The sequence below is a fragment of the Tiliqua scincoides genome, chromosome 1 (assembly GCF_035046505.1).
Source record: "Tiliqua scincoides isolate rTilSci1 chromosome 1, rTilSci1.hap2, whole genome shotgun sequence".
Classification (NCBI taxonomy): domain Eukaryota; kingdom Metazoa; phylum Chordata; class Lepidosauria; order Squamata; family Scincidae; genus Tiliqua; species Tiliqua scincoides.
In genome coordinates this window covers 145,304,592-145,362,964 of record NC_089821.1, presented here as the reverse complement: position 1 = coordinate 145,362,964, position 58,373 = coordinate 145,304,592, and the positions used below count along the sequence as shown (strand labels likewise).

General features: G+C 44.0%; 1 protein-coding gene across 1 annotated transcript; it reads left to right on the top strand.

The window, feature by feature from the left end:
* The first annotated feature begins 24,394 nt into the window (after positions 1-24,394).
* Positions 24,395-57,428, top strand: ISM1 (isthmin 1). Its single transcript, XM_066640476.1, has 6 exons — positions 24,395-24,523; positions 49,080-49,319; positions 50,950-51,220; positions 51,522-51,665; positions 54,400-54,489; positions 56,911-57,428. The coding sequence occupies exons 1-6, from the start codon at positions 24,395-24,397 to the stop codon at positions 57,426-57,428; spliced, it is 1,392 nt and encodes a 463-aa protein (XP_066496573.1).
* Positions 57,429-58,373: the final 945 nt, after the last annotated feature.

The window sequence follows — 58,373 nt, the reverse complement described above, 5'->3', positions numbered from 1 at the left end:
TCTCCTATTCTTCCAAGCAGTGGCACTCCAAGATGAGACACATGAACGGGAGGCTATATTGTGAGCATGTATAGAGTACATTTCCCTCCTTGTCCTCCAAGAACACCCTTATAGCTTGAGTAAACAGGGCAAAATCTCCCTTTAGATTTCCACCATCTTTTTTCATTCCTCACACTAAACTTTTTCCTACAACTAATCACATGCATATGTCCATTGTGGGGGGTAAAGGAATAAGGTGAAAGAATGCACATTTCCATACCATTTCATGAGCACACTTGCACAAGGTCCCCTTCAGACAGGCAGGTGCCCGCTGGAAAGTTTGTTTGGCCTCTTAATTAGTTTTGCAAGCAGCCCAATTGCTCTGCTGCTGGAACGGAACCCTCTCTGCATGGATTCCTTTACGGGCCTCTCGCCCCAGCAGCTTTCACCCTACTGCTGTTCTTGTGTTCCCCTGGCAGGAAGGACTCTGCATTCCCTTTCTTTTGCGTGATCCACATCAGTTAGCATCCAGTCAGGAGGTCTGCTCAGGATGAAAAGAATATTGGATTGTGCAAGTTTCATTTCTTTCAAGACAGAGAAATGTCTTTCTTCTCAAAGTGCCTCTACTTAGCTTTCATTTCCTGTGCACAGAGTAGCTTTGTCTTGACTACAATAATTAAGTTGTTGACCTTCCATAGGGGTCAGACAGAGCTTCCTCTTGGAGAAAGATAATAACTGTCAAGAATGGGCTTTTGGACTGCCCTGCAGATAGGTGATGTCGTCATAATGTGTGCTCAATGCGTCCTCTTATTCAGGCCTTGGGGAACAGTCCACAATCAGCTGGTTTGAAAATGGCAAGGCAGTGATTGTGATTGGGATGAAATCCCCGCCTGTTTTTTCCATGAACTCCTCTCATTGTAATTTGATAAGGGAGATGGAAAGAGATGCTTGATAAGTGAGATTTTAATCTTCCTGCTTTGGCAATTGCATTGTCTGTTCTTAAGGCATACAATTCTTTTCCTAAAGGTGTCGAAACCCAAACAACTTGCCAAAGCTGCAGTGTTTCAGGACTTTTGGCCACATTTTCAGTGTGAACTTCTACATGCATGAAAATATTTTGGTGTGGGAGAAGGGACAGCCTAATTATTGTAATAGGGGGACGACTGCCATTTGTTGCTGCAGTTGTTTTTCAGTAGCTGTGAGTCTCCTTGGGTGCTTCTCAGGAGGGGAAAGGTGAGATATAAATGCATTTGTGTAAAGAAACACATACAATCCTATGCATACTTTCCTGCGAGTAAACTCTACGGAGCACAGTGGGGCTTCCTTCTGAGTGGACATGCTTAGGATTGTGGGCTAATCTATTCGCGAGACAAAAAAACTTCTTGAAATCCATCCCACCACAGGTGTTTACCACTGCAGACTTGGTTCTGTGGTCAATCCTGTCTTCGTTGTGTCTGTTGTGACCATTTCCTTGAAAACTACCCCTCCAGCCAAGACATGACTGTCCTCAATAGCAATGGATCCCAAACTGTGGGTTGGGACTCACCAGTAGATTGTGACCAGATTTTTGGTGGGTTGCAAAACCGACATGCTGATAGCCAACAAGGAAAATGTATTGAGCCCTATGGAAAGCAACACTGACCGCCATGTGTGTTTACTTCTGAGCAGGCAAATGTACCTTGGCTCTTATCGAAGGGGACCACAAGGCCACCAGAATGGTACTGATCCGATGAATGTGGAACTTGACAAATAGTATAGAAGTCAGTGTGTCCGTCCATCTGTCCCCCAGTAAAAAAGATAAAAACAGAGGCTTGAATGGCCGTGTCGCCAGGACCCAGCTTCAGCAACTCCAGCTTCCTCAGAAGCAAGGGGCTACTGGGAGCAAGAGGCTCCTTGGGAGTAAGGGGCTCCTCAAGAGTAGGGGAGCAACATGAGTACAGCCTGAATCCATCCTCTGGGTGGGGAGGAGGTCTCCCTGGGAGTAGGGCCAGAGTTCTCACAAGAGTTCAGGCTGGTCACATGGCTGAAAAGGGTGGGGCTAGCTGCTGGGTTCATAAGGAACCCAGCAGCCAGAGAGGGAGGTCGCTCTTCCTTGGAGGATGACCAGGGGAAGCTGCAGCAACCCCACTACCTTTACTCTGTCTGTCAGTTACCTTGGGGGGCAGAAGCTGTCCCTCCGTGTGGATCCCTGCCTCAGGAGGGGCACTAAGGAGAGAAGGGGGTAGGCACCCAGGGAAGGCGAGAGCAATACCCTTGGGCATGGGGTAATCCCAGGGGACCACCTTGCCCTACAACTGAGGGGGTGCGAGGGAATACCTGTGGACTGGAACCAAGCCTGCCAGCAAGGCACCAACCCTACCCCTCAGGAGGCCTCTAGACAGCTGTGAGCTTCCTTACAGGACACCAGCAACCCCGGCTGGGCAGAGGGACTGACCGCTGTCAAAACGCCTATTGACGTTGTACCCTGTGGACTTTGAGCTGGGCTCCTTGTGGCGCAACAAGGGGTCCAATGAATGTAGAATCAATTGCCCGAATAAACCACCTCTCGCAAGCAAGCAAGCAAGTGGTCTCTGTGTTCCATTCAGCGAAGGGGTTAGTCATCCACACCGCTTCCACTCTCCCCGTTAGAGCCAGACCACCCGGAGGGAAGACGGGGTCCCACGATGGACATCACAGGCTGGCAAAGTGAAACTTTTAAGTCTTGTAAAGCAAGGTGGGTCCTGATTGGGTCCTGTTGCTAAAAAGTATGGAAACCACTGCTCTTTAGTGTTAATACTTGCAGGACAGCCTTTTTCCTCACCACTTTCATCATCAGAGGCCTTGTGCCACATCCCATTGCCATTTATCTTTCCGTTTGCTAGGATGCAGGGAATGTAATTTCAGCAGTAGCACTCAATTTGTGGAATTCCCTTCCCCAGGGGACCATATTTATTATAAATAAAATAAACAACACAATCCTATGCATGTCTGCTCAGAAGCACGTTCCATTGTGTTCCCAGGGGCTAACTCCCAGGAAAACATGCATAGGATTGTGGCCAAAGTTGACCAGTGAATGGAAACCAGACCTTCCACAGATTGTCACCATGTACTGTTATGATGCTAACCACAAATGTGCCTTCTGTTTGGCTGGAAATGGAAACTCCCAGAGCTTATCACACACCTTCAAAACATAAAAGAATCTGGCATATGCTCAACAGTCTATCAGTACAAGTATCTATTTCTTGGTTCCTATCACCACTAAATCACTATCCCTATTTTGTTCTTTTGAGGAATCCCTTGTTAAAACTGTGTGAGAGAGAGAGAGTTGTTCAAGTGGCGATTATTCAGGGCTCACCTCTTTCTCCAAGGTTCCTAAAAGTTAAATCTCCGTATAAATCTTGTAAATCTCCTGTAAGTCTAGGCTTAAATAACTTTTGAAGCTACCTTGAGCTTCTCTTCAGAATTGGAAAGGAGAGGTAGAATGTACCATCCTAATCAATAAAATAATAGATAAAATCTCAGTGAGGCACACATGCATGTAGGCCTCTTTCTCTCGCATGCATGCATCTAAATGCCGGTGCATAGCCTGTCATTCTACATGCTGTAGTACTTGTGAATTGTTGATATGCCATTGCACACTTATGGTTTCCAAGTAGAACTAACAAATGACCCATCACCTTCTTCACATTTAACCAGTGGAGGTAAGCCAACAGCAGAAACAAGTTAACAACACACATTCAAATGGCAAAGAACCTTCAGCAATGCGGGTTTAGACCTACAGAGTGAATCTTGATATGAGAAATCAGGTGTTCAACACATGTTTCCATTTTCATTTGTTGGAGAGTGTGATCTGGTGAGACACGTGGGGGGGGGGAAGACCCTACAGAAATATATACGCCTAAAAGAATAGCATGGGCAGCCATTAAATGTTTTACATTTACCCCAACAACTTAACCCTGGCTACAGTGATTTCTTTAGAGAAACCTGGTTTAAAATGGAGCCACAAACAATTGTACTATGTGCTTTTTGCAGACTCCTCTGGCATTTCTATCAGGCTGGGTCAAGCAGCTGGGGCAGACCTGTTTTCAATAAAGCTTAAAAAAAATTTCTGAATGACTCTCCATGTGCTTTTCTGTTACATGGCATTAAGTGCTAAGAATGCAGCCAAAGAGAACGGCATATAAAGTCCTTTAAAACATTCCACTATTTTATATCCTTCCATTCTGAAACCCACAGCAGAAGTCAAAGAGGAGGAAAAGGCCCTTTACATTTCACCAAACATCTCTTACCATTCATGGTGACAGTTGCAACGGTAGACACCGAAAGGGTCAAACTAGACATTGCATTTGGCATGTGATGATTGGGGCTGGTATGTTTGTTCTTTATTTAGTCAATAGCAGCCCAGTCTATCCCTTCCGGGATTGCTTTGGGGAAAAAGACTAGCATTGATGCCCTTTTTTTCCAAAGGCAAATAGGCAAGGGCAGGGGGGAGAGGGATTCAGGCTGGGACAGTATGAGGGGCAGATGTTTAACCGGCTTCTCCCTCATAGTCACAATCCTGATCAGGTCCTAGTCTTTTTCAGGCTTTGGCTAATGAAGTCCAAGTCTTGCCCAACTGCTTTACTTGCATGTCCTCACACACCAGTAAAGGACTGGAGCTAAACAGAATGGGAAGAAACAGCCGGGCTGACCTAATAAAAGGTATCATCTCGTTTGCTCTTTGTTTTTCATTCTGTGGGACCAAAACTACCGGACTCTTTGATCTTTTGACAGAAAGAATTCCTTGAATTGTTAGACTTCAGACAAGCAAAAGAAAATGTTTACAAAAAAACTCAAGAACTCTACACACTTCAAAACCCCTTTCCTCACAAGCTTTTCGCACTCCATCGTGTCCCCCACCCCACACTTTCATCATTTTTCTTACTTTTAACGGGAAGAATCTCCTCCTTGAGAACATCTGGCTGGCAAATGAGGCTGGAGCCTTTAAAATGACTGGAGCCTTCACTACAGCAACACTGTCTCTGCCTGAACCTACTACATGAGCCTAATAAAGCATTTCGGTCTCTTTCAAGAGATTCTCGCTAAAATTATTACAGACATAATGGTTGTATTTGCTGTTTTATCAGTTTTTGTTCCAATTGCTGTTAATTATTTTGATCGTATTGTTGTACGTTGCCCTGGAATTGTTTTATGTTGAAAGATGATGTGTACATTTTAAAAATAAAAGTAAATCAGTCCTACTGGAGACGAAAGCATTTTTGTCTAGTTCAAGGGGCAGACACTTTGGACCAAACTTCATCGCTTGTGTGTGCCATTTGTTGGCATGAAGCAGGTGTCAATTGAGCCTTTCCTTGTGCGAGAAAGCAAAACAGCACTCCCTGTAGTTAAAAGCTACTTGTAAATCCCAACTTGCTCAGTTGTAGCTTTTCCACAGAAGCAGGCCTGCTGGGGATCTATTTAAAATATTCCTTCACATTCACAGACAGCAGCAAATCAAAGAAGGGGTAATTCTCTCCACCAGATCTCGTATGCCATTCTGGGTTCTATTTTTCTACTCCCCCCACCTTTCCTTTTTTAGTTCAGGCAAAAAATAAATAAATGACCCTCCCCCAAATGCCCACAGCACACCTGCAGACCATTCATGGCACACCAGTGTGCCACGGCACAGTGGTTGAAAATGGCTGCTCCAAGCAATAAGCATTACTCAATCTGACCCTAAAAGGAGATAATTCCAAAAGTCAGAACACTGTCAAAAATCAGAAAGTCAGTACAACATTGACAGAGTGCACGTCTGTCTGTACACGATACTTCTTTTCCACAACACTGTGAAATGCAAAATCTACCTCAGCAAATAGTCCAGTACTGCTTTGTTCCAAATGAACTCACTTTGCCATTGTTGGTTGAAAAGAATGTTCTGGCAAAACAGGCCCAACCATTAACTTAATACTACTACTACTACTACTACTACTAATAATAATAATAATAATAATAATAATAATAATAATAATAAGTATTTATATACCGCCTTTCTTGGTCTTTATTCAAGACTTTATTCAAGGCGGTTTACATAGGCAGGCTTTATTTAAATCCCTTATTAAATAGGGATTTTTACAATTTGAAAGAAGGTTCTTTCTTTCAAGAACCACTACATTCAGGTGTTTCATTCCGATCTGGCTTCACATTCTGGCCTCCATCCTCCCACGTTCAGAGGAGATGGAATTGCTCGGCTTCAGCTTGTCAGCTGCTTCAAGGTCGCACGGTGCCGGTGGCCTCGAACTGGCGACCTTGTGGATGTTATCTTCAGGCAGACAGAGGCTCTACCCTCTAGACCAGACCTCCTGCCGAGGTCTGCAGAACTTCCCTGCACTCCTGCACTAGCTGCAGTTCTTTGCACTTGGGAGGGATGCCCACTGCATTCGGTCAGTGGGACTTATTTCTGAGGATAGAAGCATAAACCAGGTAGGCCAGACCTCATTTTCCCCTTCTGCCTATGTTCCATGTTTGCCACTAATTTTTCCTCTGTTATTCTTTTTACAGGACACTGCTGCAGCACAGAGGACCATCAGTGGCTTCCACTACTTCCAGTTCTTGAATTCCATAAATCATCTCAGGAGATGCTTGGAGTTACCAAGGGTCCATCTAAAAGTGATTGCACAGAAAGAAGTCGCTGACAGCCCAATCATATCCTCACAGTACACCAGTGTACCGCAAAGGTTGCCAGTGTGGCAGAGTCTTCACAACACTCCTGCCAGCATGGCAGCCAGACAGCTGTGCACCTCCTGCAGTGCAGGACAGCTTGGATGCCAGCAGCGTGGAAATCAGGGCGGGATGGGGTGGATCGCAGTGGCAGCAGTGTCTGTTGTATCCTGAACCATTGTCCCAGCCTAAATACACCCATTGAAGGTTTCTCAGAGCTATGTCAGCAAAGAGCTGGTGTAGGCAGAGGTTGAGCGAGACCAGGAAAATCCATGCATTTGACTGACTGAACATCTGTTTTTGAGTAGATACAAACTTCACATTTTACAGAGTTCAGAAAGAATGAGAAAGATAACGCAGTTTATAGAAAGATTATATTTCATACAGACAGTGGCTTAACAAGAAAACTTAGCACATTTAGTGGTTATTGACAATAGGTTATGAGAATATAAATATTCCCTTGCTGAGTCAGGTCAAAGTTCTCTGTCTAACAGTGGTTAGCCATATGTCTTTGGAAGCAGGGTATGTTGGGATTGTCTGCTCCCAACATTTAAAAATCAAAGGCATGGTACCCGAGATTTCATGTTTAGTTATCATGGCTAATAGCCATTAGGAGACTCTATGTATTTGTCCAACAAATTTTGCAGCAAGCTATAGTATTGGGCATAATAACAGAAATTTTGTGCTGGACCTGAGACTCTGGAAAGTTCTCCTAAAGGAGGTCAGCAGGTGTGTGTCCCAGATCGCAGCCTCATGGCTGCAAACTCATCTGTTTTGCATGGCCATGGATATGATGATCCATGGCAATGTATTTTTTAACAGCAGGTTGTAAATGAGTGCGGAGTTCTGTTGAAATTGAATACTTCATACACACACACACGCATATTAATTCTACTTTATAAAAATTATATTTGTGTGTGTGTACACTATATATATTAAAATATTTTTTCTTATACTGTATTCATATAAGCCTGTGTTGGACGTAGGAGAGATAGAGCCCAATCCTATCCAACTTTCCAGCACCAGTCCAGCTGCAATGCAGCCCCAAGGTAAGGGGTCAAATGATCCCATATATTGAGGAGGCCTCTGAGATTGCCTCCCCACCACAAAAGGCAGTGCACGCCCCATTGGCATGGCTGCACCAACACTGGAAAATTGGATAGGATCAGCCCCATAGTAAACAAATGTTCACTTGGGCTAAATGTTCATTCAGCTAATATAGCATGTTGTGTAGCTGATCACAGGGGTGATCCATCGATTAGGTTAGGTGATGCAGGTTGCATCAGCAGCAGATGGGAGGGAATGAGAGGCCAACAGATTCAGGGTGCCCTTCACTCTGAGTTTGCCACTGCCGCCACCACCCTCCAGATCTGCCAAGGGTTCAAGTCACACTGATCTGCTTTCTGCCCCCTAAAAGTGAGTGGAAAGAGAATCATTCACCTTCTTACCTTGCTCCTGGCCCAGTTCTTTCAAATGTGGAAGTGCAAGATTCCTGGTTTGATATATAGGAAACGTGGGAACACATGAGCTCCTTCATTTGTGCAGTCCCTTTAAATAAAACTGGAAATCCTGCACTTCCACACTGGAAGGAACTGTGCTAGGAGTGCAGTAGGAGGCTGCTTTGTTTTATATGTGCAAAGGCAGCGGAGTGGAGGTGGCATTCCAGGTTGAACCGCAATGTTAATGGTTTCTATTTTCAGTTATTTTCCCAGTTTCCCAGCTGAAACTTCAGTATCGAAGTGCAACTTGTACTAAGTATACCTGTGATTATTTTTTCAATAAAAGGAAATGCATGTGTCCTTTATGCTTTATTAAATAAAGTCTTCAGGTGTCTTAGCTTTAGGGGTAAGAGTGAACAGGTTTAGGTGACTGTAAGCAGGCACTGTCTTGCAGGCACATCTTGCTCTTCATCATGACCTCCTGTCACATCTTCCTCTTAAGACAGACACATACATGTACTTTCTTTCATACATGATACAGCCTTGCATGCTGACCCCCCAATTCTATAACTATACACTCCACCCGAAAAATCAAGTTTATGGACAAGCGTTTCCCCTGAGCGTTTACACAAAGAAGACTTGCACACCTTTTGTCAATTTGAAGAATTTCTACAAAAAGAAACTGCCCCCTGGCAGGCAATCTCCACAGAATTTGAGACAAAACTTTATAGAGGCACTCAGGAGATGGGAGAAGTTGAAAAGATACCCCAGTCTGATAAGAATGAAACCAAGCAGTATAAAATAAGCTTTGTAATGTTTGAGGTCAGATCATTTTCAAGTGCCTTTGTGTTTGTGTACATGTTTATATAACACCAGCTATATAACTTGAAAGGGCTTCCAGTTAAGCTGCCCTTCTTTTTCAACTGGAGGGAGAAAGGGAGACTATAAGAATTCAGTTCCAGGCATATGAGACAAGCAGGTAGTCTTTGTGATAAGAAACATCCAAAACAACAAGCCAGTCCCAAAACAGCAGTAATAGAGAAGGGCTAAGTGTAGGAAGTTAAAACACTTTGGTCCCCTGGCAACACACAGTCTACAAAACACAGAACACAGCAATGTTGAACACTTTAAAACCAGATTAACTTTCATCCCTTGAAAATGCAGTGATTCATTTTTGGATTCTCCGTACCTCACAAAAACCACAATTCCCCCAGGTTTCTTGAGAAAAGGCCTGACTGCAAAACCAATTTAAAATTGATAAGGGCCAATTCTGATATAATGTGTTTTTCCTCCTGAGAGGAATATGCATGAAAAAATATAATATCAGAATTGGAAAACCAGATTTTTGAAAGGAAAGATTTGCAAGCAGAAAACCAGATGCTTAATTGCACTCACTCATGAACTTCCTGGAAAATCCATTCCATCCTACATTCCAACATTTATGTTTTTCATATATATTCCTCTACAAGAGATGCCCATGATGGGGGAAAGAGAATGAGAACAAACAGTACCAAAAAAACAATAGTAACGATTTCTTCTCCCCTATCACCCAGAAGTTGAGGAATTCGTTAAACTCTTAAGTTCTATTTATTTTAGTAGGATTTATACATGCTTAATTTTCATTGGATTGCATCCTTCCTCTATAATGTATGAATGGCTCTAGGGCAGTGATTTTCAATCTTTTTCATCTCATGGCACACTGGTAAGGCACTAAAATGGTCAAGGCATACCAACAGTTTTTTGGCAATTGACAAGGCACACTGTGCGGTCAATGGGAGGCTCACATCCCCCAATGGTCCTATTGATAAATGACCCTCTCCCAAATTCCTGTGGCACACCTGGGAACCATTCGCAGCACTCCACTGTGCCACGGCACAGTGGTTGAAAATGGCTGCTCTAGGGCTATACACATTTTCCTGGGAATAAGTCCCACTGAGCACAGTGGGACTTCTGTGGGACTTCTTAGTAGATACACGTAGACAGGGCTGCAGAAAATTTGCAGATTAGAGCCAGTGTGTTGGAGAAGTATTGAACTACAACTGGGGTGACCCAGGTTCAAATCCACACTCAGTCATCAAGCTGACTGGATCACTTTACACCAGATACCATAACTCAGGCTAATCTCTCTCATAAGGTTGTTGTGAGGGTAACATGAAAAGGGGAGCCTATGCTTGCTACCATGAGTTTCTCAGGGAGTGGGATCGAAATATAATAAGCAAAAAATAAGTTATCCCTATAGTTATCGCTACAGTGCTATAGTTTTCCCTATAGCACTATAATCAACCTTGGTATTCATGTGTGGTTCAGACATTCACATTTTCTTTCCCATGCAATGCAACCATGGTGTCCTCACATGATCAATGTAAAGTGTGACTTGAGCCATCTCTGGATGCATCTGCAACTATCCCAAAGTGATATCACGGCTGGAAAATGTGCTGCATGAGCAGGGAGACCATCACTGGGAAGCTGTATTTGTGGGCAGCGCAGGTCCTAAGTTCCATTCTCCACAGAGAGAATTCTCCACATCCAGCAGGACAATTGCAGTGCATCTCATGTCAAAGATTTTGAATATATGAACCTCTGAGTGGTAGTGCTGTTTCTTTTTCATTGCTGTTGTGGCAGCCTTTTCTTGGGACCCACCCAATTCCACCTGCGGTCTCATCTAATGAGTCGCCATTTATTTTTTTTGGCTCTGACACAAAGTCCTAGATTGGCACCCCACATCCATATGGACTTTGTGCTGTCAGCAGCAACCCCCAGGGTTCATTGTTAACATGCCTTTTTAGAAGCCTTTATTCTCCAGGCCTCTGGAGCAAACTATACATGACACACAAATGTATGCCTTGAAGCCAGACTTTTTTCTTTTTTTAATGGAAAACAGCCTTGGGAGGCTCCTATTTTGAGCAGAGGAGAGGATGTGTGTTTAACCCTTTCCTGTTGACTGTTTTTCCACTGCTTTTCCCCTGGTGGGTTTCAGATATGTCTTCCATCTCCCCACAAAACTGCAGCCTCCTAAGGCAGCTTTTCATTTGGCATTTTCGGCCCTTGGATATACTACAGATGTGCTAAGCCCATGTAATGGTGCCCCTCTTGCATGTAGCTTAAGCGTACATAATCTGTTTATCCAAGTATCCAATTATCCATATGTTTTGGATGTGTCTGTTCCAGTCAACTAAATGAGTCATGCTCCTAAGAAATCACAAGAAAAAAAACATGCACATAAACAAGAGTTTTATAGTCAACAATAAGCCTGCTTTCATCATCCTTCTTGTCTCAGGGCAAGGTTCCAAATACATGTTGTTATATTTTCCGGGGTGGAGGGGAGAACATGGGCTTTTCTTGTAAGATGAATTTCTGAATCCAATACAGATGGACACTCAACTGAGCAGAACTCTCACCACCCTTTCCTCAGACTTACAGTCATCCTACATATTACCGGCAGGCTGAGGTGATAGAATTCTTGACAGTACCACTTCACAGGGTGGAAGGGGAGCGTGTGTCACCTTTTTCAATGCTTCTTGTGCCTCAAAAATGCCTCATATATAGTAAACTAACATATGAAGGGGGAAAGGAGGGCATTCAAATAGATACCCCTTTCCACCTCTTAACATCATTACACAATCTCCCACTTCATTCAGTCTACTGTTACTACTACTACTTCTACTACTACTTCTACTACTAGTAGTAGTACTAACTTCTACTAGTAGTACTAACAGTTGACTACATCTTTCTAACCAAGGCCTGGTCTACTCATGTGGCAGCATAAGCTGGAAATTAAGCAGCGAATGAACTATACAGGGGAACATTGAAAAACGTGGTGTCCCCACCTGCAATCTGAGGTGTTATAACTCCTCAGACTGCATGTAGGGACATCACGTTTTTCAGAGTTCTACTGTACTTAAACAAAAAACCCGCCCCACAAATTGAAAAGCAGCATAGCAATGAGGAAAAAAAAAAAAAAAGATCTTTGGCCACATTCTTTCTTGTTGCTATAGTTGAGTTTTTGTCCTATTTGCAAGAACTATTTTACATGGTGAAGCACGTGTTGTCCAGTCCACTCAACCACAATCTCATTCTGTGTATGTTGAAACCAGGCTATATGGTAGTACAGTTCTGAGTAGATTGGTAGGATCCAATGAGGGCTGTAAGGCAGTCCACTGGCAGATGGCCCAGATAGGATTCAGCTGCTAAACTGCCTACAAGAACTTTCTGAGAAGTCCTAGGGATGACTATTCATCTAAGCTCCTTGCCACCTCTTTTCTCAGTCATGGAGTGCATAACTGATTGACACTGCTGTGAATCCCTTTCATGTGTGAGGTCCAGGGCAACTACACTCACTGCCCCCCACATGCCCACAAAGAGTCTGGCCCCCAACTGTGGCTCCCAAAAAACAATTCCCATGTCTGCAATGACTGAAAAATGTTCTGATCATCGAAATAGTCACTGGAATGGAAGCTGCTGTATCTGTGAATTGCCCATGACCAAGGCAAGGCCTCCTGGTACCTATATAAAATGCTGACCCTCCCCTTACCTGGTGATGTACCTTCCTCCTCTACTGTTTCCAGGCTTCCTTATCCAATCCAGAGAATAGGAGGGGGGGTGTAGTAGTGAGTAGTTGGAGTTAGACGCCACCAGCCAATCAGCTGTTTGTGGCGACTGTTTCAGCTGACCTTATGGATGACCTGGCCTTGCTCATGACACAGATAAAGATAGCATCAAAAGAAGCTTGCTGGTGGAAGCTGGTGAAAGAAGCTGGTGGAAGTGAGCATTGAGGATCTCCTCATCTTTAAGAGACCTGGAACATTTGCCAACCCATCTTCATATCAGAAGTGAAACACACTCTGGGCACAATCCTAAGCAGGTCTATTCAGAAGTCCTATTGTGTTCAATGGGACTTACTTCCAGGAAAGTGAGGTTAGGATTGCAGTCTCACTCACCTAGGAACCTCTTTTTCTTAAGATTTATACCAGTAGTTCTCAAAATTTATACTGCCTCGACCCACCTTGTCCTCCAAGCTGGTTCATGACCCAATCCTTGCTGTCACACTGCAAAACATTGCTGGGAGCCACAAGAGGCCACTTCTGGGTCACACCAGGGCCGTGACCCACTCCATTCCAAATCACTGATGGGCAGGGAAACAGCCCTTCAGGTCTGAGTAGGGAAGGAAAGGAGATTTCCACTTGTAATCTACAGGTAGGTAGGTCATTCTGGATCCCAGAATGACTTGCAGAAGGCATTCTGAGAAACATTGGCAGCAGTTGGAGAAATATTGACTTGGAGCAGTTTTCTTAAACTGTGGGTCAGGACTGACTAGGTGGGTGATGAGTCAATTTTAGGTGGGTTCCCATTCATTTCAATGTGTATTTTATTTTTAAAGTATTAGATTTGATGCTACCATGGTAGATGACTGCATCTGGGGAAACATTACAGATCCGTACTTTGATCAGGCCACTACGTTAATGCTTTAACAATGATAGTCAATGGGGCATACTCCTGCGTAAGTGTGGATAGGATTGCAGCCTTTAGAATGTTTGGGGAATTTTTTTTTTAAGAGATCAGCAACTGCTTGGCAGGGTTAGGGGTTTTTTTAAATTTAAAAATTAAATTTTTACTTATTGTAAACTTTAAATTTACTTAATTTGATTTGTCATACAAGAGGGTCGCTGCTCCGTGTGACCACCAAGCAGTGAAACTTCAGTGCGCCGCCTGCGCTAGGACCCACAAACGTGCCTTACGGCACATTTGCAACAGTGTGTGCCGGCGGACTCAAGATTGGGCCCTAAGTCATTCTGGCCAAGTTGCACCAACACATTTTTTTCCCCACCGACATACTTAACAGAGTTGCACCTACCTGTAGTTTACAAGTGGAAATCTCCTTTGCTTCCCTACTCAAACCTGAAGGGCTGTTTCCCTGCCCATCAGTGATTTGTCAATTCCACAAGGTGTATCTGAAAAACAGTTCTTTAGATGTGACAGCCTCAAATAAAAGAAGAGTACATAGCATATCTCGTCTTTGTCAAGGGTCACTCCTTCACTCCAATGGAAATTTTCCATGGTAACTAAATGATGATCCCTCTTCGGAAACTTCAGTTCAACTCCTTGCCAGTAAGACTTCATTTCACTATCTGTGGAACAATAGCCATAAAAAGGGAATGCATGTCAGCTTCAAAGAGAGTGGTTTCTTCAAAGGAAACGCTTACATTTACTGTACTACTTATGCAACCCAACCCCATGCATGTTTACTCAGAAGCAAGTCCCACTAAGCTCAACAGGGCTTCTGCCAAAATGTGTGTAAACAGGACTGCAGCCTTAAAAATCACCATTGTTTGCTATTCAGGATCAATTCAGTATTCGAACAAATTGTGCTTCTGGTAATTATTTATTTTAATAGCATGTTATCACAAAAATCCTCAAATAGTTTGAGTTATGCAGCGTTTGTGGCCCTCCTGCCATTCATCATGTACACTAAACATGTAATAGAGCACATCATGACACCGCTGCACATTCAGAGGATGAATGTAATGGTGCCTACATATGTCCAGTGGTACACCTGTAGGGCTTCTTTCAAACTAATGCCAAACACACAGGGTGCATGGTTAGCAGGTGCACTGGCATTGGGGACATGGCCAGTAGGCACAATCCAGCTTCCGAAACAACAGACTCAAGTGGACGTGTGGAGCATGAATCTTTGCATGGCCCTGCCCAAGTTCAATATACCACATGTTGCAGCTTAATGGCTTGAGAGTGTACAGTTGGACACACTGGCATAGCTAATGGGGTGCAGGGGGTAGCAGTTGCACCGGGCATCAAGCTTTAGGGGGGCAACAAGCTGCGCTTGACACTAGTGACCAACATTGTGAAAATCTTGGTATGTATGAATAATACCATCATGTTATATATAATTGAAAAGGTAATTTTATATTGAATGCAATGAAACAAACTGCATTGAAATATCTGCATTATATCAAAAGTTATGGCCAGTTAACAAAAAATTAAAACAATTGCCTTATGGAACAAAAAGTGGATTTTCTTAACTCAAAACTGACCTATGAAACTGATTGTTCTGAGAGGCAATGACATGTCATTATGATACAGTATGAAACCAATAAGGTGTTAATATAACTCTCATTTCCATGAGATAATAATAAAATTACCCCTGGTAACTGGGTAAAAAGGCACTTTTTCAAGTAGTGCCCCTCTTGTATTTTGCAAGGAGAGATTAACCATCCCTCTTCACCCCTGCACAGTGTATCTGACCAATGAGGGGCATACTTTTTATTTATTTACTTAATGAAATTTGATTTTGTCTGTGGGTTGCTACAAATCTTTGACCCCAGGTAGCAGATAGATGCCTTAGCTATGCCACTGACTGAGGGAAGGCAGCAGAGCAAGTAGGTGGCGAGCTGCTGGGGGGAGGAGGTGAATTCCTCCCAAGTTTCAGTTTTTAAGAGCCTGGGCATGATGTCACTTCCTGTTGTGACATCACTTCTGGGGCAACATTTTGAGCTTGGCAATGGGCTACACAATCATTAGCTACGCCACTGGTTCCCACATGAGTTAGATTATCTCTCCCTTTTTAAATCTTAGAATATAGCACACTCTTCAGCTTGATCATTTCTGTGTCCAGAAACAAAATGCCTTATTCTTCTCCTTCTTTACTTCCTCTTTTACCACTTTGGATGTTGGCGGATGCCATATAAATACATTATTCTGAAGCAAAGTGCGATAAGCATGCTGGTAACACATGGAATGTAGAAGCCTTTTTAACCCCTCAAATTTAAGCTTGAAAATAGTATAGGAGGATGAATTTGTAAACAAACTATATTTGAATACACAAAAGCTGAAATCCTAGTATATATACTTACCTGAGATTTAGTTCAATTAATGGAGCTTAATTCTAAATAGACATGCATAGGATTGCAATGTAATTTAACTTGATTAAGGGCCCAGTCCTACCAACATTTCAGTGCTGATGCAGCCATGCTAACAGGTTGGGCACTACGTCCTACAGCAGTGTTTCTCAAACTGTGGGTCGGGACCCACTAGGTGGGTCGCGAACCAATTTCAGGTGGATTCCCATTCATTTCAATATTTTATTTTTAATATATTAGACTTGATGCTACCATGGTATGTGACTGCATTTGGGGAAATGTTACAGACCTGTAATTTTAACAAGTTACTCTATATTTTTTTAACAATGATAGTAAATGGGACTTACTCCTGGGTAACTATCAGTGAGATTGCAGCCTAGGATCAGTAAAAATTTTCCTGTCACTTCTGGTGATGACATCACTTCTGGTGGGTCCTGACAGATTCTCATTCTAAAAAGTGGGTCCTGGTGCTAAATGTGTGAGAACCAGTCCTACAGTGAGGGAGGCAGTCATGGAGGCCTCCTGTTTGTTTCCTTACCATGGGGCTGCACTGGTGCTGGAAAGTTGGATAGAATTGGGTCCTTAAATTCATAGGTTTAATATGGGTCCCAAATCTGTTTTAACCCATTTCTGCCCAGCCCACAGGTATACACATTTGATCCCTGTTGCATATATGCAACGTTGTGCAGAAGCCAATATTCTGGTGTACCTGGTATGCAAATTGTGTGCCGCAGGGAATCTGCTAAACCTAAAGCAAAGAGGGTTTTTTTTTAAATTGGTGGGCCGGGCAGAAATAGGTTACCAGTTTTGTTTTTTGTTTTGCTTTTTGACAAAAGCAAGGGGCAGAGCTCCCTTTAACAAATTGTCTCTGGTCCATTGGTTTGTGTCAATGAACTCATCCTGTGTGTGGCGTTTGATTCTAAGTCAAAAGCCACCATGTGTGGGCTACCCAAAAGGCAAGACAGCAGACCTTTTCTGTTTATACTGTCTCTTGTTGCATAAGTGCTTTTCCATCGCTCTCCAATCACCCCTGTGATGCTGCTGGCACTGTAACTACAAGAGAATTTTTTGTAATAATACTTCTGAAACAATGTGAACTCATACTTTTTTCCAATAATAAGAGAATCCAGTTTCAAACCACGAGCTCATTACTGCCAACAGTAGTGTTCTACAGTCCTTTACTGTCATTGCACAACATCTTGACACATAAAAGTTAATGTTGCATCCGGAAATGCAAGCCAAAAACAGGCCTGACTCAGATGGATTAAAGATGTTTTTTTTTTAATTATTCATAGGATCATGGTGAACTTGCATTACCCAGAACCCAGCTGCAGATCATATGTGTGGGGTTGTGTTTTTTTTACCACGCTGTCACTTAAGCTGGTATCCATTATGATCTTTCCATCGTTCTAGCCACCAATTTGTAGCCTTAAAATAAAGCGTAACACACACCAAGTTCTGTTTTCTCTAATAACTCAAATCTACTGACATCCACAGTTTATAGATCCAACCCTCAAAAAGCCAAAGTGTTGCACCAAGATTTTCTTCTGCATGGTGTATTTCATGGCTAAAATATAGTTATACTGCTGCCCCACAAGATAATCTTGGAGCCTTAATACCACTAAATTCACAGGTTTCCACTTGTTACATAATTCTAAGCAAGTCATACTCGAAAACCTATGATGATAGGCATACTTACTCAGAAGTAAACTCCTCTGAAATCATTGAGGCTTTCTTCCAAGGAAATGCAGGTACAACAAACAGTAGTACAAGATTCCTTCAAGCCCCAGAGTTTCTTTAGCTGACATTTTAACTAGTGGCCAGCATATTTTAATATCCCTACCACACACAGAGATTTCTTTTGGGCATTTCCCCACATGTAAATTGCAGGTGGTGTTCAAAGGAAGCTATCCAACATCATGTTCAAACTCAAGACCTGTTGCAGAATAGGAACTAACAGGGCAATCTGTACAATTCAGAAGTAAGTCTTGCTATGTTCAATGGGACTTGCTCCCAAATAAAAGTGCATAGGATTACATCCTATGCATTCTTTGGAGAAGTAGGTTTCTACCAATAGCATCTGAGATGACCACCTCTGTTGACCTCATAGGTGGGCTGACCCTGTACATAATCAGACAAGAACTTACTGTGGAAAAAATATCTTGTGGCCAATGCATTGTCATTATACCACGTAAATGAACCATCTCCCCAATTTTTTCTGGATCATATTTATATCAGTTAGAAGGCAACAATTAGTATCATCTCCACACCCACCCACACAACTAAGAAAGATCAATTATTTTGCATTTGGCTTATGTATCTTCTTCAGGCCTACATTATTTTTTGAAAAGAAAATAATAATTTAATAATGCCCTTAATAACCAATGCTGCCAGCACTGCTCATTCACATGCGCACGTATGTTCCTAGACATATCATAAGCCAAACCAAATTGGGCGAATTAGCAATACTGTGTGAGAGGTCAAATTCTGCAGTGTCTGACAGTTTTAGGGTCACTGACATGACTGAGTGGTGCAAACAACCTCAAAGTGCCACAAAATTAGGCTACCAGTAACCACGAGACTGGGTTTTTCATAAGGAGATAAAAATTTAAGAAATATGGATAGTAATTAACTGATAGTAATTTTGCCATCGGTTACAGAGCGTAACAGAGTTTTAAAATGGTTGCAAGTGAAAGAAATACTGCGCTTGTCAACTGGGAATTAACTGGAAAGAAAAGGAGAGAGTGACTGATAATACAACCCTAACCTGCGCAGGAACAGCCAGGCCACATAGTCTGCACTGTATCCTAAACAGGTTAAGATGAGGTCACCTCAAGGTGTAATGCCACCTCAAGCCTGGTGTAGTGCCAGGAGGGAGGTTAGGATACAATGTGCAGACGCTTCAGCCCCCCTCGTGGGCCCAATCCTCCCCCATTCCACCCTGCCGGCTAAAAAACACCCCCTCCACACCCCCTGCCATCCTCTGCCATCCCCTGAACTACCCATCCACCCACTTGCACCAGCCTGTGCGGGATGGGATCTGGTGTTGGCAGACAGGTGTACATTGTTGCGCTGGCACTCCCAGCTCACAAGTCATTGCAAAGGTGCCTTATAGCATGTTTGTACCACTCCTGAGCCAGTGCAGGGCCTGTACCAGTTCAATGACCAGTTTGGATTGCACTGTGAATGAGTCTGTGCTGAACTGGGTTTTCTTTCCAGTCAGTCAGTGGAAGGTGATTTAGCTTTGAATAGGCATGTGAGAATGGAGACTTGGGGTGGGGAACTGTTTTGAGGATCAAGGTGGGGGGGGGGAGATTACCAATCCTATTGTGCTGGGCAGGTTTTGAGTACAAAGTCTAAGCCTTGAAATCTGCAAGATTCCAGATTTCTGGGGAGAAAAATATGGCCAATAGGTGCTCCTTTGAGCGAGAAAGATAGCCGAGAGAGAAGGCAGCTACTAGAGCAAGCGGGTTCAGCCACAAAACCACAAGACAACATCACAAAGCAGAAAATGTGAAGGCTTTCAGCAGGGAAGAAAGCACCACCCAAGTGGAGGGGGGGGATCTCTAGGGGGAAGAGACCACCAAAATGCACAGCAGGATGGGCACCTTGGCAAATGGCAAGATGAAGAAAACACTCAGCAGCATGGAGACATCCCCAACAAAAGTGACAAAATTCTTCTTGGAGCAAAGGACGTTATAGGACATTGCACAAAGGAAACAAAAGCATTTCTGGGTGAACAAAAAGGTTTGGAGCTTCTATTTGGATATGCAGCATGGCTTCTTGGACTGAGTTTTGAGTTCCTGGAGTGCACAAAAGCTTGATTTCTCCCCAATCAAGAAGTTCCTGAGAGACAAAAGGCATGGCAGGGTGTGTGCTGCACCCAGGCTCCTGTTGGTTGGGTGGTGTTGATGACATAGAAATCTGAAAAGACTGTCTGTGGCCTGGCCCCTGGGCAACTTGAAACCTTAATTTAATATTCAGCAGGACCTGTGCATGAAACAATGTGTCAGGATAGAGCACCCAAATCTCTAAGACCCTGAAGGATAGGAGACACCCAGATGGCCAGCAGCACTACAGCCTTAATGGTCCTTAATTGGTGTGACCTCTCCTAAGAGTTCGGCATGATATGGCCCCCTTGCAGAGCAAAGTCCTGCCCAGCTCCCAGGAATGCCAGCCAGAAACCAAAATGGACTCAGGCTGCATTTGTGTTTGGAAAAAAAGAGGGTGCTTATAATACCAAAAGTACATCACAACTTGTCCGGCTAAACCATATGAAACCCCCAATTCTGCAGTCAAATTTAATTCTTCCCATAACTCTGACTGCATTGCTGGTTCAAGGGCATGGATCTGTATAGGTCAAGATGTTAAACAAATATGATATTCCTTACCATTTTCCAATATACTTGCATTTTTTTACATGTCCACCACATATGATAAAACGTCCCTTCTTCACATTTACACTTCCAACAATTTTTTGATATGTTCTGATTCATTTTTACCAGTTTTACTGGTGTCATGTACCATCTATAAAACATTTTATATACATTTTCTTTAAAATTTGTTGCTCTAGTAAATTTTATATTATATTTCCAAATCTGTTCCCACTGTTCTAATGTAATGTTATGGCCTATATTTTGCACCCATTTTATCATACATGCTTTTATTGTTTCTTCATGCATCTCAAAATCCAATAGGAACATATACATTCTTTTGAGATATTTTTCTTTTGTTTCTAATCAAGAGATTGTTGGATTTACGATACCGCTGAAACCAGTTATTTTTGCTTAATATTACCTTAGATATTATAGATAAAGAAAATTATGTGTATTTAGTTATTATGATATTAACTGCTACAAGGATTTTATATGCTAGATATTGGAAAGATATTAAAATTCCAACGAAAGATGAATTAATAGAGAAAATAATGAATGTGGCGGAAATGGATAGACTTACAGAGATTTTGGATTAACAGCGAAAACCAACACAGATAGAGCAATGGAGACCATTTTATGCTTGGTTGAAAATGAAGTTGTAGATGTATAAGATAGGGCATTTAGATGAATATACTGTATACATGATATATTATACAGGGTATGATATGACAGATACATGATATTAAGAGGCTAAACTAGAAGAGGAACAAGATTAGAAGATATGGATTGATTGATTAGATATATTGATATATGATTGCCTGCACCCTCCAACAGTGTGTTTTTGTGTTGCGTATTGAGTCTGTGTTTGTTAGGTGTTTGTTTATATTTGTTGTTTGTTTTTATTAAAAACAGATGTTAAGCAAATATGAAATAGATCTTTTCCAAATCAAAGCTGTCAAAGGAATGTAACACACACTTTGTGACAGATTATTTACTATGGTACTGTTAAGTTTTATTGCTGGTCCAAGAGGACTCAAAAAGTTTGTCCCAAGTTTGATAGCTGTGGTGTCAACACCATTCATGCCCAAGCAGCCTAATCTTATGCGTATTTACTCAGAATTAAATTTCACTTAGGTCAATGTACTTTCAGGTAAATGTGCTGCTGCAAAGGGATTGCAACCTCGAAGTCTGGGATTTGAATTATTAGTTGTGGAATTTTAAGAGAAGCACACTCAGCAACAAAAAGGGGGAAGGCGGGAAGAGTTCAGCTCAATTTCCCCATTTTGGGGAATGATTAGACCATCTTCCCTTACCCGATATGTGAATGTGACAGGCACGTGAGCCACACATGGGTGCCCCTGGCCACGGCAGCCAAGTACACTTTGACTACTTATGATTGTACAAGACATTACAGCAGGGCTTCCAACAGCAATTGTATCAGGGGGTACAAAGTTTCTTTTGGACCCCTTCCCAAAGAGGGAGGGGCTGAAACAGGCTGGGGGGGTGGCAGTGGAGGTGGGCAGCACTTCTATAGCAGCTGTAGTCTTGCAGCTGTGTCCCTGAGCTCCTCTACACTCCTTCATGGCAAGCAGATGCACAAGCCAAAGAGCTCCTGGAGCAGGCCAGCTTCCTCCCAGATGAGACACTGTTAAGGAATGTACACATTCCTGGGCCTGGTGCATATGGCTTCTGGCAGTAGTTACTGTCATGTGCCATGCGCATCCCATGTGAGCAGTGAGTCTGGGTGAGATTGGAAAATGTCAGATTCCAGGAAATTTCTGGGCCCCCTCCTTTGGCTCCTGGGCCCCCTTTCTGACCCTGGGCCTGGGTACAAATTACCTCCTTTACCTCCCTCTCCTAGCCCATGCATTACAACAGTTTGTTGTGTTTTACCTACACGGTTGTAAGCAGGTCTTAGATTTGGACCCGTTTCTATTGACATAGGGCCTAATCCTATCCAGTTTTCTAGTTGCAGTGCAGCCGTGCCAATGGGGCATGCACTGCATCCTATGGTGGGGAGGCAGTTACAGTCTCTTCAAGGTAAGAAAATGTTTATTCCCTTACCTCAGAGCTGCATTGCAGCTGCACCAGTGCAGAAAAGTTGCAGGATTGGTCCCATAGAGCCCTTGCCTAAGCATGTCTACTCAGAAGTAAGTTCTATTATAGTCAATGGGGCTTGCTCCCAAGAAAGTGTGGATAGGATTGTAGCTATACACTGGCAATTCCAACCCAAGAGAGAATCAACACATTTTAAGCTCCAGCTATAAAAAAGAGGAAGAAATAGGAGACGTCAAGAGCGAAGTGGATGTAAACCAAGACCAACCCAAACTGGCATCATGCAAGGAGAAACCTTGCAAGGAGAAGCCATGCAAGGAGAAGCCTCATGAGGGAAACAGGTGTCTTTATTCCAGCCAGAGGGTTTGGAAAAAGACAAACTGGTATATCTTGGTTCAGAAATCATCTGGCTACTTGTGGGTGTGAACCATTTCACGGGCAACAGCCTACTTGAGCCATTTTCAACCACTGCGCTGCAGCACACTGGTGCGCCACGAATGGTCCGTGGGTGTGCCATGGGAGTGTCATTTATTAGTAGGGCCATTGGAGGATGTGAGGCCCTGCCACTGACAGCGTGGTGCGCCTTGTACATTGCCAAAAAACCCCAGGTGACCATTTTTGCACCTCCTTAGGGCCCAATCCTATCCAATTTTCCAGTGCCGGTGCAGCTGTGCCAGTGGGGTGCACACTGCATCCTGTGGTGGGGAGACAGTCACAGAGCCACCCTCAAGGTATGGGAACATTTGTTCCCTTACCTTGGGGCTGCATTGCGGCTATACCGGTGCTGGAAAGTTGGATAGGATGGGGCCCTTAGTGCACCGTGAGATGGAAAAAGGTTGCAAATCACTGGGATGCAGGGAGGCGAGGAAAGCCTAGCTTGTAATTGTCCAAGTTGGCAGTGAGGGGCAAGCAGAGAGCAGCAGGGAGTTTGTTTATTTAAAAAACACAACAAAAAAGCCATCACTGGTGTGACGACAGCAGAAGAGAGAGAGAGAGAGAACTTGCAGGGTCCTGGGCGGGGGAGAGAGCAGAGCAGAGCAGGAGGGAAAGAGCCAGTGCGCAGCTGGTATAAAAGCAAGAGACACAGGCAGCTCCAGTCAGGCTGGACGAGGGGAGGGCCAGCCTCTTGCAAGCTCGCACACGCCAGGCAGCAGGAGGTCGGGCGTGCCTGCCTGCCGGACCCCCCCCCCCCCGAGGCTTTAGGAGCCCCGGGAGCAAATGCCCACCAGAGACTGAGCCACCCTCCCGCGGCTTCCAGAGCCGCCTTTGCAAGAAGATGAGCTGCTGCCGGGCTGCTTGAGGCGGCAGCAGCAGGAGCCGTGAGGGGGGCTGCAGAGGAGGCACTGGCAAGCCCAGGGAAGTCCCGGGAAACTCGAGGCGCGCGACCAGGCTGCAGCAGGGGGAGGCGGCACGAGCGCCCCGGGCAGGAGGCAGAGCCCGGCGCGCGCCGAAGAGGCAGGCGAGCGAGCGAGCGAGCCCCCGGGCTGGGGCGCCGCGTGTGGACGCCAGCAGGGGCGGGCGCCTCCCTCGCCCTCTCGGATGGTGCCTCCTTAGCCCAGCGCAGGCCGGGCAGCGGCGGCAGCAGCTCCTCCGTGCAGGCGGCTCTCTGCCGCCCTCCAGCGCCAGGGCTGCGGCGCGCCCAGAGCCCGCGGTGGTGGGGGAGGGCGAGGCCGGCGGCGGCGGCGGCTGCTTCTGCGGGCAGGCAGGAGGACCCCATGCGGGCGCCGCCGCGCTGCAGGAGCAGCCGCAGTCCCAGCAGCCCCCTGCCCCCGCCGCCTCGGAGCCCCTCTCCCGCCCCGAGGTGGCTCCCCCGTGGTGGCGGTGCGGCGGCTGCAGCAACAGCTCCTCCACAGCCAGCCCGCTTGATTCTGAGAGCGGCGCTGGAAGTCCGGCTCTTGCGGCAGTAGCAGGCGCGGCGGCGGCGGCGGCTCCTCCTCCTGCTGCTGCCGCTCAGTCGCCGCCGCCGCCGCGAAGCCCTAAAGCCGCCCGCTGCAAGAGGATGGTGCGCCTGGCGGCCGAGCTGCTGCTCCTGCTGGGTCTCCTCCTGCTGACTCTGCACATCACCGTGCTGCGGAGCAGCGAGCCCGACGCGGCGTCCGGCAACCACAGCCTCAGCCAGCGCCAGCAGGTGAGTGAGTGAGTGGGAGGGAGAGGAAGGGGGTTGGTTCGAAACACCCACAGCATCCTCGCCATCTTTTGGGGGGCTGGCCCTGGGCAAGGGGGGTCCCAGTCTGCCCCCCCACTCAGCTCCCTGGCATCCTCTTGTATTCTGCCACTCGCCGAACTCAGAGCCCAATCCTGTGCATGTCTACTCAGAAGTAAACCCCATAGTGGTCAATGGAGCTTTCTTCCATGAAAGTGTGGCTAGGATTGCAGCCATTGTCTCCCTGTGCATGAACTTGGACATGCACTGTACATGGGAAGATAAAGCTACTGCTTTCTGTGGAATCAAAGCCCAAGCCTATGCAGGTCTACTTAGAAGTAAGTCCCATTAGAATCAATGGGGCTTACTCCCAGGTAGGTGTGGATAGGATGGCCGCCTCAGATGCTTGACCCACCTAACCCAGAATTGTCTAGTCTGGCAGTGAGGCTGCCATCCTATCCACATTTACCTGGGAGTAAGCTCCATTGACTATAGTGGGACTTACTTACAAGTAGACATGCATAGAATTGGGCTCTAAGGGCCCAATCCTATCCACTTTCCTAGTGTCAGTGCAGCCATGCTAAAGGGGTGTGCATTACATCTTGTGGTGGGGCAGCAGTCACAGAGGCCTCCTCAAGGTATAGGAACATTGGTCCCTTATCTTGGGGTTGCACTGTGACTCAAGATTGGGCCCTAAGTCTCCCAAAGTTTCAGGTAGGAAGATACAGCGGATTCTGTATAACCCTGAAAGTGCAAAAAGAAATGCCTGTGAGCAAAGCCAATGTGTTTTCAGTTCGCTGCCACCATAAGGATGTCTAGCCTATGGAAAAGAACTGGATCACACTTGCTGTCCCTGCCCCCAACCTCCAAATGCATGAACCTTGCAAAGTGTGAGCAAAGGCTTTCTTGTGACCTGATCACAGAGAGTTTGTATGCATATATCTTCCTTAGGAGTAGGTTTTATTCTGATCATCCTGGAGGTCAGGAGTGGGGCAGAGGGTATAATCCTGCTTCCTACCTCCTGGACTTCATGGATTGTGTGAAAACGATTTCAGTCTTCAACTTGTATTGTATTTAAACAAACACCCACTCACCTTTGCCTGCTCCCCTCCAATCCTGTTGTAAGTACACATATCTTAATTGATTTTTGACCATAAGATATATCTCTCAGTGAATGGTAGGCTTTGCCCTGGGAGTGTAAAGATGGGCTGTTTGACTTCAAAAATGCACAAGCATTGTAGTAGGCAGTTTGTTTCCTTCCCCAAACTCTAGAAGTATTGCCTTCCCTCTTCTGAACTGGAAGCATTGTGAAAAGCTCTAAGTTAAAATAAGTGAAAGTGGGAAAGATTATTGCTTTAATTTGTTGTACCGTTTTTCTGATAAGCATTTATATAGCACATCTAGACTGTTCCAATTGTTTCACCGACATTACATCTTGTAATTCTTGCAGCACCCCTGTAAAGCAGGTAGGTCAGTATTATCTCCATAGTGCATGTGTGTGTGTGTGTGAGAGAGAGAGAGAGAGAGAGAAGCAAGGCATTCTGAGTTCACTTTGCAAGCTTTGGGCAAAGAAAAATCAGACCAGGAACTTCCCCATTCATTGTGCAGTGTTTTTGCAGATATGCTATAATAGTTCTATGTGCATGTTGAGTGTCTTCAGTGGTTCTTTATCTGTGCCTGCTTTCTCCTTTCACTTCTTAGTCTACTGCAGGCACAGGAACACTGTGTGCATGATTTGGCACTTTTCACTTTGGGTTCACTTGTATGCGATGTATCTGCCATGTGTAGCTGGAGCCCAAAATACATTGTATGCCAGTGCTTCAGCAGGCAATTTGCCACTCCTGTGAGCTGTCCATGTAGTTTACTGTCAATGATAAAATAGTAGCTGTGTTCTCAAATGAATGTGTTTGTACAACTTGAATGCAAGGAAGTCAAAGGATCCAGAGGCCAGTTTTCAGTCTCTGTTCTCCCATGCCTTTATGGCAGTGGTTCCCAAACCTTTTCAACTGGTGGCTCCCTTCAACTGTGCCTACTAGGCCAGGGATGAGCAAATTTTCAACTTTAGGAATCCTGGTCATTTAACAATTGTATAGAAGAGATGACAAGCTGCACCTGCACCTGTCACAGATGACAAGCTGCACCTGCTGAAATTCCCTCTTCAGTACAATTGTTAAAGGTCCAAGATCCCTAAAGTTGAAAGTTTGCCCACCTCTGTACTACTTCATTGACCACGACTCCCCATACATTGTATATGACAGTGAATTTTTTGTGAGTATTCTGTGGCTCCCCTGGCTGGTTTCCACAGCTCACAGTTTAGGAACCACTGCCTAATGACATTGAATAGTAAAATGTTCAACACAGGGGCAAGTATAGGTCCTTTAACAAGAGTCTGAAGAAGATCCACTCCTTGGAATTTAAACACTGGTTGTGTTCTTTTGGAGAGGAATGCTGGCAATGTTAGGTTGAAAAGGGGATTCACCTATCCTTTAGAAAGGATGTACAATGCAGGATTACCTGAGAACGCTAATAAAGAAGCTATCAGTTGTCCTGGTGCTAGAGCCTTAGAAATCTTGCATGGAGTGATTTGGGAAGAGAGAATGCCAGGCTAGATGAAGTGGAAGCTCTTTCTCTCCTACCACAGTTACTATAGTTACTGCTGTACACAGAGCAAACTACCCTCTGGTTGGGGCAACAACCACACTAGACTTGAGAACTTGCTTAGGCTCATTTTGTTTTGTAGCTAGTTATGCTACAACCAAGTCACTGCTACACAGTGCAAGTCTGAATTCTCATACGTTGGAGGAAGGCCCTCTATTCTTCCACAAATATGAGAATTCCTGAACATTTGGCAACACTCTCCTTTAGTTCATTGATTATGTTGCAGCTGTTCGGATAACAAAATGTGGCAGGAAGGGAATTGTCCACAGTCTAAAGCAGGGGTGGGCAACCTTTCAACTTTAGGTCTCCTGGACCTTTAACAATTGCATAGAGGTGGGAATTTCTGCAGGTGCAGCTTGTCAGATGACAAGCTGCATCTGCTGAAATTCCCTCCTCCACAATTGTTAAAGGTCCAGGAGACCTAAAGTTGAAAGGTTGCCCACCTCCCAGTCTAAAGGAAGTGGTTACTTACACTTCCGGTGAGTGGGAGTCACTTGTGAATGACAGGTGTTGCAAAGATACCATAGGGAAGAATCTCTGTTCTCATTATAATTTCTATGGCCATTTTTTTGACTGAGAAAAGTAGAAATTGTGCCCTCTTCTCTCAAGCTCACAAAGCTCAGTTCAGCTTGCAACAGTTTAAAAACATGTCCCAAAAAGCTTGTAGCTTCTTCAATGTGCATTTACAATTTTAAAATGCAGCTAGGTGAGTAATAAGGTATTGGGCAGCAATTAAGTTTAACTCTTTCCCCATCTAGGCCACATTTACCCTTCCTCCTCCACTAATAAATGCTGCCTTCATTTGTTTTTCATTCTGATAGGTGTGGCTGAGTTTGTGCAGACAGGCTGCAGGAAGTATACACTTCTGCTGTAAAGTTTTAGCCTTCAGAAAGGCCTTAAATACTGACATAACGTGCTTAGGGAATGACAGCTGCATCTTACGCTACAAAGAGACAACAGATGCAGTAATTGGTGGTAGAGATCTTTCTGCAGGCATGTGCCTTTACAGTACCATTGCCTTCTCTGGTAAGCATCAAGATGGGCATCTGGGATCACTTCATGTTCTAATTAACATGGTGGCTATTTCAAAAAATGGATTGCATGACGTTGTGAGCGCACCTGAAGGACAATGTGTTTTTGGCTCAAGACTTCAGCTTGCAGGACAGTCTTGGTTTTCTGAGTGATGGCTGAGAAAAAAACTGAGGAGGCACTTCCAGAGTTCAACCCTGATATGAGACGGAAATAGAGAGGAGGCCCAAAACATTGTTTGTCTAGGGAAAATAAGCCCTTCAGTCGTTCAGTATCTGTGGATCATGAACATGGGTGAGGCTCTGTGCCATAACTAAATATGTTCATTAGGACTAGTACCAGGTTGCTGGAGGCCCTGGGGCACAGCCCTGCACTGGGCCCCCACGTCCCCCAAGCTTACTGGAGGTAAGTGACAACAATTACTTCCACCTTCCCTAAGTGCCAGTGAGAGCATCACCTAGAGGCACTGTGAGGATACAGGAGCCTCTGGGGTGGATTCTCCTATTTGTAGAAGATGGGGTGCTGGGTGCAGCAGTGGCATGAAGATCTTGGCCAACTCGCACCACTTCTGCAGCTGGTACTGGGGAGAGGTTCAGGGGTTGGTCTGTACCCAGTCTGATTGATCCCTGATGCCACACCTGTTTGAAATGTATGCTCAGTGGTCACCTTCTGCTTCCCCCATGTACATTCATTATCCACAATGATGATTTAAGAGGTTATTGAGTTCACCATTCAACAAGTAACTCTGTAACAACATAATCTGAGTGATGATCCAGTTAGTTTCCTGGACCATAGGTAGTAAGAATTCTTGAGGTCTCAGGGACTCCACAAAACCTTCTAGGCAGCACACAGCATCCTTTGATATGCTAAGGTCCCAGCACCTTAATAGGATCCACCACTGGTATTTTCTCTGACACCCCCTTTGTGCCATTTTCCCTCACAGTGGCCCAGGCAACACCCTCTCAGGGGCATTGTAGGAAATCAGCATGTGGTCACCAGCCACCCAGTGCAGACAGGAGTGCTGATAACCAGCTGCTGCTAGGTAAGCCTGCCAGGACCAACCAGCATAAAAGGGAGCCCACAGAAGAGCCAAGTCATCACCCCCCCCCCAAAACCTGAAGCTGGCCACACCTATAGGCCACAGTTCTGTGCACAAGGATATTGAATTAGCTGAAAATCCTGGAAGCCTTCCCCCATCCATCCACCCACCTCTTTCTTATAGCATGGAAGAAATGCCTGATGTGTCTGTCCCTCTGGGTTTATGTTGCCAAATGTATTATTTCAAATACTGGTGTTGCTTTCATGCCTTGGGTCTTCCTGCACTTTAGATGAAGAATGGGACTAGGACTTTGTTTCAAAAAACACCAGTAAACAGCTGTGTGATCTTTGGAGTGATGGGATGCAAACAATAAGATGGCCATTCTTTACTGTGGAATGGGAGTCTCTGAAATGAACAGTTGTTCCTTTTTCCAGTAAGGGAAGCTTTCCTAAGAGACCTCTGGCAACCATATGGCAACACACTATAATTCTGACCATAGTTGTTGGAAAGATCTAAGCATTCTGTAGAGAGCCAGATCAGAACACATGTGAACATCCTTGTTCGCCTTGGACTTGACCTTAAGTAACCCATGTTCAGTGAAGTCATGCGTTAGTTTGATTGGATGGTTTACAACCAACAGGACATTTCTGCCTGCCCTCTGAGCTGGTCAGGTGGGCTCAGATACCCACTCAGTTGGTGCATGCCAATCCCAGCAGGTGGCCTGGCTAGTTTTTGATGGAGTCACATGTTGTTGTTGGCAACCTTCAGTCTCGAAAGACTATGGTATTGCGCTCTGAAAGGCGGTTCTGGAACAGCGTCTGGAACAGTGTGGCTGAAAAGGCCAGTTCGGGAGTGACAATCCCTTCCACACTGGGAGCAAGTGCAGTCTGTCCCTGGTCTGTCTCCCTGGCTATGGGCCTTCCTTCTTTGCCTCAGACTGTTGGCCAAGTGCCTCTTCAAACTGGGAAAGGCCATGTTGCACAGCCTGCCTCCAAGCGGGCCACTCAGAGGCCAGGGTTTCCCACTTGTTGAGGTCCACTCCTAAGGCCTTCAGATCCCTCTTGCAGATGTCCTTGTATCGCAGCTGTGGTCTACCTGTAGGGCGCTTTCCTTGCACGAGTTCTCCATAGAGGAGATCCTTTGGGATCCGGCCATCATCCATTCTCACGACATGACCGAGCCAACACAGGCGTCTCTGTTTCAGCAGTGCATACATGCTAGGGATTCCAGCACATTCCAGGACTGTGTTTGGAACTTTGTCCTGCCAGATGATGCCAAGAATGCATCAGAGGCAGCGCAGTTTCCTCTCCTATTGTGAGCGAAGAGTCCATGACTCGATGCAGTACAGAAGTGTACTCAGGACGCAAGCTCTGTAGACCTGGCTCTTGGTATGTTCCGTCAGCTTCTTGTTGGACCAGACTCTCTTTGTGAGTCTGGAAAATGTGGTAGCTGCTTTACCGATGCGTTTGTTTAGCTCGGTATCGAGAGAAAGAGTGTCGGAGATCGTTGAGCCAAGGTACACAAAGTCATGGACAACCTCCAGTTCATGTGAAGAGATTGTAATGCAGGGAGGTGAGTCCACATCCTGAACCATGACCTGTGTTTTCTTCAGGCTGATCATCAGTCCAAAATCTTGGCAGGCCTTGCTAAAACGATCCATGAGCTGCTGGAGATCTTTGGCAGAGTGGGTAGTGACAGCTGCATCGTCAGCAAAGAGGAAGTCACGCAGACATTTCAGCTGCGTCACATGATGTCACATGATGACACATGACACAAATTAATTGTCTAATTGTAAACTAATTGTCTGCTTGGCCATCAGGTCTTTCTGTAATGGTGCTGATTTCAAAGTGGCACTGTGAAACACCTGGAGGCTAGGAGAAGGGAGTGAGAGAAGGTCACTCATCACACCCCTTTCCCCTTGAAGGCCTTCTCATTACATGTTTGCTGTTGGAGATACCAGTACCATATTGGTGTTTCTCTGTAGTACTGATCTGGATTTCCCCATTTCTCTCTCTCTCACACACACACTGACCTATGGTTGCAATTTTGAAGAGGCAAAACAAGTAAAGCAGTGTTCTTACTGTATCTTGTAATTTGGCCCCTAAACGCATGGCTAGGAACAATATTTGGCTTAATATTCACTCCAAGTGTAAGAGTTGTCATAACTTTTTGATAGATACCTAGCAGCCAAATAAATCAGAAGACTGAAGGGACTGATAGAATAGGGGACTGTCCCCCTGGTTCTTACTGTGAAACGCACAATTATTGCACCCAGTTATGTGAACGCTGATGACTGTACAATAGTGCAGAACTATCTCCCCACACTTGAATCTATTTTTCACGTTTTTATACTGCCCTTCCTGTAAGGAGGTCAGGGTGATATACTTGGGTTCTCCCTCTTGTTCTCACAACAACCTGTGAGGTAGGTGAGGCTGAGCGATAGTGACTGGCCAATGGTCAGCTTCATGGATGAGTGGGATTTGAACCTGGATCTTCCATGTCTAAGCCCAATTCCTGACCAACTACATCATCCTAGCTCTCAAGAGAATGTAGACTTCCTTTGAGTGAAGGTTCAACTAAGTAAGAACTGAGTTCTAAGTGATAAGGATTTATCATTTGAAGCATTTCTTGTAGGCTTTCACTATGACATTTTGCATTAACATGGGTTCTCTTAAAAATATCTTCAAGACGCCTATCAATAACATTTTTAGGAATGATTCTGTCCCTGTATGAGCTCCTGGAGTATCTTAAAATGATATTCTGTATAATAAATCTGCAGAGGCTTTTTTACAAGGTGTTTGCTACCATTGGGATAACTGTATTTCCCCTTTTTGACAGGTTACTAATATAAAGAGGGAAACAGCTGGATAAATGAAAACTAGGTGAAAGTACTTCCCAAATGAGTTTTTATAAAACTCCTGCATAGTGGGGTGAGGGAGTATCTATCTAAAAAACAAAAACCAACAAGCAGGTTCTGGTTAATACCTTATTCACATGTGTATTTTACTTCTAATTTCAAGAAATCTCTACCATTTCCCTATAAAACTATATAAAATTGAGTTTCTATGTGTACACAATAACTCAGACCCTGGTTCAGTAGAACTTTTTCATCATCTTCTGCCATGTTTAGCAATGCAAACTTATAGGCTTTCTAGCTTAATTGATTTTGCAGCGATGGATTTGGGGAAGGCAGAATCTTGAAGACATTAAGGGCAAAAGAGTATATCGGATGTCACACTAAGCATTTAAACAGATGGAAATAAAGTTGCAAATAGCTTATTCTCTAGCTGAAGTTGTAATAACCTAACCTGGATGTACATTTCTAAACACAACTAAACTGATGCTTTCAGGTCTTTGAAAGCATTACTAGCTTCCGGACTTCTCTCATTTCCAAAAAGGATTCTGAACCCTTAAATCTACCCTGTAACCTATGGTGTAGATTAGAACAATGTAGTAATCTGGTCATCTGAAGAGCTCTCTCTTTAAAAAAAGATGCATAGAAAAGGAAGCTTATCTGTTGTTGCAAGCAAACAAAGAGTAGTAAATCAGATGGCTAATGGCTTTAGCTGATTTGTAAATGTCTGCCTCTGAAATGGCAGTTGTCCATTTGATTTACATACAATACTTCCATGTCTCTTGTAGGCTATCTGGGTGCAACTTTGCAAGGGGGCAGATCTTCAGAAATGTTGCAAGACTTCTTGTGTTCAGTTTGTTTTTGTGCTGGGTGTTTCTACCATAGATACTCATGTATAGTACATTAAATTTCTGCCACGTAATCAAGCTCAAACTATCATTTTGCCTTATCCCCGGGTCAATCAGAGGGCAGAGCCTTTCAACTCTGAACAGTTTCCTTTCTCAACTGAGCTGTTGCTTAGCTCAGGCTGGCACCTGGTTAGTTGATATACTTACTTTCCAGGGACATTCCAGCCAAAGTTAACCTTTTATTCTCCTTCCTTCTGCTGCAGCCTGGTTCTGCTTGGCAAATGCTTGCAAAGCAGGTTTGTTTTTTGAAACACCAGGATAGGACCCTCCTTCCCAAGCTACAATTTAGTGCACCATTACTTAAGAATAACACCCATAGAAAGCAGTGGGTCTACTTCTGAGTAAAAAGGGTTGCAAATATCTCAACTCTCTGCTGTGAATTGAATTGCACACCCTCAGTTATGTGTTATGGGTTGTATGTTGTATGTAGAGCTTCTGGCTTAACACATCAGACACCTTAAACGTGTCTTTGATTCATGGTTCTCCTCATGTCCACCGTAAAGGTGGATTTCATTCATGGCTCTCCTGCAGTGGTTCCTAACCTTTTTCATTTGCATATCCCTTGGCAGCCCATTTCCGTAAATTGTAGCCTTCATATTAGCAAAATGTTTGTAATTAATAATACAAGCCTTCATCTCCTCCATATGAAAGCCCAGACTTCATTTATTCATCACATACTTTCTCTTTTCATCTGTTTGAAGAACAGAAGACTCTGCCTTTGCACTGTTTTGCACCAGAGGTGAGCTGAGAGATTCTGGGTGATTGATCACTTTTCATATTATGTTTCAGCTTTTTTACTGTGATGGTTTTCAATCACTGGTTCATAGATGAATTGATGACCAAAAACTTGCTGTTGGTGGGGCTTTCACAGCCAACTAGCTACCTCCCTTCCTGCCTTGCTGGTCCTTGCAAGGCATTCTAGAGCACTGCCTGCCTTTTTATTTCATTCTTTTTCAATTACCCCTAAAGGTCCAGTTGAGTGTCCCTGGGAGTGCACGAATACCAGGTTGGGAACCACTGATTTACTGGTATGTAGTTTACAGTGCAGTTACTCTGATAGTGTTTACAAAAAGATGGTGAAGACCAGAATCTTAAAAAGAATAAAAATGTATCATATGATCTTTTACTATATTTTTAATAAATTAGAGGCTATAGTTCTTGGGTAACAATTAGTGGTAGGTTATTTTTCAGGATCTGGCCTCGGGTAAAATCAGACAAAACTATAGTCAGACACTCCCCTAAGTTTAACCCCCGACTTATCCGGGGGTCATAGAAAATTCCATGGTTGTTGGCTCAAAACCTGCCCTCAACTTATCTGTGGGGTCAACTTATAGGCGAGTGCCTGCGGTGAGTTTCTTTCGGCAGATCAGACTTCTCTCTAGTCAGTGGAGTGAGTAGTGGAGTGAGTGGAGTGAGCAGTGGAGTGAGTAGTTTTGGAGTCGGAGCAAGCCTTGCTTGTTCAATTTACAACAATCATGTATAAATGATACTATCAAAAGAAATTTCCCCCTGTGATAGCAGTTCACAGGGAAGTCTTGGAATCTTGATGTTTTAAGGCTCTTTTTTTTTTTTGGTAGCAAATCTCAAGCACTCTAAGGAAAGTTTTGTTATCAGTCTAACTACCTTTTCTGGACCTTTGACAATTCTCTCCAAATTAAACTCTGCCACCAGAATGTGCCAGGTATATGAGCTGCCCATCTTAAAGGGGGACCTTGATTGAGTGTTTCCAGAATCTAATATAGGTAACAGGGTATTGCTAGAGATAATGAAATGTAAAGCATAAAATGAAATTACCTTCTGGCAACCAAGAGTTTGAAAATTCAGTCTGTATGTACAATGGAGGATTGTACATACAGACTCGTAACGGCTCATGTTAGTTTGGGCTTAACAGCTGCATGAGGATTGGTATGCATAGAGCACAGCATCTGGCGTGCCAGTCCATGTGATCTGTTGTGATATATAATCCCTGTGGACTGGGCCTAAGAGCCTCGGGGTACAATCCTAATCAACTTTCCAGCACCGAGGTTAGGGAAATGCAGCTCTAAGGTAAGGGAACAAACCTTCCCTTACCTTGAGGAAAGTAATCCTGGCACCCCTGACTCAGCATTCATCCCTACACATGCTGACTAGAGTCTGTCTGGGTGTACTTGCTTACTGTTTTCACAGCATGAAAAACCTTATGGGACCAGCTTTCTGACCAGGTGAGCGGCAGGAAAGTTCCAGCCAGGAGGCAGGAAAGGATTAATGTTTGCAATGAATGGGGGGTGGGGGGTGGGACTGGGATCTCTTTTCTATCTCTGATAGGAAGGGACTGATTATCACTGGACAAAGGATGTGCATTCTGATACTTGCATTTGCTGAGGGAGGGCAGAAGGAGAAGCCAAGGGTGTTCTTGCCTTATAATTGACTTGAGAAGTCCAGGGAGGGGGAGGAGGCAGGGAAGGGAGTTCATAGTGATCACACTTTGCACCACATGACTGGTGGGGAGGGGGAACCCTCACTGAATGACCGGCTTCAGTGGAACTGCTTCTGAGTAGGGCTGCAAAAGATTGGGTCATCCTGGTAAGCTTCCCAGTTGCTGTGTATGATCCTCCTCCTTCTTGCCACTTCTCTCCTGGCTCTCTTGCAGTCTCTCTTGCAGCAGGGTGACCCTGCTGCCCTGTTTACAGATGGGTGGGGACATCAGGGGAGTGAGTAAAGAGAACTCTGACACACACATCCTGGTAGCAGCAGTGTTTTTTCCACTTTTTAAGGGGTGAGGACTAGAGTCTTAGAGTCACTAAAGGGTGACTTGGCGACTTGGAAAGTGCCCTCATTATGACTTTTTGTCAAGTCTAGTTGCAGGGGGGTGGTGACATTCCCATGGATGTACTACATGTTTGGTCTGGACCTCACATCCATATTCATTTCAGTAAAACTAAAACTTCAGTTTTAGTGTGAAACATGACTGTACACCTGCTGTACAGGTTACTATGGGCAGACAAACATAAAACTACTTCATGGAGTTTTTACATAATGTTTCTGATCAGTTTGAAGACATCCATTCTTGTTGGACTGAATCCCAACCCCTGCAGAAATGAATTTTGACCTAGTTTGAGGGCCACTGGAAACCCTTGTAATCACTTGTCCTCTATTGCTTTCAGCACTCACAGCTGCCACCTGGTTGTCTCAACCTCAACAGGAGGGCTGAGTGCAGAGGAGAGGGGATTGAGAACAGCTGCCTTAGTTTCCCTCCAACCAGAAGTGTCAGGCTGCAGCCTATTTGCTCTAACTCTATGGACTCAGCACAACACGTTTTTTGTTAATCGCGCCGAGTCACGGAATGGAACTAACACGGATAAATAGGCTCCACCTGTATATCATTTCATGATGAAGTAAATTATTTCTATTATTCAGTTATGATGACATATAAGCTAAGAGCCCGAGTCTATTTTGAAGGTCCCCAGGCTTTGCCTTTCACCATGTAATATGATAAATTCAATTGTTTTGGCATTCAATATCCTATGTTTTCATAAACCAGTCACACAAACTCAGTAGTTTCAAGTCTCTTGATACTTAGCTAGGGGTATTCTTGTTGCCAAAAATAACTTCTTGCTACATTTTTTGGTGAACCGACTTCTTCCAGATAAACTAATTAGGTCACTGACACATCATAAGCAAATTCATAACTTACCATCTTTTCAACTTTCCCTGAAACTTTCTTCCAAAGTTGCCTACCTTTATCACGTTGCCACCGTACATGCTTAAACTCTGCATTATGTTGATGATACCTCTAATAAATGAGCAGGGTCAGCCTTAGGGCAATGTGGATAATGTTGTTGCATGGGGCCCCACTCTCTGGGGGGACCCTGTGCTGGGGCAATGGGCGGATTTCCCCCTGCTGCAGCCAGCATCTGGAGTGTGCAAAGTGTGGTTTGCTTGCCTTTCCCTGGGACCGTTTGGCGTGAAATGAGCCTCCCAGAAGCAGTTGGTGGTGACATTATATCACTGCCAACTATTTCTGGGTGCCATGCTTTACATACAGCACCACAAGTGTCTGGCTCACTGCAGCTGCAGTTGCCACGGCTGCCTGGTGAGTGGGGTGCCCGACACAGGCACCCCGCATTGGGTCCTGCCAGTTTTCAGGCTGGTCCTATCAATGAGCCTACGGAAGTTGGCCTTCAAAAACTGAAAGAATCTCTGCTGGCTGAACGAGGAATTGGCTATGCATTCTGTTGGTGAAATCTTCAGTAACCCCAGAAGCCACTCTGTTCTTATTGGATTAGCCAAACTGATGGTTTTCAAACTGTTTTGGGAAACTTGTGGTTCCTTGGAAGCTCACCAGTAGTTTTTCATTGAAAAGATCCTTAATGGCAGACAGGCTCTCCTAAAATACAGCTTCCCTACTACTGCCAGTCTTTTTTTATATGTTGCTGAAGAGCTCGCTGTCTAGTCGCTTGGGGACAATGATGAGGTCCAACTGCCTGTAAATTCTGTGTTCACTATTTGAGGCTCCCTGTAAACCAACTGTGCATCTTAATTAGAATATGCCCTAGAATCTTCTGTAATGTGCAAGAGTTCTGCTGAGACCCACAAGAATTCCTTGGCAGACTGGCTAATGATATGGAAAGGGTCCCCTGAAGGTAATAAGTCTTAAAACCACTGGTCTAAGTCATGTCACAAAAGTGTTCTTACACAGGAAAGAGTAGACTGCTTTTTTTGGAATGAGGGCACCATGATCTGCCAAACAATGCAAGACTGTCATGATTAAGCTTGAAAACTTCTCTAGAGCAAACATGTCCAATGATACATTTCTTTGAGAACGTCTTGGACTAAGAAGTAAAAAAACGACAGCCTGACTTCAATTTCAGGTCTAAACATGTCAAAGGGGGGCAGATGACTAATAACGCTTCTTGGAAGTTTCTAGAACTCTACTGGCAGTTGTGTACACTGATGGGTAATTTTTCATTTATGCATAACTACATGCAGATTATCTCCTGGTAACATTTAAAATTGTTTTGTGGGCTTTGGAATTTTGTAAAATAGGGTATAAGTACATTATATTATAAAACAAAACAAAGAACTTTTGTTTGTTAAACCATTCACAGGAGCCTCTTCCTCATCTTCTTTTTCTGTGTGTATCCAGCTGCTATTTCACGAAGGCTGAGGTTGCATCAATACTCTTTTTGACCCCGTCTAAAGAAGGAACCCCTTGCAACCTGGATTAAGGCTGAGGTCTTTATATACACATACCTGGGAGTAGCTATGCTGAATTTAAACCATTTCTGCCCAACCAAGTGTGTACACCTGTGGACCAGGCAAAAATGGGTTAATGGGACTTAGAGCACAATTTTGTGTGTGTGCTTACTTAAAAGTAAAGTTGGGTTTTTATTCCTACAAGAACAGCTGCAGCAAGCTGGATAGGAATGCTGTTAAGTTGCATCTGCTCCCTTGTACTTGGCTCTCCCAAGAACAAAGCCACAAGAGTGACTCCTCGTTTTTTATTGTTAATTACCATTGTTGAACACCATGTTGGTGTCTGTAGTGAACTGTGGGGCCCATCAATGCCTCGTGTGATCCAAATTGACTGTGGTGAGTCCTGTAAGCAATTCCTACGTAGATGTGCTGTCAGAGGACAATGGATTTCTCATTCATCCCAGAAATGGAATCCGTTCCTTAAAAGCAAACATTTCTATTCTACTGTCATGACTGAGCAGAAGCTATGCCTGTACCATTCCTGTAGTGCATTCGCATGGAAACACATTAATGAATAGCTGTTATTGAAGAAATCAAAACACCTAAGGGAATTGGCCCAAAGTGTTTTGCACTTCTGGCAGTTGCAATTCTGCCTTTTTGTATCATTTGCCAAGAGGCAAATACTGGGAAATTTCTGATATCCCTGGTGGCATGTTTTTTTTTTTTCCTTTTGTGAAGCTACAACAATTTTGTGTTTGCTGCTGAATTACCAGATCAGCTGGTACCAGGCTAATGACATCTGCATGTATTTACAAAATTTGCCTTTGGTCAAAATATATAGATAGTTCTTGTACTGGAGACATTTAACAAACTCTTTGGGATATAAAAGCCAAAGTCCCATGTGTCCCCAGTCCCCCCAGAATCTTCTGTGTTGACAATACCGTTTGATGTTTGCTGTTTGTGTCAGTACTAAGCAGTGAGAAAGCCATCTGAATACTGCTGAAGTGGACGCCTGTTTCAAAGAGATCCATTTCTAATCTCTATCCTATCTCCCTAGAATATCTTCTGTTTGTGTTCCCCTGTCTTATTAGCCAACATTCCAAAAGAGTTTTACTTGGTGTTTTAATTCTGTTTGGTCCAGCACAGAAGTGAGTTGTATTGACTTTCTGTTGCAAGTACTGTATTGCCTATGACTCGGGAGTAGAACAGTCTGTATATATTGTACAGGTGCCCATAAAGAGTTCCCTCTATCAAAGCTTCCACAGTTACCACAAGTCAGTAGTCTTCAATCTTTGCAGGGCTGGATCCACTTTTAAGTGCAACTGCAACATGGGACCCACTGTGCTGCCCATTCATATATAGTTTTACTTGAAAGTAAGTGCCATGACATTCAGGGAGACTTCATTCTATAGTAAAATGCATGCAATTTTGGGTTTGTTTCCCCTTTTGTCCATCTTCTCTAGGAAAACAAAGTCCTAGACAAAATAAAAGGTGGTGGTGCCACTGGTTTGACCCACCTTATGTCATGACTTGACCCCGGGGTTGAAGACTGGTGCTCTCCAAAGGCAGCCCACATATCACTTCAAACTAGGAAGGCACCTGCCTTTTCTTTGGTATTGCCATTGCTCTTGTACATTGTGATACTTCACACCCACAATATAAACAAAATATGCCCACCACATGGTTAAAAACAATCATACAGTGTGGCACCCACATGGGTGGTTAGGTGCATGTGTGATGTAAGGAAATGGAACAGAGGTGCAAATGTAATGTTCCCCAGATTGGCAGATCAGAGGCTGGAACAGGGCCATCTGTCAGCTTAAAGAATGGTGCCACAGAAAGTGGCATATGCCTTATGTTCCAAAGTCAAGCAGTTGACACTGAGGCACTAATAAATATTGGAGTTGCCAGCTGTTGCTAGTTTCTGTGAGTTTTTTTTAAATGGAAGGTTCAAGAGGTTAGATTGCTCAGTTGATGATGTAGCACCGTTCATTCAAATTCAGCGTATTTCTAATAAGCAGATGGTTGTCTTGTAAGATGTGCTTGCAGCTGCTCACAGGGGTGAGCTGCAGTCCAAGCCTTATTTATTTTTGCAAGGTGATAACCATTCAGAGTTATTGGTGGTTCATCTAAACATGCTCTTAACCCCCCCTTCTGTACTCCAAACGTTTCCTCTAAGACCATTTTCATAGGTGGGGAAAACTAAAGCTGTTTCAGTTGACTCTCTCGGTCCTCATGATCGAGGTTGCCAATTTGACAACTATGCTCAGTAGTGGTTTGAAACTCGTAGATGTATACATGGTGGGGAAACAGTGGAGTAAACTAATGGTGTGTTTTACACACATGCACACACTCGCAGTTTGTTTTGATAGGTGGCAGTGAGAGATTCAGTCTCAAATACCAAATAGGGATGGCAGGAGGGGAACGAAGGCAGGGACTACCCATCTGTCAATTCTCTTCAGCTACAGCTTGCTAAAATGGTCACTAACTGCCTTCAACTACAACAGTAGCTTGACAGAAGATATGTAAAGATAAGAGATGCTGGGCTGCAAAGAAGCTGAATTCATAGCACCAGGGGTGGCCCATGCCTCCCCACTGACTGAATCACTCCCACAATTTTGCCACCCTTGTGGATGTGCCTGTTCCCCACCTCCCTGGTGGAGGAGAAGGAGCATAGGGGTGAGTGCCCTCCCACAGTGGATAGGGAAGAAGAGGGAGGCACTCTGCCCTCTTTCCCCAAGCTTGACATGCAGTCTCCCTTCTCTGCATCACTTCTGTTTTGGATCACACTGAGATTCATGCTGGGAATCCAGCATGAAGGGGCATGGAGGAGGGAGGCTGCATGTCAAGCTCTGGGAAAGGGAGAGGGCAGGCTCCAGATTGCCTTCCCTGCCTGCTTGGTTGTGATGGAGAGATAATCTGGAGCAACAGCAGCTTTCTTCTTTTCTCTTCATCTTTCTTCCTGTAGCACTTGGAGGGAGAAGAAGGCTGCCGCAATCCTTTTCCAAAGAACTTTCAGCAGTCTGGTTTAGAGGTTTAGAGCAGTTGACTGGAGAGGCAGCAGGTAAACTGGAGGCCTGTCCATCGCTGCGGACCACCACATGAGTATTTCAAGTTGCTTCAGGGACAGGCTGGCCTTGCAGAGCAGTCATTTCAAGTGGCTGGATGTGGTGCTGGCTTGAAGCTGCATCTCACTTGCTTCCTGCCACTGATTGTCTTGCATTTTTAGAATGTGGTGTTAGACATAAACTCTCTTTGCCCTGCCCTGTTCTGTGGGGAGCAGGATAGTAAAGCTTAAATGAATGCCCCATCTATGAATTATAGAGAGCCAAGATAGTCCTGTCAATAATGTTAGCCTTAGATTTGAAAGTATTGTTCTTTAAAGTAGTCTGAGTGATCTAACACTGTTGGAGGAACTTACTAAAACTTTTTCATTTTGATTGTGTTTAAGAAGTACTGAATAATGCTGAATAATTTAAGCAAAGAGTATCTCTTATAGCCTTCAGAAGTCTTTTGTTTGTTCTTCAACCATGGCAAGACTGCAGTTATTTTTATGGAATGACTTTGTTTTAGGACATGTTGCTTCTAGAAATCTTCATTTTGTGGAGTAACGCCAAGCACATAGCCAGACCCTCAGGCACGCCCTACTTGGGAGATGAAGGAAGGAAGGAATGAGGCTTTGCCCCACCCTGGCTTTTACGTTTGATCTGCGTGCCTTAAACCAGAAGGTTGCTTAATCCTCTTTGCTCGTTAAGACCAGTGGACACTCTAAAGTGTGGTGGAAGTGGTTTGAACGCACATTTGGTGCTCCGAAAATAAATGCATTCAAATGTAGCGGAGTGTGTGTTCAAGCCACTTCCACCACACTTGATAATGTTTGCCTGTTAGTCTTCACCCTTGGAACATTTTGTCTGTCATCACCCTCTGTGGTGGTGATGACGATGGATGGGGGAGGGCAATGGAATGTGCTTCCTCTATTTCTTGGCTTTCTTGCTTCTGTGTGCGCCTCTTTCATGGACCTTGAAACATGCTCTCGCCCCATTTTTAACATACCTATAGCATCTGCAAATGTTAAAATAGCTCTGTAACGAGGATGGATTAAATTTCTCACAGTGAATGAAGATGTAGGTTCTGGCAATATTATGTGTAACTGATCTTAAGCTGTATTTGCACCTGTAGTCTTCAAAACATTTACTGTTCAAATTGAAAACTAAATAGATTAAAGGGGCTGCAGAGAAAGCATTTTCTTTTTCTTCACAGCATTCTTCACAATCATTTCTTGCATGATTCCGCATTTTAAATAATAGCACATCATCCAAAAATTATATAAGTTCTGATTTAAACATCTAAACATATTAACGTAGAGGAGGGGAACGTCCTTTTTGCACTCAGTAGCTTCTTGGTCATGTATCTATAGGAGGGAAAATCCAGATATGTATATTGCCGTTTACTGTGTTCTTGGTGTTTGGAGAATTCAGTCATTGTGGTGTGCGTGTTTAAATATTCAGACCATAAAATGTGTAAGTGCATAGTCCAGCTAAAATATAATTCGGCCCCATCAGTTAAATAATGATGTATCACCAAAGGGCTTTGAACTATGGTGAGAATGTACCAAGCATGTTAAAAACTGGTAACCACAGTGATATTTTTGTAAGGAATGTTCACCTCATGGGGATTCTTTAAAGGTGCTTCACGTTGTTGGTTTGTAAAAAAGGAAAGTTATAGCTCTCCTTTATTGTACATGATGTCCTATAAAGAAGATCTATGTCTGCGATACCTCTTTGAAAGGGGACCATGATGCTGTCTGTTTAAAGAGAATGCAGTGAAGCAGTAAATTTAGGGGGCCATCTCTTTTCATATTGACTGTATCTGAGCCAGCAGTTGGTCTTTGATGTTGTAACAATGGAGCATAGGCTGAGAGGAGTATTAGGTCTTGAACAATGCAGAAATCAGACTACATTCATTCGTTTTAAAGAGAGGGACTTCTAATGTGTGGCTTGAGCTGTGAGCTTTCTTGCTGGCAGGAGGGCACTGTGTAGTGTCTGTACTTATAGTCTTTGTAGGTAGGCTTTTAGCTTAGAGTCTGTGTAAACATTTTAATTACAAACCAGGTGCTCTGAAAACCTGGACTGTCTGCTTCATGGTTTACCAATCTAATAAATGCTTCAGAGCTTCCTCCCCCCCCCCCCACCCTGTGGGCTTCTTCAAGCCCACTAGCCTAGGCTACATAGTGTAGTTAGTAATACTAAGCAGCTAGGCAGTTATGTGCTGAATGCATGTGAGTTCCACAGCCAGTTTTAGAACTTAGATTTTTTTCTAAAGGAAACTACAAATCTTTTTCTCAGAAATTATTTTTGAGTATTCTTAGTCTTACCTTTCTGCTTCAGATGGAAGTCACCCAAGGTGGTCTGTATCAGCAGTTTAAAAGAATAATTAAAATCTGGCACAAGGAAGTAGGTTAAAAAAATAGTTCATGATTATAGCATGCCATCTGGGAGGGAGCCAGACAGATCTCCTGGCAGGGAGTTCTACAGCCTGGCAACAGAGAAGGCCCTTTCAGATGTCCTCATCTACTGAACCTTGGATGGTGACAGTACATGCAGTAGGGTCCCCTTTGCTGATTGATGTGGATGGGTAGGTTCTTGTAGGAGGAAATGGCCTTCTCAGCATCCTGGCTCTAAGCTTTAAGGGTCCTTACTTCGAATGGAGTCTCAAAATGGACTGGAAGCCAGTGTTAACTGGTATAAAGACTGGCTGGCTCCAGTCAAAGCATTCACTGCAGCATTTCAAACGAACTGAAGTTTCCAGACAACTCAGAAGGAGTTCCATGTAAAGTGTGTGTTCCAGTAATTTCTTCTTTGTAACGGAGGCATGTGTGACCATGGCCAGGTCTGCCGTCACCAGAAATGGATACTGCTAATGCTCCAGCCCAAGCTGGGCCAAAGCAGTTCTGGCCCACTGGGAACTCAGGAGCAGTGCTGGGTCTAGAAGCCTTCTTCCCCAAAACTGCAAGCCTGATTCTTCAGAGAGTCCAGCCACATCCAACACAGACTTTAGAGATGCCCAAAGCATTCCTGTTTCTCACACTCTGACTTGTGTGTGTAGTTCAAAGCTTAATCAAAAGGCCAAGTCACACTTTACTGCACGTTTTTCTTGTTATGTATACATGCTGGGTATTTGAGGCAGCCAATACCTAAGAACCCAATCCTATGCATGTTTATTCAGGATTAAGTACCATTATAGCCAATGGGGATTACTCCCAGGTAAGTGTGGGATAGGATTGGAGCCTAAGGGCCCAATCCTATCCAACTTTCCAGCACCGGTGCAGCCGAAATGCAGCCCTGAGGTAAGGGAACAAATGTTCCCATATATTGAGGAGGCTCTGTGACTGTCTCCCCACCACAGGATGCAGTGCACACCCCATTGGCATAGCTGCACCAGCCCTTGAAAATTGGATAGGATTGGGCCCTAAATGGGCCCAATAGAACATGGTTTCGTGACCATATGGATGACCCATCACAGCCAAGTGTACTAGGTCTCAGAGAAGTGGTTCAGATTATAATTCTGCTTGAATTTGGGTGGCCGTGGGCATATTGCTGTCCTCCAGCCTTGGTTTCTTTACAAGTAAAATGAAAATAGTGGCCCAGTGAGGGTAAATGTTATGGTTGTAAAACTGACTTAGGAATTGCTACAGTGAAGTGACTCAAGCTGCCATTCCATGCACACTTACTTGAAAGTAAGTCTCATTGGACTCTGTGGCATTTCTTCTGAGTAAATCTTCTTAGTATTGCCCTGCATAAGTAAAAACCGTGACACAGGAAACCCCAGTTCAGATCTCACCACTATCATAAACCCAGGGATGGTACAAATGATTCTGATGCTTCCTCTGACCCACTACTACTGATACACTACCACGCTCCAAAAGGTGACAAAGCCCCTTAGCTTCTTCCATTGCACAGTTCTTTTCCCAACTAGAAAGTGTTGAAATTCCTGTTTTATTTAAAGGCACTGCACAAAGGAGGAAGGTCCCTTTAAATAAACCAGGAAGTTCTTCCTGGTTTGGGAAAAGAATTGCATCCTGAAGGAAGGTGAGGAAGCAGATCAATGCTGTTCTATCCATGGCAAGCTGGAGGGAGGCAGCAATGGCAGACTCCCCAGATCTACTGCTCCACCCTGTCTGATGCAAGCTGCATTGTTCACTTTATCGCTGGACCAGCCCTGCTGAACCTATCTGGAAACCTCAGGGAAGCTATTCTTCTTATCTTCATCCCCTCTCGGCAGTGTGTATAGGATGATGAAAAGATTTTAGTAAGATAAAGTACATGAACAGCCAAAAGATTCGCGTGTTTATGATACAGTGTTATGGAGTAATAAACATATCAGTTTAGGTTTTGGTACTGCAGGTTATCAGGAGCTGTTGCTGTTTTATCTTTTCAGTGTTATCTTTTTTTCTCTGATGTGAGTTTATATTTACCCATTTTTTCCCTATAAATGGGGGGAAGTAGTCCATTATTGTGTGAATACATAACATATTATTTTTAATAGTATGATTGGGATTCTGGATGTTAGTGAAAAGATTGGGGAGGGATATCTTGCCAGAAATTAGGATCAATGCCATAATTTTTGTTTTAAAGGGCAGCAACAATAGAATATAGATTACTTCAGTATTCCATCAGCAAGGTGGGCCTAGTATCTGAAGGGCTTGCCTATTGCTGCTGCTTCAATTAGGTGTTGTACTCAAACTGATTCCAAAGTTGGAGATGAGCATTCTTAAGTGTCCGCCAAAGCCCACGCTCCTCTAGGGTGGCATTGCTGAGAGCCCCTTGGCTCTGCTGCACCTCCTTCTCAGTGTTGTTGCTTGTCTGGTCACTTGCCCTCTGGCTTAGAGAGGATGAGCAAGAGAACAGCAATTACTGCCATCTGCTGGCTTCCCAGCTCTCTTTCTGACACGAAACAAGCAACAGTGGCGGTAAGGAAGGCTGAAGGCCCATTGAAAGAGGAGGGGCTACACTGAGGATATTTTGCTCACAAGTCATTGTCGTCCCCAGACTTGGAGATGGCACTAATACACCTACACAATATCTCTTATTAACCTTGCAAGATGCGCAGGAGCAAAGACCAAAAAAATGCAGGTAAGCAAGATGCTCACCCTTGGTAACTTTACAGGTGAGCACTGTGAAACGTACCTATGAATAATAACACCTACCTATATTGCACTGTGCATTGATCCCTGACTCAAAGTACAGCAGAGAAAGGGTCTCTCAATTTATAACTGAAATGGGACTTAAATCTAGTCTTCATGCTAAGTGTGTCTAAGGTTATTATAACTTTAATAACATCTGAGCATTCTGAAGATTCTAAGGCTGCAATGGTATGAAATTATGTTCGGTTGGTTTACTTCCTCAGTACGTGTAAATAAATGCTCCTGTCTCACTGTCACCTGAGATCACTCCCTTTCCTGACTTGGCTGAAGTTACAGCTTCCTTTAGAGATTTTTCCACTTGGTTTTTTTGGACCTACACAAGTAAGGGAAGGACACAAGCAATGTTTGGATGCACCTTCTGCAGCTTCCATGGCACTGAGAGAGGAGCATCCCATAGCCTCCTCTCCCACCCTTTGCAAACAAGTTTCCTCAGAGGTTTCTGTGTCATTGCAGGGGTCTCTAAGGAAGCCCGCATGTGAATGGAGAAGGCAGGAGCAATTTGCTTGACTGAGTGCTTCACACTGCTGCTGCATACTACATTTTGGGGGCTTTGGGGACTGACCAGTTGAGCCCCAGGGGCTTTCAACCAGTAGTTGATCCCTGACCCCAGCTTTGATCATCAGCACCAGGCTGAAGCTTTATTAGTTTGTTGGTTCTTTTAAAATCCAAGTCAAGCTCACATGCAAGGAAGGGAAAGGAGGAGGATCCTTCTCTTTTGCCACTCCTTGGCCATCCTGATTGTGCATAGAACTGGGTGGTTTGTTTATCCCTCCTTGACATATTGTAATCGGTGTTAAGTGAACTTGAGTGTGTGCTCTTAAAGGGAGTGTCCAGTATTATCTATCTAGTCACTTGCTACAAGTCTAGTCTGCGCATGGAGCAGAATAAAGTGGACTGTACCACTCCAGACTGCAAGGGGGAGAACCAAAGCTTTGAATGCTCCCATATATTGAAAAACAAAAGTCTGGTTGGTCAACTGAACCAGAGGATCAGAGGCTGGCCGCAGGCCCGATAGAGGCTCTCCGCGGTCCACATCTGGCCCCCGGGCTGGGGTTTGGAGACCCCTGCTCTAGTGGAACATTTGAAACTGTTTCTCCTTCATGTGTTGCTCAGTCATGTTCTTCCAGCACAAAGTATGGAAGATGTGCCAGCAAGCTGTTAGCTTTGGTGGCATCCCCATGGCGAACCCAATATGTTCACCAGTTCTCAGACTTGCTCAGTGAATGTCACCTGAGGAGGCATCAGACTGTTGCTGCAAGGTCAGATCTTAGTTATAAGTGCTAGAAATTTGCTTTTTAAAGGAGAGAAAAGAATCCCAAGAAATTGAATTTTGCACGTACTGCAGGGGTTTTCTGTCCTTCCACTGGATTGTGGCAGAGACACAGCCCTTTTTCTGCAATTCTACACCTGAATCAAACCTATTAAAGATCATATGACTCAAAACATATTCAAGATAAATGGAGAAAGGACACCACAGTTGCTGTTTCCCTATCACCTTGTGTAAATGGGGGGGGGGGGCTATTGATCTTCTACTTAAACAGATTGCCTGCCCCAGGATCATTCTGCTTTTTCAAATCGAGCACTCGTCTGCTGCTTGCTTCCCTGTTATTTAACATCTGATTGTGTGGTGGAATCCTTGTGTTGCTTGTGAGCCATATGGACCAAATGCTTTCAAGATACTAAGGAAAACACTATTTGACAGGTGATGGCTCCAGAAAATAAATTAGCAAGACACTGGTGAACAATTGGAATGGGGTGAGAGAAAGACATAGAGAACAGCTGCCTACCAGAAACTATAAACCATATTGGGAAACATTTGCAAAAAGCCACACTGTTTTAAAATTAGACTGTTTCAAGCAAGACTTGAAAATCTAGCTGAACTTGACCTAAAAAGGGATTTACTATATCTAGATATGGCATTACTTTCTGTACATTTAATTCTGTAAATTAGAATTTCTAATTCTAGAAATTAGACAGATTTCTTGTCTAATTTCTTCAGACAAGTTTCTGTTGTAGCCAGCCGCACTCCATTCCCAAATTAAATCCCATTTGGGATTTTTTCATGAACTCTTGCACTAGATGGAACCTGAAAACATCTGCTGCCATACTGTGCTGTAAACTAGTGGATGCTCCAAGTATATTAATTTGTAAGGTACCAAGGCAATACTTTGTCTTGCAAGGTATTTGTGTCCCAATTTTCACTAAACCCTTTTATTGACGGAAAAGCATTTGCTTGACTGCGCTACCAGTTTTGTTCTTATACTGTCTCATGATGTCACAGGGTTAAGGAACACTGATACAGGTGAGCTGTTTCTATAGAGTGGTGCAGAAAGAGGTTCTTGCTTTGTTTCACAGACAATTGTTTTTCCCTGCAACAAGTTGATGTCCTTTGTGGTCTAATCTTATATACAGCAACAAAGTGTCAGATTGAGCCATATGATAGCTTTGAAGACCGAAATACCTTACATGTTATGGGTCTGGCTTTCTGACATTCAGCCCTGTACATTTAAGGTAACTGTACGAGACTTGTGGAGAAGGCTTTTTCTGTTGGCCTGGTTTCTTTCTGCATGTGGTTTTTATTTAATGATCTTCATTGGTGCAAAATGTTGATAGATCTGAATCTGATCTCCTGTTTATAACTTTGCATTTTGTTTCCTTCCTCTCCCCCCCCCCAGGACATTCTCCATCGTGATAGCCTTTCATCTCCAGAAACCAGCTTCACGCTAAACCCAGAGGACATACAGGACTATTCTGACCACCAAGCAGCCAACAGACCATTTGGCAAACAGCGATTCAGACCAGAGAATGGGCATACATCCTTGCAAAGAGATGGACCCAGATCTTTTCTTCTGGATCTCCCAAACTTTCCTGACCTCTCAAAAGCAGACATCAATGGGCAAAATCCCAACATTCAGGTAAAGGTGCTCTGTTTATCATCTCTCTTTTTCTTACATATATATTTTCCTAGTCTCTATTGCGTATTCATCAAGGACACTCAGTAGTTTGAAAGTACATAGCTTACTGAATGGTGGAACAAGCACAGAATACATTACCTGAAGCAACAACCAGTTTTTGTGCCGGTTCTTCTGGAGTCCGCAGTGAGGCCTTCGATAGTATGTAAAGTTTGTTGATATTTATTGTATTGGTTGGCTTTTGCAATATTCTTTATAAGAAGAACTCTAATATTTGTGTTGTGTTCTGCCTGGTAGTCCATGACACTTATTCACAGAGATATGCATCAGTCCATTTTTGAGGTCTATGCTCCCTCTCTTTTAATTTCAGTTTTCACAGCAAAAGTCAGCCTTTGACAATCTTACGAGGAATTTCCAGACATGTACTAACCTAAGTGACAATTGAAATGAATGCAGTGCTGGCCTGTTTACATAATTTGGCTCGATCTGCCTCAGAAATAGTTTTCCTTGAATCCCAAGGAAATAGTTTTATTCAGCCACTGTGCTGGTTGTGCCATTGTTTTAGTCTAAGCAAGAAACTTTTTCAAAAAAGTTTCAGAAAAGAAACTTTTTGAAAGAGTAACCCAAGCAGCTGTTACTTTTGTTCTGGGGCTGCTTTTTAACATGGCTGCCAAATCAGCAGCCAAATGCACCAGTGCACTCAAGACGATTTCACAGGAAATCCTTGAAAATAAGGTACTGTGTTTTTTATTTTTTTTTTTAAGCCAGTAACTATTTTCTTTGGGAACAGAGATTTCTCCCTCCTTGATGAAAAGCTCTTTTGTTGATCGCCATTGATTTGGCACATGTCAGTTCATGCAGTCATGCCAGCAAAGCAGGGTTATTCAGTGTACAGTAGGTTCAAGTTCTCTTCCTCCTCTGAAATGAAGTCAGGTGTCAAGAGAATGGGCTCCTCTTCCAAATTATTTTCTCTTTGGTGTTTTGACTTTTTTTGCTCATTAAATGTTGCCCAAGTTTTGAGTTTGTGAACTTGGATTCTGATACCTTACCTTTTTCATTTGCACACTCCTCTTTTTTTTGAGTTCTTCAGTCACCAGTTTCTCACCCTTGTATGCTGTAAAACTTGCCACCATGTCCTCCTTTGCTGCTCATCTGTTGATGTTGCAGCTCAAGTGCAACCAAAGTGAACCGCTCTGAAAGAGACTTTGTGAACTATAGGCATTTGACCCTCTCTCATACTTACTTTTCTTTCAGTTTTTGAATTTTTTTGCTGTTTAAAAAATTGTGTTTATTACTGAGGAAAAAAGTGTTGTCTAGCCAGCATTTTTGACTGCTAACATTGCACAACTCCCCTCTTCAAAATACCTGGTGTCCAGACCTGAATAACTCCTAGACTGCAATAGAAAATAAAAATCAAAAGCATACAAGGCTATAAAGTAATTTTTCCCATCATCAAAACATCCCCAGAACAAATTTAAACACAGTGGAACTTACTTCTGAGTGAATTTGAATAGGATTGGACTGATATATCTACAAGAGTGTGTGGGAATGTGTGTGTGTTTTGAGTGGGGCTGGGGAGAAGACTACCATAATGGTCTGCAGTGCTTATTGGCCATCTTCTTGAATCTTCCAGGTTACTATAGAAGTTGTTGATGGACCAGATTCTGAACCAGAGAAGGATCTTCAAAAAGAAAATAGCAAGCCCAGCTGGCCTGTCCCATCAACAGACTGGAGGAATTGGTGGCAAAGATCAGCTCCCACTGTCACCCGCATGAGCAGCGGTGACCAGGATTACAAGTACGATAGCACCACTGAAGACAGCAATTTCCTAAACCCCGTTGGTGGGTGGGATAGGCATGCACCTGGTCACCGGACGTATGAATCCAAGGAACAGCCAGAATATGGTGAGTCAGCATTCCAAATCTCTTACAGGCATCTCAAAATTCTAGAAGTCAAAGTGATGGGCCACCACTGACAGTGAATACAAAGGGAGGGGAGAACAGGTAAGGAGAGGTCTATAATTCAACAAGTTGAACTCATCTTTTTATTTAGGAAAGTCTGTGTAGTGTGCTTGCCAATCAGACCAATCTTTAGATCCAAGTGTGAATTATTTTCTTGCTGTGTCTACCTTTATGAGCAATCCTTTATTTTTAATCACTTTTACCACCACCACCCCCCCCCATTTTTCTTGCCTTGTCTTTACAGATTACATAGACAGTGAGGGAGACTGGAGTGCTTGGTCCATTTGTAGCATAACATGTGGAAGTGGCAACCAGAAGCGCACCAGATCCTGTGGATATGCCTGCACAGCCACTGAATCGAGGACATGTGACAGGCCAAACTGCCCAGGTTAGCTCTGCTAAACTTCTGTGATCTGAATTATGGAATGAGTAAAACCTGGTGCCTTTTGGCCAAATAACTTTTGGCTGTATTTAATGACAAATAGTAGAAGCAGCTGTTGCCAAACATCTGGAATTATGACTTGCTGTGTGCCTTTGAAAAAATGGAAGTGACGTTGTTCATCCTGCATGATCCTTAATTTCAACAGAGCCTGCTGATATAATCAGGCAATAGAAAATTGTGTTTTTTGCAAGTAGTACTAAATGGGGTGAGTAGTGCAGGGCTTAAGAGTATTTAATCTTCTGAGGTTCTAATGGCTTTCTCCATTATTGTATTACTTGAAAAAGTAAGTCTGTGATACCTTAAAGCAGGGCTGGCCAAACCCCCAGCTCAAGGGCCAGATCCAGGAATTCTTCCCTCCCGTGACCAGCACACTGAGTTCCAGAGCATGGCATCTCTTCCTGTCCCCCAAATTGGTACAATGAAATGTCCCAGCCAGTCGCAACTTTGCAGAAATTTGGGCACAATGCCCGCTGGGGCACTGCACAGTAGACCTGACTGGCTTGGACCACCCTGATCTGGGGACAGCAAGAGATGTAGCGCTCAGGAACTCAAAGTGCTAGTTGCACCAGGGAATGCATTCCCAGTGCACAGCGGTCAGCACTGTGAGCACTGCTGCCTTATTTGTGAAGTGGCACCAGGTTCAGAGCATAGAGAAAGAATGTTTTGCAAGTGTCTTGCACGTGGCAGAGATCAAGACTGGTTTCACTTAAAGAAAGTGAAAGTATTTGTAACTACCCCGTTACAATTCTTTGCATCCAGGGAAGGCTTCTTTAGGAGTGACCACAAGTACTTTTAGGTTTTGGTACTTTTTTTTTTCTTCTGTTTTCTTTTTTCTTGGTGATGAGCAGGACTGGCCCAAGGTCTCCTCAGGTGGCATGCCAACCCCCCATTACCCAGAGGTGTGCCGGTCTGCTCCTCCCACCCTCCTGTATTGTAGCTCAGCACTCTTCTCCCCTCCCATTTCCTCTTCGTCTTTGTTCCTTTTCCAATTCAAGGAGTGAAAGGAGGAGGAGGAGCAGTGGAAACGAATTTGGAGGTCAGAGATTACCTCCCCTGTGGCATCGCTATAGGGGTGTGGGCCACACTGGGTGACACGCATAGGGGGTTGGCACCACTACTGGCCAAAGTGCTTAAAATCTTGGTAATTTCAAATAATGCCATTGTATTGGAATGGCAGAAGATCTGGTGAGGAGGTAGGCTGTGGTGTCAGCAGTGGCCCCTTTAAGGGTAAGGCCTGGGCATCCAGCAGAGTGTGCTGCACAGCAGCAGCCACTTGAAGGCAATAGGGCCCTCAGGGATATAAGGAGCACTTGAGGCAGAAAGGGTTTGTGGGTTGTAGAAGGAGTGCAGGTTGGAGGTAGGAGAGGAGACTGACTGACTTGGCTTATTGACTTTGGACTTTGCCTTGGATACTACTAATGGACTGACTAAGGGACTGCTGGAGACACTGGAGTTTGGTGTGTGGCTGCTGTGCCCAAGACCTGCTGAGGACCAAGGGTCTGCTGTAGTGGCAGGAGGCTGCTGGCAGGAGAGAGGACCTCTGTAGGTTGAACAGGCGAGCTACCCTGGAGGTGGGGTCCAGCAGGACTGCAGGGCAGAACCAGGGTCATTTTTGAGGAAAAGGGGGGGGGCTTATTAGCTAGATGTGTGCACAATTCTCCAGGCAGAGCTTAGATTGAGATTTGGCAGAACAGCCATCATGCTACATATCATTTGATGAGTAATTTCATGCAGAATGCAATGAAACAACCAGCATTGAAATAGCTATTCTATCAAAAGCTATATTAAAAAAAATCAGTAGGATGGGGCAATGGTGCATCACCACATCCACCACCCGGGGCATTGCCCTGTCCACTGCATGGGAGGAGATCTATTGTGGGGGTGATGCGCTGGCCTCCCCCACCAGGTGTCTTTTAGATAAGGCTTTACCTTTTAGTGCCCAGTACTCATCCCCCAACGATATAGAATCTGCTTGTCTAGGATGAGCTTCAGTACATCTTGGAGAGGATCTTAAATGGGTCAAATGCAGGCAGAATACCAGTGTGATTTGCTACCCCACCCACTTGACTGGTTCGTTTAAGCATTCTCCAGCCCCACAGAGCATATTTACTGTGGCTAGGAAGGCCTCCAGAGCAGCTTTCCTTTTTTTGGTCCTTAATATCTAACACACATTCCTAAATATCTGTCAAGTCATATTGTCGGAATAAGCCTGTAATACCAGTCGGGCACTCTGTTTTTTCCCCCCTGAAAATCTGCTAGCACAGCAGTTGACAACTCTGTGTTCAACACTCACTTGCTGGTGCTGCAAGCATAAAATGAAAATGTCTAGGAGCTCTGATGTTCAATGAAATCTGAAAAATTAGACTGTGCTTAAATGGTTCAAAAGAGTATTGAAACGATGCATGCATCTCAAGACAATTATATTTGAGGACATATGGAGAGAGAAATATGAGGTTTCTCTTTACCTTTGTTATGGCTTGAACTACATGCTTTTGATGGGAGCCAGGAGTATCATTCATTTGTGCGTACTTGCTTTGTGAGTCCTTTTATTCAAATAAGTGCGAAAATTTATAGAGCATGAATGTCAAGGAGAGGAGTTAGCACTGGTGGGATACTGATGAAAGCACAATTTTTCTTCTGCCTTATTGTTTTCCATTAAGGAAAAAACTGCTTTCTTTAGGGATTGAAGACACTTTCCGGACAGCAGCCACAGAAGTGAGTTTGCTTGCAGGAAGTGAAGAATTCAATGCTACCAAGCTGTTTGAAGTCGGTAAGTGGACAGTAGCAGTACAGGATAAGATAAGCAGACTTGAATCAGCATTGTAGATTTTACTCTTTTCTGCACATATAGATTCAAAAGAGTTTGAGTGGCTTCTCCTTATGTTTTGCATAAGACCTCTCCTTGTGCCTTGCCGAAGGGTTCTTACAGAAGGACCCTTTTTTCAGGGGTTTAGCTAAGGTTTTCTGTATCCAGGAGAACAAAAATTTTTAACACCACCTCCAAAGGCCCGTGAAAACTGGAAGTGCCTTTCTAGGTCTCCAAGAGGCCCTGGGAAGGCCACACACAGCCTCTCCAAGTCTCAGAAGACCACTTTTTTGCCTCAAGTCCACTGTCAGGGGTGTGGGTTGGCACCCCCTCAAGAAGAGGAACCCTGGGCAATTGACCTCCATGTCCCCCTTAGCTGTGCCATTGCCTTCATTTTCACAGACTGATAAAATGGCCCACCTTAGACTGTTGAACTTGGAAAGCTGCCTTCTACTAAATCAAATGCTTGGTCTGTCTGGGATTTTAGGCAGAAGACTTTCCAGCCCTGCTCAGAGATCAAACATGCCACACATGTGCTCTGTGCCTCTGCTAAAGCCCTCTAGGGCTAAGAATGTAGGTGTGAGGATGAGCTCTTCGATCCTATTTCATGCCCACTTACCCTTCCCAATGGGCTTATGGTTTCCAGAATAAAACTTACAGCTGAAGTTCCTGCTCCCAGCTATAGTTCAGGTTCCCTGGATCATCACATGAACAATCTTTAAAAGCAAAGCCAAGGGCCATAGCAGGATGTACTATGGCCAGGGAGACTGAACAAACAATAAATACAATTTTCAAACTGTCTACTGTGGTAAAGACACAGTTAAACGACAATACACAGTTCACCATCGCTTCCAGCAAGAACAAGTTCTGAGTCTATTCTAGATGAATACCCTAATCTTCACCTCATCATTCATGAGTGTTCTGCTGCTAGAACATCCAGACTAGCAGAGATATCTTGCAGTATCCCCTGGAATGTGAAGCACTTATGACTTTCATTATGAGGAGCTGTTACAGTATCGTCCATTAAAAGATGATGAGAGTTTCTCTCTCTCAGTGCAGCTGCTGGCATGAAGCCCTTGGAGAGGCAGGGAGTTGTTCAGCTAAAAATGAACTCAAATTTTATTTTATTTTTTAACTTCATAACAAAGACTCCACAAAAGCTTGGCTTTGTGGTGCTGCCACACTATAGTACATCCACTTCAGCTTCATTATTGCTTAAGAATGGGCCTGTCTTACTGCCAGGAAGAATGTTCAGGGAGAAAAAGTGACAAATACACATCTTGGCAGTGAAAGGGATATACCCTTTTTTAAAAAAAGACATTGAAATATTACTTTGAATATTGAAAGCAGCTGGATTCATACATCCTTGATTTTGTGATAGAAGCCATAGCAGCAACTGACTGCTGTGCTTACTTGCTTTTAATCAGTATACTGTAATGCTCAAATTATGGTGGGAAAGAAAGGGGCTCCTTAATGAAATCCACCAGCTCCACCTTCCGACCCCTCCCCAATTTTGACCTTCCCCCACCCTCAGCAGTCTCCTAGAAATGGCAGCAAAAAAAAGGCTAACATAAGCTGGGTCCCTCTGGAACTTGGTAATTCAAGTCCTGGTGATGTTGCTGAAATGCTGTGCAAGTCTCTGAAGTATAGGTGTCCCTCGGTATCCAAGGGATACGTTCCTGTTCCCCCTTCTTGGATACTGGAAACCACAGATAAGCAGCCTACAAGGGAGATTTAAGAGTGAACATTAACTTCCTACTTCTTGTTCATGCTTAGTCTCCCTCCTAGGCCACCTGCCTGCTTATCTTGCTATAAGCGTTTTGCTTTTAACATTTATTCAAGTAAGGGCGCAATCCTAACCCCTTATGTCAGTGCTTTCCAGCACTGACCTAAGGGCAGTGCAGCTCTGAGGTAAGGGAACAAACCTTCCCTTACTTTGAGAAGGCCTCCATGAGTGACACCCAACTGCAGGATGCAGCACAGGTCCCATTGGCACCGCTATACCAGTGCTGGAAAGCACTGACATAAGGGGTTAGGACTGCACCCTAAGATACCTTATGACTTTGGGGGAATGTAATCAGCATAAACAAAAGTAATGGGACACCAAGAGTGCAGGGAGTGCACATAACCAGATCTGTGGATACTAGGGGATGCCTGTACAGCAACTTGGGCATCTTAGAGCCCAATCCTTTCCAACTTTCTAGCACTGATGCAGCTGTGCCAATAGGGTGTGTGGTGCATTCTGCAGTGGAGGGACAATCACAGAGGCCACCTCAAGGGAACATTTGTTCCCTTACTTTGGGACTGCATCAGTACTAGAACATTGGTTAGGATAGCGCTGTTACTTCATTCAGTTCAAACTTCTCACTTCCCGCTTCTTCCCAGATACCGATAGCTGTGAAAGGTGGATGAGCTGCAAAAGTGAATTCTTGAAGAAGTACATGCACAAAGTGGTCAATGACCTTCCGGCTTGTCCTTGCACATACCCCACAGAAGTCGCCTACAGCACTGCCGATATCTATGACAGGATCAAGCGGAAGAACTTTCGCTGGAAAGATGCAAGTGGGCCAAAGGAGAAACTGGAGATCTATAAGCCTACTGCTCGCTACTGCATCCGGTCCATGCTATCCTTGGAGAGCACCACACTGGCAGCACAACACTGCTGCTATGATGACAGTATGCAGCTCATAACAAGGGGCAAAGGAGCAGGTACCCCCAACTTGATCAGCATAGAATTCTCAGCAGAACTTCATTACAAAGTGGACATTTTGCCCTGGATCATTTGCAAAGGGGACTGGAGCAGATATAATGAAGCCCGACCACCTAACAATGGTCAAAAATGTACGGAAAACCCTTCAGAGGAGGACTATTACAAACAATTTCAGGAAGCACGAGAGTACTGAGAAGGGGAGCCAACCTCTTTCAGAGACTACAAAACATGGGTGTTTGGTCTGTGTAACACAATCAAATAAGCTCTTGGGAAATTGATTTAACCTTTTTTCATATGATTGTATATAGTTGTATAAAATACACATTTTTCAGAAGTGTGTGTTATTTATATATGCAACCTGCATACAGGCCACTTCATAAACAGACATTAAGTTCTTGGGATAGAAATTTTATATAGTAATACGCATTCTCCACCAGCAGAAGGTTTTACACTTAAAAATCACGTACTGTTATGGACTGCGTTATGATCTCTGCAAGTCAGAAGTGAAAATGTGAATCCTATTGGAATCAGTGGGGGGAAAAATCTCAGTTTTTAATGAGATCTTGGATACAACCAGAGAGTGCTGCTGGCAGAGAGAACTACTGGACTGAATTGTGGATGTATTTTAATCTGATTTAGGGCTGTGTCTGATGACACTGTTTTTGCTTATGTGACTCTATCCAGAAGATGCACTGCAATAAGGACAAAAAAGAAATCCCCAGGGGTTGGACTGAGCCCTGTGCATGAGCCACGCTTTAGACTGTCATGTGCTGTGGATGACCTTAATACTAGTAAAAACCACAATGTCTGAAGTGTGCCTTTGACATACAAAAAGACCTTCATTCTACACAACCTGTGACCATGGCTGCGATATTGTTGCTGTTGGAGCCATGGAGCAGAGGTAAAACATCTATGAAAGTTTCTATACATAAATTATTTAATACAAATGCAGCTGTTAACCATAATTTCTTTAGAGATATATTAATGAAAATATTTAGACATATTTAAGAGAAAATCAACTTTTTTTTTAAGGGATGGGGCAGTAATTATTTGAGGGGGAGAAAAAAGCTAGTATATATAATAGACAAATCCAAACCATGCATGCCCTGCTGTGTTTCGGAATGAAGAAGGGAGTACC

Bases quoted from the DNA above. Each gene is read 5' to 3' on its own strand.
- ISM1 (XM_066640476.1), top strand. From the start codon at position 24,395: ATGGTGCGCCTGGCGGCCGAGCTGCTGCTCCTGCTGGGTCTCCTCCTG. The intron at 51,221-51,521 runs GTGAGTCAGCAT...TTGTCTTTACAG, and splicing joins CAAGGAACAGCCAGAATATG to ATTACATAGACAGTGAGGGA. The intron at 54,490-56,910 runs GTAAGTGGACAG...GCTTCTTCCCAG, and splicing joins TACCAAGCTGTTTGAAGTCG to ATACCGATAGCTGTGAAAGG.